The 72,089-nt window shown below is 40.8% G+C and overlaps 3 protein-coding genes across 4 annotated transcripts in view; 2 read left to right on the forward strand and 1 right to left on the reverse strand.

Annotated features, from left to right (window-relative positions):
* Nucleotides 1-2,360: 2,360 nt before the first annotated feature.
* Nucleotides 2,361-32,358, forward strand: LOC114573513 (DNA helicase MCM9). The gene is made up of 7 exons (XM_028605751.1): nt 2,361-2,493; nt 2,681-2,855; nt 12,215-12,417; nt 13,143-13,346; nt 17,853-17,935; nt 29,174-29,319; nt 29,969-32,358. The coding sequence occupies exons 1-7, from the start codon at nt 2,385-2,387 to the stop codon at nt 31,950-31,952; spliced, it is 2,904 nt and encodes a 967-aa protein (XP_028461552.1). The 5' UTR covers nt 2,361-2,384; the 3' UTR covers nt 31,953-32,358.
* Nucleotides 32,359-50,325: 17,967 nt separating this feature from the next.
* On the reverse strand, nt 50,326-52,793 carry LOC114573718 (gap junction Cx32.2 protein-like). Its single transcript, XM_028606031.1, has 2 exons — nt 52,517-52,793; nt 50,326-51,386 (listed from the first exon to the last, which is right to left on the reverse strand). The coding sequence occupies exon 2, from the start codon at nt 51,375-51,377 to the stop codon at nt 50,655-50,657; it is 723 nt and encodes a 240-aa protein (XP_028461832.1). The 5' UTR covers nt 51,378-51,386; nt 52,517-52,793; the 3' UTR covers nt 50,326-50,654.
* Nucleotides 52,794-67,776: 14,983 nt separating this feature from the next.
* The window catches only part of LOC114573690 (gap junction Cx32.2 protein-like), a 4,842-nt gene continuing 529 nt past the window's right edge, over nt 67,777-72,089 (forward strand). Inside the window, exons 1-3 of one of the 2 annotated variants that reach the window (XM_028605987.1) lie at nt 67,777-67,941; nt 69,560-69,965; nt 70,198-70,291. In XM_028605987.1, coding sequence (XP_028461788.1) covers nt 69,576-69,965; nt 70,198-70,209 — 402 coding nt within the window. In that variant the 5' untranslated portion in view covers nt 67,777-67,941; nt 69,560-69,575 and the 3' untranslated portion in view covers nt 70,210-70,291. Of the gene's footprint in view, nt 67,942-69,559 lie in introns of both variants that reach the window. The other variant, XM_028605986.1, reaches the window with a different exon arrangement.

The following is a 72,089-nucleotide window of genomic DNA, read 5'->3' on the forward strand; positions in this document are numbered from 1 at the left end:
TGCATATGTGTGTGTTGTATATGTGTGTGTGTGTATGTTGTATGTGTGTGTTGTATATTGTGTGTGTATTGTGTATGTGTGTGTGTGTGTGTGTGTGTGTGTATTGTATATGTGTGTATTGCATATGTGTGTGTGTGTGTGTGTGTGTGTATTGTGTGTGTGTGTTGTGTATGTGTGTGTGTGTTGTGTGTGTGTTGTATATGTGTGTGTGTGTGTGTGTGTGTGTGTTGTATGTGTGTTGTATATGTGTGTGTGTGTGTGTTGTGTATATGTATGTTGTGTGTGTGTGTGTTGTATATATATGTGTGTGTGTATATGTATATGTGTTGTGTGTGTGTGTGTATTGTATATATGTGTGTGTGTGTTGCATGTGTGTGTGTTGTATATGTGTGTGTGTGTGTTGTATGTGTGTGTGTTGTGTATTGTATATGTGTGGTGTGTGTGTGTGTGTGTGTGTGTGTGTGTGTGTGTGTGTGTATTGTATATGTGTGTGTTCAATTTTATTTATATTATCAAATCATAACAAAAGTTATCTCGAGACACTTTACAGATAGAGTAGGTCTAGACCACACTCTATAAATTCCAAAACCCCAACAATTACAGTAATTCCCTCAAGAGCAAGCAGTAGCAGTGGCTATTACGACAGTGGCAAGAAAAAACTCCCTTTTAGGAAGAAACCTCGGCAGACCCAGACTCTTGGTAGGCGGTGTCTGATGGGCCGGTTGGGGGCGTGATGAACAGTGGTGATAATAATCACATTAGAAGTCACAGTGACTTCGAAGGTTATCGTGGAAGTTCATGTCATAGCAGGGCACATCGTGTCATACTGAGTAGTGCAGTCTCTTATACCGGATCCTGACTACTCTGTGCATAGGAACATCATATTAAAACTTACATTACTTTTTTATAAGACGTTTTTATTTCATTGTAAAATCTACTGTTGTAGATTTCAGTTCAGTTGTTTGAAATATTTAATAAATAAGCATTAATTGCTATCTGTGTGTTTCCTTATTTTAGAATAACAAAGATAGGATTATATGCACTCTTTCATTAGAAAAAATAACCGTTAACATATTTACAGTATAAGAAGAAAAATAATCGTCATCGAGGTAACTTGTTCGATTAATCGTGATTTATGATTTTAGCCAAAATCGTCCAGCCCTACCTCAGACCCACAAAAATGTGCAAAGTTGCACTACTTTGGACTGTCTTTGACTTTGAATTCCCGAATTTAAGGACGTTTCAGAATCCCACACATGCAATGCAAAGCACAACCAGCTACAAAGTGGCAGCAAGACGTATCTGTACTTTCTAGGCCGATTTCGATTTTCATTGAGTTAGGCCAGCTGATACAGATTTTAGCAGATTCAGATAAAAACAATTTTAACCACTTTACAGCACACACAAATATTTATTTTCCATCTTTTCTTTAATAGAACATTTTTCACAGAACATAGAAAATTTTTTGAACAGATAATTGATCACTACAGTATAAAATAGAACTATATGAATTACTCCTGGTGTGGGAAATTCACACACATCTAAAGTGTGGAACCATTTCCTTCTTTTTACATCCAATATCGAACTAAAAAAATTTGATTTTGGTGTCGTCCTTCCACGCCCTACTTTTTCCTTGGCGGTGTTGCATATTGAAAACTCGTTATCTTCTGCACACATGCTGAAGAATTTCCAAACAGCTGACATGTTGCAGGTTAGTTCACAAGGTATAGTGTGCGTGTAGTGCGGACACGCGCTTCACACCGTGAACGGTTACACGCGACACACGGCGGAAAAGTTGAGAGTCCGTTTGTGTGTGCGCGCATCCTTGAGAACTATAACTCATACAACTTATGTTGTCAGTTAATTGTAGCATTGACCGGCATAATCAGCATTTGTCAGACTGACCTGCCGGTCACGGCCGAGCACGTGAAAACTGGCCAATTCCGGTCACCGGCCGGTAGGGTTGGGCGTGGTTTGGATTTTAAAGATTCTGATTCCGGTTCTTGCTTTTGATTCCGGTTCTTAGCAATTCCGATTCTTTGAGGGGTGGAGTTGAAACGGGTCACATGCTTATTTCACAAATAAGAGGAAAGTTTTATTTTGATTCAATGGTGGTTTGCAGTTTTCCAAGGCTTTTTCAATGTAAAATAAAGCCACACTAGATTGCTGCTTACTGTGGTCCAAGGCTGCAACATAACAAGTGCCTGGCCGCTACAGAAACTAAAACTTGCGCATATTAAATTTGGAACCCATGATCAGATTTGAAACCAAATCCTCCAAACGATTCCAAGTAGGAATCGGTTGTCGATGCCCAACCCTACCGGCTGGTCTGTTGGTGCATCTCAAGTTACCCTTTAATCTTGTCCTCTCTAGGGGAGTGTCATATGTTGCTGGTTGGGGACCCTGGCACAGGGAAGTCTCAGTTTCTGAAGTATGCAGCTAAGATTATGCCTCGCTCTGTACTCACAGCTGGAATTGGATCAACAAGTGCAGGTAGGTTCACTGTCAGCTCTCAGGTTAAAGGAGTTTGTTTTCAGTGCCTCATATTTGCCTTTTATTAGGAATTTGTCATCAATATCTTGATTTTCTCATAATTAATTTTACATGCTTACATACAACATATCTAATCAGTTTATGTATTACTGCATTAACTGAATTTAACTCATGTAATTTGTCAAAGGACTGACCGTAGCAGCGGTTAAAGATGGTGGTGATTGGCATCTGGAGGCAGGAGCCCTGGTCCTGTCAGATGGTGGTTTGTGCTGCATTGATGAATTCAACAGCATCAAGGAACATGACCGCATCAGCATCCATGAAGCTATGGAGCAACAGTCTATTAGTGTGGCCAAAGCTGGGTAGGACAGCCATCCATACATGTTCACGTGCTCATAGAATTCCAGTGTCATCTAATTTTAATGGGGGTTTAATAAGGCTACGCTATTGGGTTTATCCCTTTCGCGCACACGCAGTCGTGAAGATTTTCTTTCCTGCCCTTGCGTACAGCACAGGCTTCAACTACGTCCGCAGATACTGTATATATACAGAGCGGATCCGTTGTTCATCTCCCACTTTTTCTTCAAGCTAGCAGTATGAAGACAAGGTCGACTTCCAGCGGTGTTCGCCTCTGCCCCAACTGCTGGCTACATCCTGCTGCCGGACCTCCATCCCCGCTGCGAGACCTGCCTCGGCGGCGCTCACACCGGCCTGGCTCTCACACCGGCCTGGCTCTCACCCCTGACGCCTCCTGCCAGTTCTGCGCCTGCCTGCCATCTAAAGAGTTTAACCGGCAGGTGGAAGCTTTTCTGGTTTGTCAGGCTAGCGGGGAAGGGGATGGCAGCTGGACAGACAGACGGGAATCCGTCAACACCCTGGATCCGCTGGAAGATGGCTTTTTCCACGAGCACGAGTCCGATTGCTCGATTCCCTCGGATAACGCCTCCGTCACCGGCTGTCTCTCCTCCCCCCTGGGAGTACTGGACCTCGAAACTTGGATCGATGCCCTCCCATTGCGGCTCTCCCCATCGCTGAAACGGCCAGGGGCACCGTTTCGGCGGCCTCATGCGGCTCCACCCTCCACCGCTAAGGCGCTCTTCTTGGATCTGCCGGAGATCATCAAAAAGGCGGCAGACCAGAGAGGCATAGCGCTCCCGGCTGAGCTTCCAGCCCCCGCTCATGGCCTCTTGAGCGGGGATGTTCACGCTCAGGAGCCGCCCTCCTCACGGACTCCACTCTGGCCATGCTTCACGGAGCTTCGGCCTTCGTGGTGGAGGCTCTCTCCCAGCCCGGGAAACTGAAGGGTCCCGTCTCTCGCTACGCCCCGTTAACTCGGGTTCAAGGTGACACAGAAGCGGGCTTCCGTTGTCCTGGCGAGTCATGGCGTGGCAGACTGTGGCCCAGCGAAACATCTGGCTCCACATGTCGCAGCTACACACTGACGTCAGACGCGAGCTTCTGTATGGCCCCATAGCTCCCGATGACCTATTTGGGCCCCGCCTTCAGACAGCCACGTCCCACCTTCACCAAACGGCCGAAGACGCAGAACGGCTTCGATGGCTCGGCTATTGGAAGGTGGCTCCTCCAGAGCAGCGCCGTCGCCATGACAACCGCCATAAAAGGAAGCGCCCCGCGGCCTCTGCTGCAGCGGCGTCTTCCCAGGCTTCGAACTCCGCTCCTCCGCCCGGCCCCACTCCGCAGCCACTGCCGGCTCCACATTACGGGCAGGCTTCACAGAGCCGGAGGACCATGAAGGTAGCCCCCACCTGGTCTAACCCGCCACCCAAGGAATAGCGGCGGTGGCAATGTCAGGGCGCGGGGAACGTCTGTCACTCTACGGTTGAGTGCTGGAGACGCGACAGCCCTCTTAAGGGCCACTTCACCCATCTAAAGAGCAGTTTCCTCTCAACCAAGCAGCCCTTGTTCCCACTGAACAGTGCGCTGACAACATGAGTCGTTCCCCACACAAGCACACACCAGCCAACCACAGCACGCGTAGCTCCACTTCTCTGTCACTATGCAGGCAGCGGGAGCGAACACTCGCGCACTATGAGCGGTCCCACTCAGACATTCTTCTCCCCCGGCTATGCCAGCGGGATGAGGCCGACAGTGACCCGGTGGCCGCTCCCGCCCCACACGGCAGTGACCAGACGCCGCCCTTTCAACCGAGCCCTACCATGGGCAGGGCGACACGATCACACGTCTCGCTCAGCGGCGAAATTGGCTCTGCTTGCTGGCCATGTCTGTAAGCAATAGGGCTGGGTACCGAACGTCGATACTTTTATGGCACTGAAAAAAATTCTACGATCCTATGAGTATGAAAAAAATTATACATTTTTCTGTGCCAAATTTCGGTTCCAAAAGCGTCTGAACGCTTAAGTGCAAGCTTATCTGTCCTCTCTGCATACTGACAAAGAGCAGAGCTCCGACCGACACTCACACGGAGAGGTGTGGACGGAGTAAACTACGTCGTCGGCGCTGTAGTTTTGTTGACGTCACAGGAATGCCGATAAAGTGGTTTCAAGTGTAGTTACAGTTTTTCAAAACTTCACGCTGACAGCGTTTGCTGCAATATGATATTAATGGCGAGCCAAAAGCGGTCGCGGTGCTGTTGATGTTACACTTCCTTAGAAGCAGGCACAACGGTGGTTTCACTGATGACTGACTGACAGGCTGAGCTCGTAAGGCAAGGCGACTTTATTAATGTTACTCTGAGTGAGCAGTGTTACCAGAATTTTCACTTGTTGTGATTCACAATTAAGTTGGAAAATAAAAGCTTTGTGTTTAATGTATTTTTGTTGATGTTGAAATGGATTTTAAAACACATGGTATCAAAAAAAGTATCGTTAGGAATCGGTATCGAAACTGAGGTATCGAAATTGGCACCGGATCGAACGATTTTGAACGATACCCAGCCCTAGTAAGCAACCCACAAACATGCACACGTCTGCTTTCACAGCATAGCACGGCATGGATGAGTCTGACACATGGATGTCAAAGCTGGTAACACGGGGCTACACACTCCAGTTCGGCTTTGCGGGCGTGTTAGAGACAATTGTGTCATCTCAGGCAGAGTCAGATGCCATGACGTCCGAGCTAGAGGAACTACTGTCAAAAGGGGCGATTTCCCACGTTCCCCCAGTCCCCACGAGGGATTTTATTCCCCCTACTTTCTCACTCCAAAAAAGACAGGCGGGTTGCGTCCCATTCTCGACCTGTCCCAATTCAACCGGTGCATTATGGAGCGGCCATTCCACATGCTGACTGTCAAGCACATGTTGGAATGTGTGCGCCACCATGAGTCCACAGAAGTGAACCACTGACGAATACTTTCACATCCAAATTATTCCCAGACACAGGAAATTCCTGCGCTTCTTTTTCCAAGGGGCCCATTTCCAGTACAACCGGCTGCCGTTCGGGTACTCAATGGCCCCCTCGCACTTTTTCCAAGTGCATTTCTGTTGCGTAAAAAAAGGCATCGGAGTCCTGTTTTGTCTGGAGGATTTGCTCAATCTGGCCTGCTCTCGGGAAAAGGCAGCGCTGCAAACTATGGAGGTTTTGGTCTGGAGATCTGGAGTTTGTCCCCGGGCGCTGTCATTGGCTGCCCACTGCTCCCTTGAGGGATGGGTTAAATGCAGAGAATGAATTTACATACATGTACGTGTATGTGATAAATAAAGTACCTTTACCTTTACAATTCAGAGTTGTTTGAACTGCAGGAATCTGTTTAAAATGACCTTAATGAATAATGCAACAAGAGTGAAGCATGTAAACTGCGCGGTTTGTTTATTCAGAATGGAATGGATCGCAAATGGATCTGAATGAGGAAACATTAAAAAAAAACAAGCCCTCATGCTCGGAGAAGTAACAAGAGGACGTTGAAGGCTGACTATCATCTTTTCTGCCATGGCGAGCCTGCTTCATGTGTCTGTTTATCATCCAAGTCCCCATTTTATTTGCTGTCATAGGCGAACAGTGTTTTTTTTTTTTTTTGAATTTGTTTTTCATTTGGAGGCCACAGTTCTGAGACAAAAGGGTTTTAAAGCACTTAATGCACTCTACACATGTTGTCACTACCCACGACTTGTTTAAAATGGTTACATACATCCGACTTTCCTCCAAACTTGCTCAAAGGTAATTCTCCTGTTTTTCTTTTTTTTTCTTTACATCCTCAAGCTCCATGTTGCACTTAAGCTTCGCAATACAGGCCGATGCGTGCGAGAGGAGGAGACTCCGCGGATGACACATTTTGCATTTTGTAACTGAAGTCCAACTTGTGTAACTTTTTTGACACATTTGTTACTTTGGCCTAAATATAGCCTATATAGATAATATTTCTGATTATGGCATAGCTTTCTCCCCACCCAATTAGGCTATAGTAGCCTAATGATTTAAAAAAACAAACAAATTCTTGATCAAGGGCCCGGCCCTGCCCGAGGATAGTGGCAGAAAATAACGGTCGGGTTGGGTTCGGGCAGAGAATCTAAACTCTAAGCCAAACCCCTCATTCACACAGAAAATTCTAACATTCTTTTCGGTCAAGGGGGTTTTCCCTCAAGGGTTTTTTCCCCTTGCCTCATGACAACGACCCGGAGGAGGTTTTCCACCGGTTATGCCCGGTGCGCGTGTTATCACAGTACGTTTTACGCATGGCGGAAATAAGGCAGACAGGGCAGCTGTTTGTAAACTATAGGGAACACTCCCAAGGAGCGGCCCTTTCAAAACCGCGTCTCTCTCACTGGCTGTGCGAGGCTATCACCCAGACCTATAACACGGAGGGGCCAGACCTATGATGCTCCGTTGTATGTGTGCTATGCCTGCTGCCTCCCCCCCTCCTTTTGCACTGGGTGCTGGGAGGCGAGCGGTTTCTCATATGTTGTCACTGATCATGCACGCCTATTGCGGATTATGCGCCCTGCAGGTGTTTTTTTTTTTTTTTTTTTTTTTTTTTTTTTTTTTTTTCCTGCGGTCCTCACCCCGCCTACACTGGGTGCTGGGTGGAACGCGGGTGTCCCCATAATTTACCAATCATGATATACTCTCTCTCACTAACCATGCACGCCTGTAATCATGATATGTGCCGCTGCATGTGTACTTGTCTGAGGCCCTCACACCCCCTACACTGGGTGGCTGAGAGGAACATGGACGTCCCATAATTGTCAATCATGTACAACTCTCACTATCATGCACGCCTACACTCATGGCTTGGGCTTTGCAGCCAGCTAGGTCAAGTCATTACCATGGCAGGCCCTTTTACCAGAAAAACGCTTATCTGATGCAATCTCCTGCCAGTGCATGAAAGAAGAAAAAAAGGAGGAAAAAAAGAGTATAAAGAGTATATGTTCTGCTTGTGGACTCTGTGTCGCAGGTGGCCTTGACTACATCAGCTTCGCCCTAACCCAATAGCGTAGCCTTACGGTAGGGTTCCACACAGCGAAAGTTTGCCTCAGGGGCGTGGTCGCGAAAACAACATGCAAGACCGCAACATGTTTTTAAATGTCCCGGGCTGTCAGAAGACAGGGTGGTAAAAATGCACAGCAGCAAACCATCGGTAAAATATTAGCTCATAAATTCTCTGGTAACCTGGCTATGTAGCCTAGCTGCCTTGCTATGTTTACAATGAAATGGCTAGCTGAATCATTTTGAGTGTTTAAACTATCTCCAGTGGTCTATTTGGTTGTGTGTTGGCCCTGTTTAAGTTCGTCTGACATATAAACAACAATCCGTGTTGCTACAAGCGTCAATGTTTGCCAACAAAACATGTAATCAAACAAACGCACAAGTAGCCTAGCTAGCTAGCTACGTGGCTAGGCTACAAGGAAATCCAATGTCCGAACATGCTAGCGATTAGCCTGTCGGCTAGCTGAAAACTTCCGAGTGTTTAAACTAACATATTCAGTGATCTATTTAGTAGTGTATGTGCCCTAACTAAGTTGGTGTCATATAAAACACAATTTGTGTTGATAGAAGTACCGATGTTCATGTAGAAACATTTCAATCACATCAACATTTTCATGATACGGCGCTGATAACCTCCGCCATCTTGGTCAGACTTTTTTTGTAACTCCCGCCTCCAAACACAAACACACTGACCTGATTGGTTCTCGAGTGGTCCTCATTTGAATAAAGTTAAACTTTCGTCAACTTTATTTCGCTCCCTTCTGCGATTCGCTCTCATCTCGCTCAATCAGGGCGAATTTCGTCTCCATTCAACCTCAATGAGAGCAATGCGAAATTTCGCTGTGTGGAAACCTACCGTTGGAGGGCGAAGCCTATAAGTAATAGAACGATAGTTACGTATTGTAACTCCAGATTCTATGAGCATAGGCACAGCCCTCTAAGATTCGGGCCACCTGCTCCTGTTACATTAGCTGAAGAAACCGCTGATGTTGGGAGATGAACGGGTCCGCTCTGTATATATACAGTATCTGCGGACGTAGTTGAAGCCCGTGCTGTACGCAAGGGCAGGAAAGAAAATCTAGACGACTGTGCATGCGCGAAGGGATAAACTCAATAGCGTAGCCTTAAAGGAACACGCCGACTTTTTGGGACTTGGTAATTTAGCTTATTCACCGTAACCCCAAGCGTTAGATAAGTCCATACATACCCTTCTCATCTCCGTGCGTGCTGTAACGCTGTCTAGTGGCTCCACCGGTAGCTTAGCCTAGCACAGAACATGCAGGTGAATGGTTCCAGTAATCCTACTGCTCCGAATTGTGACAAAAGTGACAAAATGTTCCTATTTACATGTTGTGATTTGTAGAGTCAAAGCAAATCACTCCGCCCAAGTACACACATGACAGGTGTCAACAAAAACAAATGTAAGTGGACAAACAAGGAGACAAGATACTTAAATAAATAAATTTTAATTTACCCTAAAAATATAAGCTTTTTTAGATAGCAAAAATCTAAGAAACGCCATCATTTATCAGGAGCTCGTGAAGGAAATGACCAACAAAGGTTACAACAGGGACATTCTAATGTGAAAAAGCTTAACGTGGTTTAATGTATCTAAACAACAATCAAACATCACCGGATTTATCATGGTCATATCTTGTCATGAACACTTAAGCCTGTCAAAAAAAAACTAAATCGAAATCCAACGATTATAGAAGTTATCTCACGTTAATGTTTTCTTCATCAGTGGCCGTATGGCGAGGAAAAAGCTTAACGTGGTTTAATGTACCTAAACAATGATCAATCGTCACCAAATTTCTCTCTGATATTACCCATCATAACCACGGAAAACTGTCAAATAATCTAACCCATTGTCCAATTATTATGGACGTTATCTGACATAAAGCGTTTCTGCTTCAGGGCAGGGGTTTGACTCTCCACGGTTCTCATTGGCTTTATAAGTCCTAATGTGAAAAAGCTTAACGTGGTTTAATGTAGGCTACCTAAACAATGATCAATCATCACCAAAAAAATCCTCTTCTATATTGCTCATCATAACCACTTAAACTGGTCAAATCTAACCCAATGTCCAAATATTATGGACGTTATCTGACATATTAACGTGAGATAACTTCTATAATCGTTGGATTTCGATTTAGTTTTTTTGACAGGCTTAAAGTGTTCATGACAAGATATGACCATGATACATCTGGGGATGATTGATCATTGTTTAGATATTAAACCGTTATATTAAACGTCCCTTACGACAAGCCGTGGGACGTCCTGCGGAGTACATGGAAGGCGCTAAAACAGCTTAAAAAAGAGTTTGCTCGCAGCGGTGCCGGAGGGAAAATATAAGGCAAGTTCCACCTTTTTGATGAGCTGGATCAGATCCTCAGCCAAAGGCCCATCGGAGCTTATAGCTTGGCTTCTAATATTAACAACAACAACTACTTCTGTCTAGCAAAACTTTGTTCGCAAAAGTTTGCTTGAATGTTGTGTTATTCAGTGCAATAATGATTGGAAACACCTTTAAAATGTCTCCAATCAATTCGATATCAGGGCTCCAGACTGCGACCAAATGGTCGCATTTTGCGTCCAAAATTTGAGAGTGTGCGACTGAATTTTACATCCAGTCGCACATGTGCGACCAGCAAATTTGCCCCCGTTTTTTACACGTTAAATGTCGAAATGTAGGTATCTTAGCGCGTAAGCTCAAGCTCCTCTCTGAAAATTGACTCACGCACTCGCACACACACGCAGAGGTGCGATCGGCGCAAACTACGTCTGCTGTTTTGTTGAAGTCACAGTGAGTGATGCCGATAAAAGTGGTTTCAAGTATGGTTACAGTTTTTAAAAACTTCACGCAGACAGCGTTTGCTGCTATATGATATTAAAAACAGTCACGGTGCTGTTGACGGTACACTTCCTCTGAGACAAGCAGCAGGCTCAACAGTGTGCAACTGTGCCCTGGGGACTGACTGACAGGCTGAGGCTGTAAGGCAAGGCAACTTTATTTCTACAGCACCTTTCAGCAACAAGGCAACTCAAAGGGCTTTACATGAAACATTAAAGAGCAATTGAAAACTGTCATGATGAAAATACAACAGGCTAAACAAGTTACAGTGAGTAAGAAATGAATAATTATTCAATTTAATAGGTTGTAGGGATGGTTTGGGAGGAGAGAGGGAGGGGTTTATTTTTATTTTTGTTTAATTTCTTTAGAGTGTAACATATTCTAATAAAATAACAATGTTCTAAGTACATAGGATAAATAGGTTTGGAATTATTTTTACAACTGAAATAATTGTTTTGTAATAACAGAGGAAGAGGGAAAGTACCGAAAAAATGTACCATAATTTCAGGTATCTGTACCAATATTGGTTCGATTCGAAAGGTACCCAACCCTAAGGGTAGTAGCCTAAACAATACATGTTTAATTTTAAGGTGAATTCATTGTAGTTGTAGACCAGAGTTGGTATATTTTTTAAATATTTTGTCTACTGTCATGACAGCAATGGTGCCTTCTATGTTGCATCTTCAAAAGTGACACTGAATTTGAAACGGCACATTGTAATTTCTGCATCTATTATCAAAGTATTTATTAGTAATACAGTGGACATTAGTAGACATGTGAATATTTGGTTAGCATCTTGATTTACGGTGTGTGCCCCTAAATTTTCTGGTTGCGCCCCTAAAATTTTCAGTAGGGGGCCACTGTGCTCCTAGTGAAAAAAGTTAGTCTGGAGCCCTGGATATACCAATTTAATCGCAAAACCGCATGTGACGTCATTACGCATAGGTTTTTATTCGCTTTAAAGCTGTTGGATGGAAACACACTTTCACCAGCTTTATTCGCATGAGTTTTTTTTTTTTTTTACATTTAGTGGATGGAAACTTAGCTATAGAATCTGATTTACAATATGTAACTATCGGCATATAAGGTCTTTGAAAATAGCAGCGTCATCACTGCCTCTCACCAGATCAAAGAGGGCAATGGTGATCACTAATAAGGTGACCCAAAAACATTTAACTTATTTTATTGAAGACGCTTCTAAAATTTGCAGTAAACAATGTCAGAAATAAAGTCAAAGAGTCTTGTAGCTGTTGTTACCTACCAACAGCTACAAAACTGTGCATGTCATCAAGGTTATCTGAACGGCAGGATTTAGAGTGAACAACAAAAAGAGAGAATGTGTTGTAGAAAACCTGTGATGATGCGAACACTTTGCATTTTACATAAAACAATGTACATTTTTTTAGAGTAGACCCTTTTCTACTGTTTATTCTGTATCCTAGTTACAATTCTCTCTCCTCTCTCCAGTATGGTGTGTAAGCTAAACACTCGAACAACCATCCTGGCAGCTACCAACCCTAAAGGCCAGTACAATCCCAACGAGCCGCTGTCTGTGAATGTAGCTCTGGCCAGCCCTTTGCTGAGTCGTTTTGACCTGGTGCTAGTTCTGCTGGACACCAAAAACGCAGAGTGGGACAACATCATCTCCTCTTTCATTCTGGAGGACAGAGGTAGGGGATTATTTGAATTTGTATATGAAATGCTAAAAGCAAAACGACTAATTTAGAAAATGAATATTGGTATTAATATTTTAATGATTGTTGATGTGATAATTATTGCAATATTATCATTAGCATTATGTATGTCAATGGTATAGTGAAAAGATTGTACATTATCATTCCAGGTAGAAATCAGTATATCAGTAACTATTTAGAGAGAGAGAGAAAGAGGGAGAGAATTTATAGCAGTTGGCATGTTAACAGTGGCAATTATAGTAACAATAAAGGTAATAGAACCATAACTAGTAATAATAGCAGAGCCGAGTGTAGTGGGGCGTTGAGCAGGACCACGGCAGCAACTGCAAAGACGATTCAGGTGCCACCACAATCCAAGGAAATCAATAGCTGAATAGATGAAATTTATAAATGCAGTGTAACATATATGCACTAAAAAAAAGATCTTCAATGCCTATGATCATACATTTATTAAAAATTGCTAAATATTTTTTTGGCAGAACACTGACAAAAATACTCTATAGGATAAGGATTCATTATTAACCTTGTTTTTGTATTTAAAACATTAAATACTTTTATTGTGATTTTATGTCGTAACAGCAATAATGATGGAATGCTGTGATATTTATAACTGTTTCTAATTTGGTCCCATTACACATCCTTTCCCTGAAGGGCTTCATGATAAAAGTGGTAAAATGTCAGTCCTCTTCTTTTGTGTTCAGGACTGCCTGCTGAGTCTGCCAGCCTGTGGTCCATGGAGAAAATTAAGGCTTATTTCAGTGTGATTAAACGCTTGCAGCCGCAGGTGTCTGAGGAGGCCAACAGCATCTTGACACGTTATTACCAGCTGCAGAGACAAAGTGACTGCCGCAATGCTGCCCGCACCACCATCCGCATGCTGGAGAGTCTTAGCAGACTGGCTGAAGGTAAGGATGGAATTTTGACTTAATTTTAATTGTCATTTGAAATCAATTTAAATCTTAGGTTGGTTGACCTTGACTTGATCTCAGCCTTTTATTTAGTGGTTGTGGTCAGTTCTTAAAATGTCCTAATAGTGAACCTGAAGTATTTGCCTTTCGCGTTGACCACTGTTAATTTGTACTACAAAATCTTTCTCAAACTAAAAGGATCAGAAGTCTAAAATGTTAATATAGATAAAGTCAGCTACAAACTATACAAATAAAATTATCCATACTCCATTTTATTTCTATGCTACAAACTGTTAATTGGTCAAAATGGCAGATAGTTGGAGCCTCAACATGCGCCCGCAAACACGGTATGTGCGGTCGAGCTAGAGAATGACTGAAGAGAGGTAGCGCCTAGAACAAAGCCGTGAATCAGAAATAAAATGTTTTTGCAGATTCAACAGTTTTGTCTCGTCGCAAATCTTTGGTCTGTAACTGAGCTTTAAACTCAATACAAACATTTTAACAACTTGTCTACTATTGGCCTAGGCCCAGACATCGGTCTTTGGATGTCCATTGACAGTTTCTTCTCTCACACAAAAGTTTTAAAGGTAATCCATGACATTGTGTTAAGAAGGATTTTTAATCTTCTCTTAAAGCAGAAGGAAGATCAGAGAGATTACAAATGTGAATTTTTAACTTTGAATTTTTGAGACTTTTTGGGCTAACTTGTATGTATGACAGCGCTTTACTTATGGTAGTTTAAAATACTTCTATTTTAGGTAAATAATTAGGGGTGTAACGATACACTCAGCTCACGATTCGATATGTATCACGATACTGGGTTCACGATACAATATGTATTACAATATTTAGAAAAAAATGCAAAAATTCAACTGAAAATCAAATAACAGATTTATTTAACATTAACAGTGTTCAATAACTGTCTTGTTATACATACAACTTAAAGAATGTACAATACTTCAATATAAATCAAGATTTAGTTTAACCTTCTGTATGTAAAGTCAGACGTCATATCCTATTCATTGGAGCATGAATGCAGTGAATGTAAACATGACGCGGGTACGGTAGCTCAACCAATAGGATTAAACGGACGTCATAGGACGGGACACACAGGGCCGATTTTCGGCCGTTGGACAGTCTGGCGAGGTCAGTGACACGAATCTGTTCGTTGTGTCCCGTGCTGTCGTCAGTCTGGGGGGCTGTCGGCGTTCATTTTCGCCGACCTGACATGTTCGGTTGGTGGCAGGGCAGTCGGGACTCACCTGGAAATGGCGAGCAGAATGAGGTGACTAGAGTCTCTCAAAATCTGATGAAAATCTTTTAAACTGACCTTTGTTGATCTGAAATGAAGACAGATTCAGCAACTGCATGGCCTATTTCTCGCTTAAAATGTTTTCAGAAACCCGTTTCAGTGAACTATTTTAGTACAATATGAGATCGTATTCTGAACGGCCACCATGACAGTCTGGCTTTGAATTTCCGGAGAAAACAAACCCAAGTGACGCGTTCGTCCAATCAGCTGCCGGTTGTCATTTCTTGGGCAACAATACAGATTACGTCTCGTCTCCTCTCGTCTTTTTGATGTGTCCCAAGGCAGTTTTTTGCATATTGTTCTATATCTATGGTTTTTTGGACCTCGGGACTGATCATCTCGTCTGGCTTTTCTGCCGATGGTCGGCCGTCTGGTATGTGTGTCAGCACCTATATGGTGGTGGTAAAAAAAATAAAAATAAAAAAATAAATAAAAAAAATAAAAATGTATTAATTAAAATTATAATAATATTGCCATACCTCTACGATACATATCGTAACATTTTTGCATCGCGATAAATCGTACCACGATATATCGTTACACCCCTATAAATAATATATGGTCTATTGGTGAAGTAGCATTGATCACTTTGAGGGGAGATACAAGTTTTTTCCTTGACTGTTTTTTACTCCTGACTCTCTTACTCGTTAAAAGTATTTACATTGATGTCCTGCCCCCCTCTGCCTGTGCACAGTTTTTAATGTGGAGGAACACACACTTGTCATATGTTGATGCAAGCTTGGGGCACTTGGCTTGATGAAATGTATTTCTCTACTAATGCAAACGCATTAGTTAGGCAGGATCATTGTCACGTAAAAATGACCTTGTATAAAGGCCTGAATCAAGAGGGCGATTTCTTAATACGATTAATCATGCAGCCCAAATACGTAGATACTAAGGCTGTTGGAACGAAGTCAAATGTAATTTCAATAGTAAAAAAAAAAAAATTATACTAGAAAACACAAGGCATTGTGAGGTCTTAAGATCACAGAGAACGTTACATAGCGAGTAACATTAGTACAGGGGGGATGACAGGCTGTGGCTGGAAATTGGAAGGATGGGAAATAGTTTTAACATGACTTTAAAATCGACCTCCACTAAGCCAAAATACTTGTTATCATTCGTTAGCTTGTTCTGGTTTTCTAACTGCATCACGAGTTATAGGAGCTTAGCTGGGAGCTTCATGGACAGCTGAAGTTTATACTAGCTGCTCTACAGCTGTCAGAATTAGCTTCCACTTCATATATTCCCTTCTAATAGCTCAGTAAAGTGACAATCTGCAAGAAACAGATGCTTATAAATAACTAAAATAGTAGTGACAGCACTGTTTGGCTTAGTAATCAATGCCGTTAGCATCGTGGCTAACACTGTTGTTACTCAGTTTATGACCAATCGTTTTGGCTGTGCTTTCTAACATAATGTCATTCCGCTAACCTTACGCCTTTACAACAGAGCCGCTTCACTACACTTGTTAGATGTTTCATTACAGAATTCTCTGTTGATTTGTGTTTGTCGCTGTGTGCTCGTGGTAGAAAATGAAGGTAAACAAAGCTGTATATATATCTATAAACAAAGCGGTGTGTCGGAAATTCAGTGCGCCATGACGTAGGTCCCCTTCAAGGCCAGGCTAATGTTTTGAAGTCCCTCTAATCTAGGGGACAGAACGTGTAACAACAACCACAGGCTGATAGTGGCATTTACAATTCATAAGCCTGAGTAGTGTAGTACATATTAATAACGGGCAACATTTGAGCATCAAATATTTGAATATTATTTAATATAAAAAAATAACAAATGAAATTCAAATGGTATTAGAGAGGAAGATTGACAACTCTAGTAGGTACCTTGCTATACATAGCAAGAATGGGGACATTCTCACCCCACCTAAAAAAAAAAGCTTCAGTTCAGTTAATCATTTGTTTCTTTAACTGGTGGAAACGGTAAACCCTAAATTCAAGTTTGAGACTTTTGTATGCAAGAAATCAACTGTGTAGAGTTTGAATATGGGCAGTTTTACGAAAACGGCCATTTGCACATTTGCTCTGACGTTGTCGGACTTGAGAAGCTCCAGTCTAACGTGGCAGCCTGCTGGTGGCTCCCGGGAACACTCGCTTGCCGGCTGGCCAGGGATGCTCACAGACCCCTCTGTCAGCTGGAGCTCTCTCAATAGACTCATGGACAAGAGTCGTTTATTTCCTCAATCGTTTGTTTTAATAACAAAACACAATTATCCATATAAGATAAACTGCAACCTGCGGTTATCTGCCTTTCGGAGTTATAAAGCTCCACAAGCGATTGCAGGCGTAATGTTAATGAGCTCGCTGGTCGGCTGACACACACACACACACACACACACACACACACACACACACACACACACACAAAGTATTCATCCCCTCAAGATCAGTCATTGGAAAATGGACCTTTGGGATTACAGCCTTGAGTATAGTGTGATAGGTCTCTGTCAGCTTTATGGCATGTTTTCGCTATTCTTCACAAAACTGCTTAAGCTCTTTCGGGTTGCACGTGGATGGTGAGTAAACGGCACTTTTTGGATTGAGATCTGGGCTCTGATTAGACAACTTATATTACACATATGTTAACATTGTTGTTTTGAAGCCATTCCTGTGTAGCTTTGACTTTATGCTTGGGCACATTGTTTTTCTGGAAAAATGATCTTATCCCAACAGGCAGATTTATTCCAGACTCGCATCAAGTTTCCTTCTGGATTTCGCTGTATTGATCTGCATTCATTTATTTGTTTAGTCTCGCCAAAAAGCTCAATTTTGCTCTCATCAGGGATAGTACCTTCTTCCAGTTCACTTTAGAGTCTTCAACATGCCTTCTGGCAAAATATAGCCAAGATATCATGTGAGTCGAGGGGTTTTCTTTTTTTACACTCTCATAAAACTTTGACTAGATAATCACCCAGTCAACTGTTAGTGTACTGTATGCACAGTATTGTGTTGTGATGTGGCTGAAACCTTTGCTCCATATATTACTGTATTTTTGTTGGTATACTAATAAATAAAAATAATAGCGATATAAATAAAATCAATTAAGTTTCCTTCTTTAAATGAAATGGCAAACTTTGTTTTGGGCAAAACAAAAATGCTAATTGAATTGTTTTATAAATCGCTGAAACCAACAGAACTGTACCACTGACACAGAATTTGTTTTTAACCTTACAGCTCATGCCAGGCTCATGTACAGAGAGACGGTGACCATAGAGGATGCTGTGATAGCTGTCTCTGTCATGGAATGCTCCATGCAGGTAAGGAGAAAACAAAATTCCCTACTTTGCTACACAAACAATGATCACAAAGGGATTTTTCCCTTTTTGATAAAGGACAGCCACTTCTCTAAAAAAAGGTAAGAGTTAGTTGAGATAGCTAAACAATCCACTTGCTATTGCTTTGGTAAAACAGTTGGTAAAGGGGAGATTAGGGTTCCTTTAGTGCTGGGGTCTCCAAACTTTCTTCATCTGAGGGCTACTTTAAAAAAAACGGAAATGGCCAAGAGCTACTTGCATCACATTTATTTACACAACACACATAAGCTGAATGAAGCTACTGTTTGTACATGTATGAAATTGCAATAGCCAAAGCTTATGAAAAATCTTAACTTTATGTCAAGGTTCATTACTATTTTACACTTTTTATGAGCCACATAGTTAGCTACATCGCTGAAAATATTCCCATGAAGGTCCAAAAAAACATTACCACTTTACACTTCTATGGCCCACAAAGTTATTTACCTCATTTTTAATATCGTCGTAATTTTGTGTCAGTTCAACCTATTGGCGAGCTACGGGAAACCTGCTCACCAACTACTGGTAGCTTCTTTTTGGAGACCACTGCTTTAGTGTGTTGGCACAGAAAGCAACAGATCAGCAGCCACAACAACCTTAAAGCAAGGTTCATACGTTTTATTGTTAAAACTCTGAGGGTAAATTTTAACACAGATTTTTATTCTTATTGTATAATGTCGACTGACATTTTCAGGAATACATAGTCATGGAAATTTGCCGAAAAGTCAGCAAAGGTATTGGTTAAAATATGTATGAACCCGGTTAAAGGTGCAGTAAGCGATGCTGCTAAAAGATTGTTGGTATTTGTACTCAACTGCCAAACAAATACAACCCCCCGTTGAGAATCTCCGCCCCCCAGATTCATTGAAGGGCATTGCCATAGTGACCACTTTTGCTAGTGTCTCTGCTTACAAAATGAAATATGGCAGAATCGACTCTGATGAAGATGTAACCTTACATTGAAAAGTTAGTCACTGTTATGCACCTTTTTTTATAAAAAATAAAACTATAAAGTAAGAAGACATCTGTGTTGCATCGGCGATTCTTTTTTTACTCATGGCAGAATCGATGTTGGCTCACGTAAGTTTGTGGATTAGCAAACTAAACCCACTGCTGTAAAGTTGGGAGCAGCCATCACAAACAATAGCAAACCGACAAGATTGAACTGACCTATTCAAAACAGTGAAACCGCAAACCGTGTAACAGCAAAGCTAACGTTAAGTTACTCATCAGTTTTTATGTCTTTGTAATCACAGAGGTGAATTTTTCAGTCCTTTTCCGCTTTTGTTGTTTCTCTGCCAACTCTTCTTTGTTAACTCCTGACCCGGACGGCATATTCACACGCTTAGCTTTTTAGTTAAAAAATAAAGTCACAATGTTAAGAAAGAACATATTCTTACACCTATACAGAAAAATACAAGATAAGATAGACTTTATTAATCCCACACTGGGGAAATTTGTGTGCCACAGCAGCTCAAAAGAAAAAATAACACAAATACACATTAATGTCCACCAAGGTGGAATTTTTTCTTTGGCTCACCAGACATACAGTGGGGCAAACAAGTATTTAGTCAGCCACCAATTGTGCAAGTTCTCCCACTTAAAAAGATGAGAGAGGCATGTCATTTTCATCATAGGTAAACTTCAACTATGGGAGACAAAATGAGAAAAAAAATCCAGAAAATCACGTTGTAGGATTTTTAATGAATTTATTTGCAAATTATGGTGGAAAATAAGTATTTGGTCAATAACAAAAGTTCATCTCAATACTTTGTTATATACCCTTTGTTGGCAATGAGAAATGTTTTCTGTAAGTCTTCACAAGGTTTTCACACACTGTTGCTGGTATTTTGGCCCATTCCTCCATGTAGATCTCCTCTAGAGCAGTGATGTTTTGGGGCTGTTGCTGGGCAACACAGACTTTCAACTCCTTCCAAAGATTTTCTATGGAGTTGAGATCTGGAGACTGGCTAGGCCACTCCAGGACCTTGAAATGCTTCTTACGAATCCACTCCTTTGTTGCCCCGGCGGTGTGTTTGGGATCATTGTCATGCTGAAAGACCCAGCCAAGTTTCATCTTCAATGCCCTTGCTGATGGAAGGAGGTTTTCACTCAAAATCTCATGATACATGGCCCCATTCATTCTTTCCATTACACGGATCAGTCGTCCTGGTCCATTTGCAGAAAAACAGCCCTGAAGCATGATGTTTCCACCCCCATGCTTCACAGTAGGTATGGTGTTCTTTGGATGCAACATCAGCATTCTTTCTCCTCCAAACACGACGAGTTGAGTTTTTACCAAAAAGTTCGATTTTGGTTTCATCTGACCATATGACATTCTCCCAATCCTCTGCTGGATCATCCATATACTCTCTAGCAAACTTCAGACGGGCCTGGACATGTACTGGCTTAAGCAGGGGGACACGTCTGACACTGCAGGATTTGAGTCTCTGGCGGCGTAGTGTGTTACTGATGGTAGCCTTTGTTACTTTGGTCCCAGCTCTCTGCAGGTCATTCACTAGGTCCCCCCGTGTGGTTCTGGGATTTTTGCTCACCGTTCTTGTGATCATTTTGACCCCACGGGGTGAGATCTTGTGTGGAGCCCCAGATCGAGGGAGATTATCAGTGGTCTTGTAGGTCTTCCATTTTCGAATAATTGCTCCCACAGTTGATTTCTTCACACCAAGCTGCTTACCTTTTGCAGATTCAGTCTTCCCAGCCTGGTGCAGGTCTACAATTTTGTTTCTGGTGTCCTTTGACAGCTCTTTGGTCTTGGCCATAGTGGATTTTGGAGTGTGACTGTTTGAGGTTGTGGACAGGTGTCTTTTTATACTGATAACAACTTCAAACAGGTGCCATTAATACAGGTAACGAGTGGAGGACAGATGAGCCTCTTAAAGAAGAAGTTACAGGTCTGTGAGAGCCAGAAATCTTGCTTGTTTGTAGGTGACCAAATACAATGTGATTTTTCTGGATTTTCTTTTCTCATAGTTGAAGTGTACCTGTGATGAAAATTACAGGCCTCTCATCTTTTTAAGTGGGAGAACTTGCACAATTGGTGGCTGACTAAATAAATAGACAGATAAACATACAGACAACATCTCAGACATAGTAAGTGGAGTATATAAAGATGAAATGAAAGAGAAGAAAATATCAGGATAAAAAATAATAAATATGCATAAATACATTAAAATAGCAGCTCAGTTTGAGCTTTAAATGCACTTTTAGCCGGTCTAGCAGGCCCAACCGGCATCTTCGCTTCTGCTTTCTCTCCCGTCTGTAAAGAGTAGTGTGCAGATCGGAACATTGTGTGATGAGTGAAGATCGGAGGTGTTCACAAGGGAAGAAGCCTGGAGTAAGAATAACGTGTGTTGATCTACTGTGGAAAAGAAATGGTTCGCATTTGTTTGTTTACCATTTCCTGCGACAACTGAATTCCAACGGGACTTCAGTGCAAGACTACAGCTAGCCTTCAGTAACTCTATTACTGTGCAAGCCACAGGCATAATTTGGACTGTTTCCATGTAGTTACATAGTCACTGATATGGTCGTAACCATTGCAAAGCTCAATTACCTATTTTTTAAGGGGAAATAAACTTCAAGCTTTCGTTGGCTAGCAGACTGAGCTAGCTACCAGCAGGACAGGTGACGGTACAAATTTTGAATTTAAACGATTTCTTCACAATGTCTGAATTGAAAACGCATCTTGTTGTCACGTAAGGGCCCTGTTCATGTTGCACAGACATTTTAATTGCATTTGTGTCTGTTAAGAGGCACAAAAGCACTCTTAATAAGATGCCCCAACAACTTTGCCTGACATGCCAGACCCACATCAAGATGTTGGGTCTGGGAACTCACCATTGATAGGGCTCAATCCGAGGGGCGGGATGAACGGTTGTCTTTCAAATTTCCTCTGCACGCAATAGGATAGTGCTACAACCAGGCAGAGCAACGAAGAAGGAAGAGAAGCTAGTTGATGGATTAAACTTTTGCCGTATCCGGTCAGCAAAACTCTGAACACATCTTCCTTTTTTAAGAATGATTTCAGTGCAGTTCTTTTCTCAAAGTAAAGCTTAACTCCAAGTCTTCCAGAAGACCGCTGTTCCCAGCAGCAGCAGCCGCCCACTGACTCTATACACAATGTGATTGGCCTGACTAGAGTTTGGTTTTTCCAGCTCGCAAGTCAACTGAGAGTGCCTAGACACCCCTGGCTGCAAATTAAATTTGCTGCCGCTAGGGTCCGTCTACATTTCTGTCTATTTCGGCTACGACAACTGGCATTTTAGCTAACTGGGAGCTCTGGACGTAGCTGCAGCAACTCCAGTTTGCTAGCACAGATTTTGCTAGTTTTCTTTCCTTGACAGTACTGAGATATATATATAGCGATCAAGAATTGTGTAAAAATCGGCCGGAATTCTCCTTTTTTAAAACACTTTAAATGTGTGTGGTGTACTAGCTCAGTAATCTGAGCACTGACGCCCAGACAGTAGCAAAAAATAATCTCTATTTTTGGTGATTTTGACGATAACGATAATTAGACAATATCCTTTTAAAAATGTGTTTTTAAAAGTCAGATTTACTTGATCACTGATGATAATAATGGGCACAATGTTAAATGAAAACAGTTCTTATTTATTTTCTTTAAAATGTAAGTATTATAGTAAAAACAATTCAAAGACATAAAATACTAATACTATACTAATTGAACTAGTGTAGGGACATTGAACTCTGAGTACACATTCAGTTGTACACCTCTGCTGTAATGTAAATTGTGCAGCATACAAGCAAGATGAAATAATAATAATAAACAAAGGGTTCTGTTCTGTAACAACCATGTCCTTCTTGGAAGCAGTCCTGGAGCTGGGATAGTAGTGTCAGGCCAGGTTTTGATAGTCCTTCTACTTGGCTGTATAGTCCTTCTGACTGGGATTTATGCTGGGATCAGAAATGGTTGGATGTGACCTGACCGGCCCAGGTGAGGGAGAGGCGCAGTTCTGTATGCTTTCTTGATGTTAGATTATGCATGGTCTAGTGTGTTCTTCCCTCTAGTAGCATAAACTACATGCTGGAAGCTGTGGAGTACAGACTTTAAAGACACCTTGTTAAAGTCCCCTGCTATAATATGTATCCCCTCCAGGTGATCGCGCTGCAGTTTGTTCACTATGGTTAGCAGTGAGCCAAACTTGTGCTAACGTTAGCATCGGGGGCTATGTAGACGGCAGTGTGCCGTTTTCGTGGTAAATAAAATGGCCTGTATATTACCGACAGGGCTTCCAGGTTAGGTGAGCAGTGCTAGGCAACGATCCTGCGGTTGGTACTCTATTCATTATGCAAAAAAATGCGGTCCTCTGCCTCTGGTCTTGCCGGATTTCTTGTCTCGATCTTGCCGGTAGCTAGCTAGCTCGGCCTGCTAGCTGCCAACAACAATCCACGGAACGCCCGGTCTGGCTATGTCCTCCGGGATGTTATGACCCGCCTGGAAGGCTCTCGTAACGGCTGTGTTGTATCGTAGTCCTATATTGATTAGTTCAGTGCGGCTGTACTTGTATAACTATACACCGACAGGAGAACTAGTAGCCACTGCACAATCGCCGCCATCTTTGTTGACATTTGTGAATGTATAGCGTTCCAATGCGTGTTTTTAAAAAAAATACTCGATAATGTCTGTTTGCACATCGTTAACACAACAATGACGATATTATCGTAAACGATATATATCGCCCACCCCTACCAGACAGCTTTTCTAAATAGTCTGTTATCTAAAAAAATCGGATCAAGAACCATAGCTAGGTACTTAAAAGTTCCCACAGTTTCAACTGCTAGGCCCATTAAGTAAAACTCTGTGTCTTGTTTTTTGCAAAAGAGTAACTCGTTTGTCTTTGCCACATTGATCTCTAGCTCGCTATCATTGCACCGTGCTTCAAGGACCTTTTTTATGTGTGCTAGATAGGAGGCCTCACCAAGGGGGGCAGTTTTTTGTAAGAGGCCTACTAAGGCCATGTCATCAGCATATTTCATCAATTTAAAGGTGCTATTATTTATAGAAAACTCATTTGCGAATAGATAAGCAAAGAGGAAAGAACGCTGATGGAATGCACAAAATGCCATTTACACATACCCTAAGAGGGCAACAGGAGAGATCTATGTTAATATTGGCTAGTCTTTGCAGGCAAATGTGTAGCTTCATACAATTAAAAGCTGCACTAAAGTCTATGAATAGGACTCTAGCAAGCGGTTTCGAAATGGAGTCTAGAAGGACCAGCACAGCATCGTCAGTCCCTCTGTCACTTCTATAAGCAAACTGCCGCGGATCTACGTGCTGGTCACTTGAGAGGTGAGGAGCTCTACCAGAACTCTCCATTGTTTTACGCAACATGGAGGTGATGGCTATGGGTCGGAAATCTTCAGGTTTACTTGCACCAGGCTTCTTAGGTATGGGCCTTATTGAAGAAACTTTCAAAGACGTGGGTACACCTGCAACAAGGAGGGAGTTAAATAGCTTTGAAAAAACACATTTTAATTGTGGGGCACAATCTTTAAAGGTCCTATGACATGATGCTTTTATATAGGCCTTAGTGGTCCCCTAATACTGTATCTGAAGTCTCTTTCCCCGAAATTCAGCGTTGGTGCAGAATTACAGCCACTAGAGCCAGTCCCACAATGAGCTTTCCTTAGTATGTGCCATTTCTGTGTCTATAGCTTTTAAATGCTATTGAGGAGAGAGTGGGGGCAAGGTGGAGGGTGAGGTTGTGGCTTGACCAACTGCCCCTTTGCTTGTTTTCAAGCCATGATGTCTCTCTCATGGGCGGGCCAAATTCTCTGGGCGGGCAAAGCCGAGAAAGGGGAGGTAACCTTGCTCCTTATGACCTCCATAAGGAGGAGATTCCAGATTGGCCCATCTGAACTTCCATTTTCTCAAAGGCAGAAGCAGGATACCCAGGGCTCGGTTTACACCTATCGCCATTTCTAGCCACTGGGGGACCATAGGCAGGCTGGGGGAACTCATTAATGTTAAAAAACCTCGAAGTGAAATTTTCATGCCATGGGACCTTTTAAGTACGCTGGCTTTCCAGCCATCTTTAACGTCCCGCTGTTGGAATCCTCTACAGTGAAATACAGACACCCTTTACACCATTTACCTGTCAGCATTTTAATCGTGTTTAATCCAGCTGCTAGCTAACGGTAGGCTAACATTACCTGCTGTCAAGTGAAGTGTTAACTAGTGTCACGTGCAGCGATGCTCCTGTTGCCTTTAACGTCTGTTTCAGAGCATCAGAGAGCACCGCAGAAGGCATTTTAGTGGCACCGAAACGAGGCACCGAAATCCACGTTGCAATTCGGTCCGGTAGATACCGGTCGTTGAGGCACCGGTGCCGTATTAACAATGGGTTTCGGTACCCAACCATATTTCAGACACACAGTCCTCACAGAATTTAATGTATGATGTTAGTGTCCCAATTTGTGTTGTCAAAGCAGTCCCTGAGTTGACCTTTGTTTATTTCAGACGACATCTGTATCTGCTTGATGGCTGGTTTCGTCTTTTTGAGCATAGCTTTATATTAAAGCTGTTGTAGGTAAGATTGTGAAGATCCTGGACTTTGCCAACAAATTTGAACATTGACAACTTCTCAGTCCCTCCCCCCTTTCTGCTGCAGTTAACACTGTCTTCTAAGCCCCTCCCACATGTCAAACAACATTTTCAATAACTAAACACTAACACAATGTTAACTTTACTCACCAACAGTTAAACAATGCTAACTAGCAGGTGTTAGGTTGTAAAAAGTTAAAACCATGCTTATGTTTTATGTTTTAAATAATAAATTGTATGCTGCAGTCAGGTTATGAAAATAGGAATGGAATCTAGAATGACTAGCCTACTAAGGTAAAAACAGCTGGTTATTTCTCTCCCCCTCTCTTCCTGTTTCTTGCAGATAGATTAGGTTAAAACCAACTATTAACATATGAAGAGAAACGTCTCTTTGAGTCTCCAACCTCCTGGTGCCAAGTCTGGGTTAGAACAAAGGAAATGCAAACTCTGTAAACTTGAATATAATCAGCACTACATGATAATCAACCTTAGTCTGTGACCTGGGGTAAACCTAAAATCAGAGGTGTGTCCTTAATCAGAGACCCACAATTCCACAGGAATATAATTCGGAAACCGAGGTGATTTCGGGACTTCAGCTGTGACCCCGCAAGGGGAAGCTGCTGGAGTCCGCTGTTTAGTGTATATGTTTTGTCATGTCGGATGGCTGCTAACTGTGACCCTACAGGGGAAGCATGTTTTGCAGTTGGCTTGCTGGCAGTGTTTTGTGTTTTATGTTTGATATGTTTTGTCTTGTCGTTTTCATGCAGTTTCATTAAACCTTTTTCTTAACTTTCAATTCGACGCCAGCCTCTCCTTCCTCCTCCAGAAATCGAACGAACACGTCTCTTAAATATTTTCTTAACACAGGCTAGCGTTTTCCATTTCAGCATCATATCAGACCGACCACTACTACTATTATCCTCACCGACGTAGCTTTGTGGACTTTTGACTACTAATAACCAAGTAAAAGATAAATCATTCATGGTAATTATGTTACCTGTCGAGAATTAATGTGGCTACATCTGCATTGTTCTTCAGATCTTTAAAATCCCAGAGCTCAAGCCACCTCTGAAATGCCACTCTAATATTCCCGAGTTTTGGGAAATCTTTCTGCAGCTTGTGCGTGGGGAAGTGGGAGGGGAGGGGAGAACCCTATTATATGCGTGTGCATGCATGAGCAGTGATTGACAGGCAGATAGACACCCCCTGTGGCCCTGATTGAAGAAAATAAACTGGGAGCGGTGGAATTTTGCCAATCGCACTACAGGTGGTGCCAGAGGAGCTGGATTTTTTTATATTACATAATTCATGTAGTTCTACTGGAACATAGGGTCAGTTTTAGCAAATATGACAGAAAGTTAGTTTTATAAGACTTACCTACTGCATCTTTAAGGCAGGAGGTGAATTACATTATGGTCGGATTTCCCAAGGGGTGGTCTGCACACCACTTTATATGCCTCAGGAATAGTTCCGTAGCAGCGGTCAAGGGTCCGATTTAACCGTGTAGGACAGTCAACATATTGATGAACAGTGGGCAGATGTGTAAACAAGTTACATGAGTTAAAGTCCCGAAGGACGAAGACTGCTGGTCTGCAGAGCGGGCTGGTCTGCAGAGCGGGTGAGTGCATTATAGCTTTCTGTTATTTTTTCCCTTCATGCTTAGTCATTCGGTCCGGGCACATACACAAGAATAACAGTAATTTCACCGAACTCTAGCGGGAGGTAGAATGGTCTGAAGGATACAGTCAATATCTCACAGTCCGGTGTGCACACCTGCTCCCGAACGCAATACTGTGCAGCCCAATGATTGTCGACAAATAAACACAGCCCCCTCCCCCGATGGATTTAAGCTACGCTTATTTCGGTCTGCTCTTATGGTGGTATATCCAGACAGAGTTGGACTTTCATGATTGTCTTTGAGCCATGATTCCATCAAACGCACACTCTGTCTGAAATCACAGTCATGTTCTGCTCTTAACGCCAGTTCATCGAGTTTGTTGCTTACCGATCAAACATTGGTTAGAGTGATGACAGGCAGTGGGAATCTGCTGCGGCGTCTCCAAAGTCGGGGGCCTCACACCTCCCCTTGAACCTCGCTTTTTCCTTGCTTTCTTCCTCCTCTCTGGCCATTTAGCAGGCCGTCAGATTTCCACACAGTCGGCAGGAAGAGTTGGTGGGGCTACACCAGTTGGGCGTAGGGAGAGCAGGTGCTCGCGGTTGTAAGTGAGGTAGTCTTGACGGCCTGACAGGCAATTCCCAGTTCCAAATGGCGATAGGTAAAGTAGTATCCATAAAAAAGCGATTTTCATGACGATAGAGTCCATAGTGAGATGCTATTTTTGGCAAGTGATATACACATCCAACTGAAGGAATGCTCTATAAAAACACATAGAAAACAAGTCTAAAAACACAAACAAACCGTGAGCATAGGGTCAGCGTCTGTCCGCGCCCACAGTAGTCCGGGGACACAAACCTTTACAATAGTTGAAACACATTTGCAATCAAATGGTAAGACAAGTCTCCCAGGCATTAAAGGGTTCAGTGGCGTTAGAGTTTCTATATCGCTGCCGACCGTGTGGCTACAGTTAAGCTAATGTCTACAACAGCAGAAGTGTTTTTTCAGCAGTCTCAGTTCATTTAGAGCTCAGTTTCTTACCGGCTGCCATTCGGGTGTTGTAGGTCATCAGTTCCGCATGCTTTAGCTGGTGATCACGGCAGCTTTTCTTCTTTTCAACTCTTGCCGTTTGCTGCTCTTGACTTGACAAACGTTGTAATTTCGGGTCACATTACTGTTGAAACATGTCTGGTTGGGTAGTATTTGGTTCAGAAGCCTTAATCTGTGATTTTTGACAGTAGAAAGTGCTGCTATATTCTATTACTGTGGTAGCTGTGTGCAAACGCCAGGGAAACCTGTAATCTTGGCTGCCAATGTTGTTAATTTCTCCCCAATTTCGGGTCACACTGCTGCTGAAACATGTCTGGTTGTGTCATATTTGGTTTATAAGCCTTTTATTGGTGTTTTTTACGGTACAAAGTCCTGCTTTACAGCTTTATATATTGACTGTACGGCAACAACAGGAGTGAGATATGGACTGCTGACCAATCAGAAAGAGAAAGTGTTCTTTGAACATTAAATCATGTAAACATATTCTAGTACAAACACAAAATACAAGTATGAACCTGAAAATGCTATATAATAGATATTTTAATGCACCTCTCTGCTGTTCAAGTGTATTATTTGAACCCTATATGTAACAAGTTATGATTATTTATGTGGCGCAGTCCCTCTATGATATGACATACAGTTGGACAGTTCACACATACTGTAATGCTCATTACATCCACATAAAGTAGTGATGAGGAGGGGGCCTTTGCGTCTTCTTGTTGGAGCAGGGTTGTACTGCGAAATATGATACATCACAGCAGGGTGTGGTCAGAGGTTCAAGAGATGTATATCTTTCAACTTGTAGAGCTATGCTTCCAGAATCTAGTGTAAAGTTACTTTTTAAGCTCAGCAGAAATACTAAATTGATTTATATTCACCTAATTATTGTTTTATCATCTTGCTCTTGGCCCATGCCTCTGTTTTCCACCATCCTGTGATCCTCTTTTAGGGCGGTGCTCTGCTCGGAAATGTAAATGCATTACTCACCTCATTCCCTGACGACCCCAGTCAGCAGTATCAAAATCAGTGTCAGATACTGCTGGAAGGACTGAACCTGCCACTGCTTCTACAGAAGGAGATGGACAGACAGGCCAAGTGAGTAACTGTTGAGTCTGTTCTAATGCTAATGCTGGGTTACCTCCCAGTCTTGTTTGTTTTTGTTTTTTTTATTAAATCTTATCTTAAAATTTTTTTATATCTTGTTACGAGAGTAGTGTAAGTTAGAGCAAGAATGCCAGGTGCGTTATATGAGTGACGTCAATGAGTGAGTGGTTGAGCGAGAAAAAAACAAGAGCGAGCGTCGGCGATGTTGGTGAGAGTACTTGGCGTACGAGAGTTAGCAATGATGTTGTAAAGTGAGCCTACAGTTAATGAATAACAAGCTTCTCAAGACACGGTGGCTTCATCTGCTCTTTATTTTGCTGGTAAAGTGAAGGGTGTTACCCCTGAAAGCATTGGCCCTGAAGGGAACTTCTCCCCTGTGCTTACCGACTACGGTCTGGGAGCCCGAAACAGGAAAGGCGTAACAATCTTAATACTTTAGAGCAATCTGAGGAAACAACAGTAATCTGAGGAAACAATTTCTTCATGCAACCACGTCATTGTCATGTTTAATGTGTTTTAAGTAGTTTTTGAATTACCATGGACTTCTCTGATACAGAATTGTCTATAGATCCTAATAGGTTTCCTAACGGCTACAGACATGACGCCAAAGGAGTTGACCAGCATTTTCTTTGTTAACTAGGCTGAAGAGCAACACCTCAGAGGCTTCCCAATTTGACTCACCAGATGACCAACATCAACCCCAAGACACAAACGTCCTCAACAAAACACACTGCCTTGACATCGCCAATAACTGCAAGGGCGATGTCATGGTGGAGAGTGGCTTGGACTGGTTCCTCTCCATCACTCCATCACTGTTGCCAGATGGTATGACATCATCTATAATTATATCAGCTCAAGAAAACCTAAATAGAAAACAAAGTTGGTCAGAAATGTCTACAGTGACTAAACAGCCAAACTGTCAAACTAAGGACATTCCAAGTAACACTGGCTCATCATTAAACCCTGATGTAATTTCAAATCCTATTGAAACAGTCCCCTGTGCTTCAGAAGAAAATGGAATAAGTGAGAAAAATGAAAACGTCAAAGTAAAAAGCTTAAACCATAAGGAGATAAAGCAATCTCAGAAACCAGAAGATAAAAAACATCCAGATTCAATGGGGTGTGTGATTCAGAAAGTTTCTACGAATCTGAGAGACAGAAGAAGGGAGCTGGAGCTGAATCAACAGTCTGACAAAGCGGGAGGAGATGGACATGGAGAGAGGGTGGTGTCTGGAGATGCGAGTAAAATTGGGACTGATGTTTTGAATATGACTTCAGATTCCCACTCCAGCAGCACACTATCATCAGCTAAGAACTGCCTCTCAAATAACTTGGTTCAGGATAACCTGCTCTCTGGCCAAGAAAGTAGATTAGAGAATGAAGACGAGAGGGACCAGGCTAGGACGAAGAACATCAGTACTGTACTGAATGAAAAGATGGCAGTGGAAGCTGAAACAGAAAAACAATTGAATGCAAAGTTATTAGGCTTTAGATTCAAACCAAGGAAGATGAGACCATTAGTCCATAACCACAACTTTAATGCCAGCCCAGATGTCAGCACAGAGTTCCAAACTTATTGTAACCCAGGCAGCGGAGATCCTCACACCTACAAAGAAAGCAGAATAAGTAAACAGAAGCCAGATAGTCATGACTCAGCTGTCCCACTTATAAACACAGAGAAGAATAAAAGAAAGAAAAGACAGAGCCAGTACCAAAATCTTTTGGAAGGTGGAAAGCAGCTGAGCTGTGTCGGTGAGGTGGGAGAGAGAGGGTCTGAAGCCAGTATTTCTTTTAGATCAAAAGAGCTGGATAAGTATGACTTTTCCTTTGGAAAGGGCAAATTGGCACATGAAAAAACTGTGGGTCGAATAAAGGGGAGTGATGATACAGAAAATCTGTGTCAAAAACAAAGAACCAGAGTCAACCCCTGCAATGAGACTAATGTAGGTAGCTTTACTTGCGTCCAACCTTTAAAACCAACCACTTGCATCAATGATCCAGCACCATCCAAATCAAGCCACACCAAGTCCACTCTGGCCCTTTCAACCCTGGCTAAACTCTCAAGTTTCTCGTTCAACTGCACAACTGAACTCCCGATCACAGCTCAAACGAAAGTGGAAAAAAATCCTACTGCAGTGGGAAAAAGTCCACTTAACAGACATGGTGCTGAATGCTCAAAAGCAAATTCCAAAGACAATAAAATTCTAAATCCTCCTGAAAACAGTCCCTTATTAAGGAAGATCAATGCTGTAATCACAGTGGGCAAAGTAAAGGACATATTACCTGACCCAGCCACAGAGCTCACACTAGGACAGGAACATGAACAAGGGAAAGAGTTACCAACTGAAACCAAGTGCAAAGCAAAGCAGACAGAGCCTACTCATGCTGCCAACCATTTTCGTGTAAACATGGTGAATGATGGTCCTGTTGACTATGGAACAACTGCCATTCTGAAGAAAAGAAAATGTTTTGAGCTGGGTCCTCCACTGAGTAGTATTGGTGGTTCCAAAGGTCCCTTCTCAGGACTGTCTCTGCCTGGCTTTGTTGAGTTAGGTAATGATGTTTTCGACACTGACTGGGACAAAGAGGTTTCAAAGAAAGCCAAAATTGGAAGTCAAAACTGACTTGTGTGTATAAAAAAAAATGAATTTGCCTAATGTATGATTTCTGTAGTCTGTTGAATCATTCGAGAATATATCTTGAACAACTTCAGTTTATTACTTACTAACTACAATAAAAGAGTACGTCATATTCTGTATATCTGCATTATTTAATGTAAGCATTGACTAGGAAGGGGTCAAAGGTGGTCAACCAGGAGTCAGTGGGTGACCGGAGAAATGTCAAGGAAACCATTCACATCCGTTGCCAGAGAAAGACCATCCAAGATCAAGAATTAATTTCCTTGATCAAGGAATCACATTTTTTTTTCTTAAAATGTATCTTTAAAATTGTATAAATAATGTTCTGTTTGTACTGTATAATTGTAAATAAAGGTGTTTTGCTGTACACAAAGGTGCTTCACTGTACATACTAAACAGTTCCTCTTTCTGTGACAAATTCCCTTTTTTTGGGAACATAATTGGTATTGGCATATGCTGTTCAGCATGTTTTTTGAAATCAACATTAAAAGGATAGATTGCCTGGACACCTTGTAACAATGCATTATGTAATAAAACGTCAAAATGTAATAAATATATACTTCATGGGTGCCTGCGTAGCTCACCTGGTGGAACGGACGCCCGTATATGGAGGTTTGCTCCTTGAAGAAGAAAAAACAGTGCAAACCCCACATTCAACCGCTGTCTGATTATGTAATTTATTACAAAATGTGGAGAAATTTATATTGTTTTTAGGGATTTTATTACAAAATGTGACAGATTACATAATGCGGGTGTTATTACATAATGAAGTGAATTTTTATTAAATTGTTGCATTTTATTACATAATGCGTTGTTACACACCAGTTTCCACAGTATAATGGAAATTAAATCCCAAATGATGCTGTAATTATTAAATACTATGCCATTCTGCACAGAAGAGTACTATATAGTCCAAACTACGAGCTGCAGGCCAAACCAGACAATATGCCAATGTGCAGAGTGCGAGGCGATGGAGGTGATGTATTGCAAATTTTGGATCACTTCCTGTGTCCACTCAACTGGGTTGACCCATGTGTCAATGTCATCTGACATTCCAGGCCAGTAGTACGGTTTGCTGATGGAATCCCTGTTTGTTTTTTTGGCCACAGTGTGCCCCTGTCCTGCTGTCATGAAAATCTTAAAAAATTGTGGCAGCCTCTGCAGGTCCACACTAGCTTGGCTCCGCCCTCCTACATACTTTCGCTCAATTTTCATCATCGCTGCCGAATATCCAGAAGTTAAAACCCAAGCAAGAACAATCTTTGCTGAGTTTTGTTGGTGGCCATGATATTATGCCCTCCTCCCTAGAGGGTTCGGGAAAAGTTAGATTCTCCAGCTCGCTCCGTTAATGGTGAAGAAGTTGGCTAAGGCGAACGCTAGCGATGCTAAGCTGACGTCACGACCAAACGTTAGCGATTGGTTATGGCAGATCCAGAGTGGCTCTGGGCAGATCCAATAGTTTTAAACTTCAACAGAGTACCCGCCTTCAAGGAAGTTAACACTTGTCAATGGAGAGTGGCCAGACTCTCGTACAAATGAAATGGACCAGAGTCTGGTAAGACCAGGTTAGGTCCACACACCACATTTTTTTAGTATAAGAGTTTTCTGTCTTTGGAAAAAAAAAAGTAGGCTGTATTAGTTTGGATTATAAAATAAAGTAATTTATAGGTCTATAATAAAGAGATCACAGATGTATTTGGTGGTGGCTATTCTATTTATCTTTAAATCTGTAAAAAAGTTGGCTTTATAAAATATTAAACTTTACCATAAAATCACAATAATCTATGTGATATTGGTGCACTTCATAACTAACATTACTCAGTGACTGGACCAACATAGCCTGTGGGGTGCAATCGTATTTTGGCAGGCATACTGTTAATAACTAACATGATCTGTTATTGCATTAGAGCAGATCACAAGTTCAAATATAAACTGATCAATCTATAAATTGATAAATGCGTGGTATCAATTACTAACATCATCTGTTATTGCATTAGAGCAGATCACACATTCAAATATAAACTGATCTATAAATTAATAAATGCGTGGTGGTTGACAATGTATATGCAATGCATCACAATGTCTTATCTTGCACATCAAAAGTGTTGACCTTCCGACAAAAATTAGTTTTTTCATTCCTGGAGTATCCCTCTGGATAAGACTTGACACTTGATAAGTATCAGAGAATACCTTTGTATATGTCTTTATCCACGATAAATGAGTAGTGATGGCACAGTGGATATGACACATGGCTTTGGTGTGGGATGTCCAGGTTAAATTCACACTGCGATACATCAATCAATGTGTCCCTGAGCAAGACACTTAACCCATAGTCTCACCTTTTATCTCAATCTAGGCAGATGAGACAATGGATATTACAGAACCAACTTGTGCTTGTGCTGCGCTACATTGATGACAAACACAACGTGCAGGAATTCATCCCTCTGCAGTCAGCAACAGCTGAGTCCATTGCTACAGCATTGAAAGATGGTCTTGCTGCCATCCTTCCTGAGGAATAGAAAGGCAAATTAATCTGCCAGGCATATGATGAAGCCAGCGTTATGAGGAGTGCCACTGCAGGATGTGTACCCAAATGCCCACTACATCCACTGCTATGCACATCAGCTAAATCTAATAATGCAGCAGTCCACCTCTCACATCTCCAACTTGAGAAACGTTTTTTGTGTCCTTGATGAAGTAGTGGCTTTCACAGTCGTGCTGTCAATACTGTGTTTGAGCACAGAATGGACCTCATCCACTGTTTTGAGAGCATACGGGAGTCCAGTGAATTTTACCCCATAACTGTCATAGAAGCAGAAGGCTATGCTAAGCTACTGGAATATCCAGATTTTAACTTCATCCTGCAACTTTTCCACCACATCACGCCAACATGTGGACCTCCTCTATGCCAAGCTCCAGAAGAGGAAGGTAGATTCAGTCCATATAAAAGGATGCATCCAGCAGTTCCAACTGGACATTCAAAATATCAGGTAATAACTGTATACCAGTTATTATGTGTTTATTATGCTTTTCTATTATTATTGCAATATAATAATTATGATGATTAATTCAAAAAATCTATATCCTTTACAGAGATTCTCTCCATGAAATGGCTGTGGGGGCAAAGCAGTGGCTCTCAGCCAGATGCAAATAATTGAAAACATGTCTTATATTCTAGTTTCTTCAAAGTAGCCACCCTTTGCTCTGATTACTGCTTTGCACACTCTTGGCATTCTCTTGATGAGCTTCAAGAGGTAGTCACCTGAAATGGTTTTCCAACAGTCTTGAAGGAGTTCCCAGAGATGCTTAGCACTTGTTGGCCCTTTTGCCTTCACTCTGCGGTCCAGCTCACCCCAAACCATCTTGATTGGGTTCAGGTCCGGTGACTGTGGAGGCCAGGTCATCTGGAGCAGCACTCCATCACTCTCATTCTTGGTCAAATAGCCCTTACACAGCCTGGAGGTGTGTCAATGTCCTGTTGAAAAATAAATGATGGTCCAACTAAACGCAAACCGGATGGGATGGCATGTCGCTACAGGATGCTGTGGTAGCCATGCTTGTTCAGTATGCCTTCAATTTTGAATAAATCCCCAACAGTGTCACCAGCAAAGCACCCCCACACCATCACACCTCCTCCTCCATGCTTCACGGTGGGAACCAGGCATGTAGAATCCATCCGTTCACCTTTTCTGCGTCGCACAAAGACACGGCGGTTGGAACCAAAGATCTCAAATTTGGACTTGTCAGACCAAAGCACAGATTTCCACTGGTCTAATGTCCATTTCTTGTGTTTCTTGGCCCAAACAAATCTCTTCTGCTTGTTGCCTCTCCTTAGCAGTGGTTTCCTAGCAGCTACTTGACCATGAAAGCCTGATTCGCGCAGTCTCCTCTTAACAGTTGTTCTCGAGATGTGTCTGCTGCTAGAACTCTGTGTGGCATTCATCTGGTCTCTAATCTGAGCTGCTGTTAACTTGCGATTTCTGAGGCTGGTGACCCGGATGAATTTATCCTCAGCAGCAGAGGTGACTCTTGGTCTTCCTTTCCTGGGGCGGTCCTCATGTGAGCCAGTTTCGTTGTAGCGCTTGATGGTTTTTGCAACTGCACTTGGGGACACATTCAAAGTTTTCGCAATTTTCCAGACTGACTGACCTATATTTGTTAAAGTAATGATGGCCACTCGTTTCTCTTTACTTAGCTGATTGGTTCTTGCCATAATATGAATTCTAACAGTTGTCCAATAGGGATGTTGGCTGTGTATCAACCTGACTTCTCAAAACACAACTGATGGTCCCAACCCCATTAATAAGGGAAAAAATTCCACTAATTAACCGTGACAAGGCACACCTGTGAAGTGAAAACCATTTCAGGTGACTACCTCATGAAGCTCATTGAGAGAACACCAAGGGTTTGCAGCGCAATCAAAAAAGCAAAGGGTGGCTACTTTGAGGAATCTAAAATATAAGACATGTTTTCAGTTATTTCACACTTTTTTGTTAAGTACATAATTCCATATGTGTTCATTCATAGTTTTGATGCCTTCAGTGAGAATCTACAATGTAAATGGTCATGAAAATAAAGAAAACGCATTGAATGAGAAGGTGTGTCCAAACATTTGGCCTGAACTGTAGGTCTTAAAAATAATTAGCCTTTAGAATAAGTTTATTTGCTGTCGGTAGCCTATGGGCTACTAATGATTTAGTTTGAAGTTCCTGTGACGTGACGTTTCCAGTCTATGGTTCAGACTCAAACACATAGAGCTCTGAAGCAGACCTGTGGGTCCACTCTCGCTGTAAAAAGCTGTGCAGCTTCAAGTTGATGGATACGCTCTGCTGTCGACATGCTGTGGCAGCGTTTGTGCTCCGTGTATTTCTGCCGTAGTTTCGGTTTTCCACCTCTGATGTAGACCCAAATGGGGCTCTGTGTCTGTCAGAAGGTCTAAGATCTACCATCTCAGCAGAGCAATCATGTATTGCACAGCAGGCTATGGTGCAGGTAGATTATTTTCTGAAATATAGTGACTTTATTCTTGTAATAGCCTATTATAACTTTATTTTTCTCGAAATATCACGACTCCTCCAAATCTCAGAGAACATAGATAGGATGAGTTATATTTTAAATGTGCACAAAGTTATGGACATGAGCAGAAATCTTGCTCAAACATCTGAAATATTACAGTCCAGGGGTTTATTAATACATTACATTGAATAATGTATAATTGAGGTGAATACCTATCATATGCACATTTAAGGAGGTTACTTCCCCAACAAAAGAGGAAGGAGGAGTAAATTATGCCTAAGCTTCATTTGTGCTGACTCTTAGAAAAGTCGATCCAAAGGAGAATAAATAGTTGAAAGCAAAACAGAAGAGAGCCTTACTGCAATATTTTCCATTATGTTTTTATATTTGGATTGTAATCTATGTTTCCCTTTACATAAATATATTTCCAGCATATTGATTCAGAAAACGGTAGAAATAGGTGCATAACAATTCACCAGAATGCAGGAAATGTGTTTGATGCTCAAAATATGACTCCCCACATCATAAGTCACCACACAAATCAGGAAACAAAACCTTGGCCTTTGGGTTGCCAGGCCAGTTATGATTAGGCCAAATGTTGGTGCCATTTAACTTACATCTACAAACTGGAAGCTAAAATGAACATACTATGGCTATTAACAAGCTGGGCAAGCCAATAGCCGTTTGCATTGCATTCAGTTTATTTAAACCAGTCCAGGCTAAGCCCCAAACCTCCTCAAGTCCTAGAAACGCCCCTGCTCTCAGCAATTGGGGAAACGTCAGGATTTCAGTCAACAGGACCATGATTGCTGCAGAGGTGAGTTTATTTTGTAGAAATTGGTCACTGTCCATGTGCAACAAAGCAAAATTATTTGTTGCTAAAAATGCTACTTAATGTGTTTTAATTATTACTTTAAAATAAAGTAAAGTATACTTAAGTACAGTAATCAATTACATTTATTTAGTTACTGTCCACCCCTGTTTAGGACTGTTGGAAAACAATTCTCAGTGTGTTTTTTATCTCTGTCTGTAGGTCTGTGATACCATACTGGGCCACTCCAGGGAACGCTTCTCCTTCACAAACTACCTTGTCAGTGCCACCTTGCTGGAGGGCGACCGGTTTGTAGAGTACTGCTCTGCATTCCCTAAATGAAGCACTGAACATCACCTTGAAGGCCTATCCAATGCTCAATGGAACCAAGCTAGACACTTTAATAGCTGTTATTTCCAGTTTAGGCTTATTAGTACATTAACTAATGTTAAAATACACACCTTAGTTAACTTTTATTAACAGTTAGTCCAGGCTTATTACTGCATTAACTAATGGTAATATAGACACCTTAGTTAACTGTAATTAACAGTTAGTTAAGGCATTAACTAATGGTAAATAATGCATCAATTAATACTTAGTAACATGAACAAACATGAGCATTGTTAATAAATGTTTATTAGACACCTTATTTAACTATAATTAACGGTTAATTAATGCTTATTAATGCATTAAGTAATGCTAATTAATGTACCCTTACCACGATAGGTCTAATTTCAGGTCAAATCTTTCCAAATGTTTTAATTTAATGCTCCAGTATTTCTCTTACATATATTCTAGTTAAATACTGCAATTACTTTTGAGCATTTTGTAATTTATTTGTGTTTTACAGTATTTGTGAAGAATATACTTTAGAGAACAGTATTGTTTTTCTTACATCAATGTACTTCCAATATCTTCTACAGGACTTCTGATATGACGGCATCCAAGGCACAGCATAACTGCTCCCATTAGAAATTTGGTGTCTAGCATAAACATGCATAAATATCACTCATTAAGAGTGTCTTTTAAATCTCTAAACATAAAAAGCCAACAAACAATATGAAACAATATACAATGTTTTGTATAGAATAGTGTCTTTAATTACTAAAACAGTTTAAAACAGTTACAGGTTGTTGTTATTTTTTTTTATTTTTATTTTTTTGCAAATGTAAGAAAGCAACATCCTAATAAGGTTGAGTCTCTTCTCAACTGTTAGCCAACTAAATTTGGCCAGGCTCAACATACATATATTGATGAAGTTTTAAATTTACAGGAGTTAAATTGACCAGAATCAGAGTGACCTGATCTTCAATGTGTAGAGATGACCTAAGAATATGGTTATCCTGAGAAATGTTATCCTTTACCTTAGCTATTACAGTTTTTCTCAGTTGCTTTGGTTGATTTCTCAAGTCATTCTTAACATTTGCAAACCAGCAGTGGCAGTTTTTCTATGAGGCCAATGGAAGCTTGGCCTCCCCGTGAAAAATATTAAGTATATTTTAAAATATAAAAACTAAATTTATGATTCCCACAGTTGTGTGTTTTTCTGATTTTGCCATTTACCTTATCAAAACATTCCATTATCATTTTCTTCTTTAGCTTGTAGAGCAAAACAGCTGCCCTCTGCTACTGCCTGCTTGGTGCAGTCCTGTCTTTGCTCTGTCTAATAGTTAGTAAAATGCTACAAACGCTCAAAGGAGGCCAGCTTTTCCTGGCATCCCTAAGAGAAAAATGAAACATTTTCAGCCACTCAGATTGAGGCCAGGTTTCACCGAGCTCAAGACTGAATGGTCAATTCATTGTAAATAAAAAAAACCAGGGAGAACAGGTTGAACCTGGCTTCTCAATAATCACATGCCCCAGGCCAGATGTGTAACTATGGTTACTAAAAATACGTGGCGGTGCCAGCCGGTGTCGTGCCAAGGTACTTATCCCCGGCAGGATTTGTATCCCCTGGCCGCGGGAGCGCTCGTGCACTCGGAGCGGAGCTTCGGTCCCCTACAGGTTGTCTCATTGGAACTACAGCTGCAGCTAAAAGTTACATAGTGGAAGAATCGACAGGGTTTTCCATTTTTAACAAGGGTCTCATTTATCTACATAAATACGTTTATTTGTCTGTTACATTAAGGCGACGTGTTAATTGTTTAATGCGTCGTTTATTATTGTGGATTAATGAACAGTGTTTTCCAAAGTTCCATATTGACATGCTCCTTAGCTATAGGCCTATTTACGTTAGCCATGCAGGTTAATGAATAATATTTTTTATGTGTGCTGCTTTAAAACAGCACACATCTCCATATTATGTCAGGTTGTTTATTGGGACCTGGTAAACTCTGAAGGTAACATACATGATGACAGGATAGACACTTTGCATGTAAGGGGAGGGGGTACAGATTATTATTATTATATTATATTATATATATTATATATTTTGTGTATCCCCTCAGTAACTTATGTAGTGATTGAAACAGGTAAGTGTCCAGAACAAACCAGGACGAGAGGCCAATTACAAAATATGAATTGAGTTTATTCACAAAGTTGACATAGATAAAGAACACTAAGAGGAAAAGGCCAATAAGGCCAGCATAAAACTACACAGTAACAACTTTAACGGGGAAAGTGCAATGGCATCAACACAATCACTTATATAGCAAATAATGCACCGGAATAATAGAAGCTAGTGATATGCCTCAGGGCCCAATATACACAATAAAAGAGCAAAAGAACAAATTAGCACTACACACTTTAAAACATTAATTCCATGCAAGGAGTAATAGAAAACAACACCTCAAATCACACTAATAGGCAATAAGGGGCCTCCAAAGCTATATCTGAGCCTATAACCAGCTTTAGAATTGCACAGCGCCGGTCAGTGATATTGCACTTTACCCTTTAATAATAATAATAATAATAATAATAATAATAATAAAAATGAAATAAAACGAACAAACCCAACTAAGAAAGAAAACCAATTGTACTAATAACTGCCCGTTACTATAAATAAGGGTGGGGAAAAAACAATGACAGACAATATTGCATTCAAAAACAGACCTTTAAGTCATTTACGTTTCATTCAGACCAGCAGTATGTTTTAATGTCGTTTTGACCGGTACTAGAAAGAAAAAACAAAAACACACTGAACATCTCAGTTATATTCTACTATATTTAATAGATTTCACGGTTCATAACTTACAATCATTATCTCCGCTCCAAGTTTGGGCTCATCTGAACAGCTGACTGGATTTGTTTTACAGCGCACCTATAGCCTATGGCAACCTGTATTCTGTCACTGCAGTCTTCTGCACTCTATGAAAACAAATGCATTTCCTAATCAAACAACTTTTCTTACACTTCTTATGCTGTAGAGGTTTAAATGAAAACGGCACCTACCACAAGGCAAAATGTTTGGCCGTCGCACATGTACACCCCGTTGCACTTCCTGACTTTGCGGGTCGATAGAGACAAAGAGAGAGAGAGAGCGCAACTTACCGGTGTCCCTAAATAACCTCCGCCCTCAACAGGGCCATGACGTCACACCCATTACAATAGCCCCAATTTTGAAAGGTCACCGTCCCGGTGACAACTACAGCCATGGTCTAAACACTTCTTGCACGTTATTACCAACATGGGGCACTGGTGATGTTCTGTCTAAGGTGACTAGGGTTTGATTTACTGCCTTTGGAAGGTGGAAAGGGTTAGAATGCTGCCCTGCTCTGCTTCTCTGAGGCTGCTTTTGCCCCAGGCTAGACTTCCCTATTGCCACTACATTTAGATTACTGCTTAGGCCATCTCCCTGTCCATGATAAACTGATGGTGGGGTGCCTGGGCTACCTGATTCTACAGCTCTGGTTTGACAAGCTGACTCAGGGACAGTAGGGGAGGGGGCCCCGACTCGCCGTTGCTCTGGCTCAATGGTGATTATGACTCCCTCAGAATCGTCATCAACTATGTTGGGATTTGACTGTTGATGTGGATCCGCTTGCAGCCCAGGGTCTGGAACAGGTTGGGTTTGTATCGAAGGAACCTGGGTAATAGCGGTAGGCAACACTCTAAGCTCCGATCTGTTAAGATTCTTTTCTGGACCAGCACAATCTCTGGGGCATATTTTGTAAACCCTTCCGTCCTCATCCAGGTGTTTTAAAACCACATAGACAGTTGGATCCCAGGCGTCTTGAATTTTTATGACGACCTGTAGGGTGACTTTTCCTGTAGACAAGGGTTCCTGGGGCAAGCAGGGATGTTTCTGTTGGCTGGTAGTATCTGTTTCTTTGTTCCGCTGCCCTCTGGAGCTGCTCCTTCACACGAAGATAGATTGAACTCAGACGATTTGTGTGTTCATCCATCCAGTCCTGTGCTGAACTGGGCCTAGATTCTTCCTCTGATGAACCCAACAAGAAATCCACTGGCAGTTGAGCCTTCTGGCCAAACATGAGTTCGTACGGTGAATAACCTGTAGATTGGTGTTCCGTAGTGTTGTAAGCATAGAGCACTTGAGGTAGGTATTGTGGCCATTTTCTTTTCTTTTCTTTTGGGAGGGTTCGCAACAAGTCATGCAATGTTCGATTAAACCTTTCACATTGCCCATTGCCCTCTGGATGGTAGGGTGTGGTTCTGCTCTTTTCAACTCCATACAGATGGCAAAGTCTTTTCATGAGGTCCCCTTCAAAACATTTCCCTTGATCACTGTGAATTCGTTTTGGTACTCCATAAATGTAAAACCACTTCTCTGTCAGCACATGGGCCACTGTGCTCGCCCGCTGATCTGATGTTGGGTATGCCTGGGAAAATTTAGAAAACACATCTGTCACCACCAGTACATTCTCCCGTCCATCACTGGCTTTATCCAAGATGGTTAAATCAATGGCAATGACTTCCAAAGGTTTAGAAGCCACCAGACCCCCCCTGAAGGTACGTACTTTTGGTTGTACTGCTTTCGCCAGCGTGCAGCGATTACACTCCCGACAGTATTGTTCAATGTCGTTCCCCATGAATGGCCAAAAACACCTCTGCCTCACGAGACTCTTGGTACGTTCAATACCTTGATGCCCATGATCGTCATGGAGGCTTTTCAGGACCTCTGATTGTAAACACTGGGGCAACAACAACTGAAACAGGACTTGTCCTTCCCCCGGTATCTGAATTTGACGATACAGGATACCATCCCTTGATTTTATTCTAGCCCACTGTTGCACCAACTTCTTCACACCTTTGCAAACACTGGCCATTTCTTGTTTCACTGGAGGTTTTCCTCTTTTCCAGTATGGCAAGAATATGCCAATCACTGGATCTGTGGCCTGTAGAGCCAATAGGTCAGCTTTTGGTCGTGATGGGAAAGCAGCTATAGTTTGGCAGGTGGCTGCACGAGCATTGGCAACTTGAGGTGTGCTTTCGGTTTGTTCGTGGACTTCTTGTGGTACTTTCACACCAGGAAATAGAGAGAATGTGCTCTGGGAGGGAAACTGGCGTGACAAAGCATCCGCGTTACGATTAGTGGGTCCTGGTCGATATTTGATTTCAAAGTCGAAAACTGCCAACTCTGAGGCCCAACGTTGTTCCACAGCTCCCAGTTTAGCTGACTGTAGATAACTGAGAGGGTTGTTATCTGTAAACACCACAAATGTATTCCCCAGCAGATACTCTCGAAATTTTTGGGTAACTGCCCATTTCAGTGCTAGGAATTCTAGTTTTCTGGAACTATAGTTGGACATGTTCCTTTCTGTAGGTCTGAGGCCTCTGCTTGCGAAAGCAATCGGACGACGTTTTCCGCCTTGATCTTGGGATAACACTGCTCCGAGTCCAGCATAACTGGCATCGATTTCAAGGACAAAGGGTTTAGTGAAATCAGCATATCCCAAAACTGGTGCGCTAACAAGCAACCTCTTAAGTGTTTGGAATACATGTTCACACTCATCGCTCCAGCTGCCGCCAATGACACTTTTCCCCGGGGTCTTGTGCTTCTTCTTGGTGCCCCCCATTTCAGCCACCAGCCGGTGGAGTGGAGCCGCATACTTTGCAAAACCTTCAACAAAGCGACGGTAGTAGGAGGCAAACCCCAAGAATGATTGTAGCTCTTTACAAGTGGTCGGTCTGGACCATTCGGCTACTGCACTGATCTTCGAGGGGTCAGTGGAGACACCAGAGGCTGAGATTACATGGCCCAAGTAACTGACCTCAGATTGGAAGAAGTGACATTTCTGTAGCTTTAACTTCAGATTGTGTTCTTTGAGACGGGTCAGTACCAGGTCAAGACGTTGGAGGTGCTGGTCAAAGGAGGAGGAGAAAATAACAATGTCGTCTAGGTACAATAGTAAAGACTGAAAACTCTGATCTCCAAAAATCCGCTCCATCAACCTTTGAAAGGTACTAGGGGCATTACATAGGCCAAACGGCATCCGATTAAACTCAAAGAGTCCAAAAGGTGTGCAAAAGGCAGTCTTTGCTTTGTCCTTCTCTGCCATGGGTACTTGGTTGTATCCACTTGCTAGGTCCAATGTTGAAAACAACTGGGCACCAGTGAGGGCATCCAAGGACTCCTCAATCCGAGGCAGGGGAAAAGCATCCTTTCTTGTCTTGGCATTGAGCAAACGGTAGTCCACACATAACCTGATTTCTCCATTCTTTTAAAAAAACCACCACAATTGGCGAGGAATAGGGGCTACAGCTTGGGACGCACCACCCCTCTATCCAACAGTTCCTGGATGTGAGTTTTAACTTGTTCATACTGTGATGGCGGGGAGTCTGCGGTAGCGTTGCCGCACTGGGACAACATCCACTAAAGGAATCTCATGCTCCACCAAGGTAGTACATCCCAGGTCGCCCTCTCCCTGGCTGAAAACTGTGCTGTGTTTCTGCAAAAGCGTCAGTCCTTGTTGTGTCTGTTCAGAGGAAAGGTTAGACCATGACAAGTTGGAAAGATCAAGGGCCAGGGGACTCTGAGCAGTCACTTGATGAATCACTGCTACAGTGCTCTGATTCTCGGTCTCCTCAATGAAAACTGTGTTTTCCGATTGCAGTGGGTCAACCATGTGCAGTTCACCTAGCTGTGTGTGAGGCGGTAGCCATACATCTTCCGTGCCCACGTTGACCACAGGGATTTCAATACGGCCCTGGTGGACAGAAAGAAGGGCTGAAGACACAAGGACGCCTGCCGGAAGTGGATTCCCCGTGACCAGGGGTTCGAGGAGTACTGAGGGGAGAGTGATGTTGGCGGCAGCAGGACAGGCAGTGCGAATCCACTTCAATGTACCAGCAGGGACCCGGATGGCTCGACCATGAACTTTGGCTTTACCCAAGTACCCCCGTGTGTTCAAAGCTTCCATGCGTTGACACCTAGAAAAGGTTTCTGTCCACTCCTTACTGGCAGCTTGGAGAACAGGTGATTCAAAAAGACTGGAGCCAAACTGTTCAAACAGCAAGTGGTAACAACGGCCAATGATGTTCATTCCTAAGAGGCCAGGTACAGCTTCTTCTTGTTGTCCGGACTCACCCTGGGGGTCCTCTACAACTAGCACGCCCATTTGTGTCAGGGTCTTACCCAAAACAGTGACATCAAGCCCCATATAACCTTTATAGGGAATCTGTAGTCCATTGGCAGCCTTAAGACGTAACCAGTGACATTTCTTCAACAGCCCAATGCCCATTGCCTTGAAGTGTTTCTCAAAAAAACTTTCCCTGATCGTGGTAACCATTGAGCCGGTATCCAATAAGCAGGGTACCATAACACCACCCATGCTGATTTCCACAACTGGGCAGTCTCCAATTAGTCGAGAGGGATCTTCCATTTTATCTTCACGTGAGCCTGTGAGACCCTTTCCCGGTGCCTGGCTCTCTGCACCAGAGGGGTCTAGTTTTCCGACAACTGGGAGTCAAAGCCCGCCCCCCCCACCTGACTATGTACCCGAGCTTCAGGGCCAGACCCTACCTGGGACTTAGGGGCTACCAGGTTAACCCTACAGAACCTGGCAATATGGCCAGCCTTATTACAGCGGTGGCAAATTAACTTGCCATCTGTTTGGAAGCGGGGACGCTTAGTTGAGTAAGGAACAGCTTCACTCTGAGTCGGCGGCAAAGCCTGGACAGTGACATGCTTCATAATCGTATCTAACTGAGCCTGCTGTTTGCGAAGGCACTCTTTAATTTCAGCAATTTCATCATTAGGCTTAGCAGTGACTGTGTTTGTGCTTCCCTCAAAACTATCTGCCACCTGGGAGTATGTATCACACGAATAAGCACGAGGCTTACTTCTACCTCCCTGTCTGCTTGTTTCTGCCCACCTAAGAGCAATACCCCGAAGGTTAACAAAGGAAACAGCTGGTTCCTGAAGAACACGTTGTTTTAACTCTCTACGCAACATGTCATCTAACACATGCTCAATGAATTGATCTCGCAGCAGTGCATCAGAATTAGTGATACCACCTGGTGTTTTGAGTATAGCAACATCCATTAAGGATTTAAGAGCATGTGAGTAATCTCGTAAGGACTCCCCCTCCCGCTGAATACGTTGGAACAGTTGCAACTGTGCTGCGACATAGGACTGAGAGCAACTATAGTTTTCAGTCAAAATAGCAAAGATTTTTTCCGGTGTATCTCGATTGGCACTAAGGTGAAAATTAATCTCAGATTTGGCACCTCCATCTAAATGATCAATTATAAACAGTAATTGTTCAGCTACTGACATATGCCTGACTTCCAGACACCTGCGCACCTTCTCAATCCATTTCTCAACTGTTAGCAGATCAATTGACAATTTACCAGTAAACTTGGAACATTTACGTTCCCTAGGAACATACAGGTAACGGTAGTTTGTAGCTTCACTTGCCAAACTGCTAACTGGGACCGCATTAAGAGATGCAGTGGAAGGCCCAGGCACCGCATCTGGTACCTGAGATCGCTCCCGCAGTTGCTCCATCAACTGTTCATTGGTTGTCTTCAACTGTTGCATCTGCTCCATGAGAGCCTGGAGGTCCTCCATCCTATCCATGGGCAGTCTATTACTGAGAGGAGGTAGACAACCCAGGTGGTAGTCCCCCGTCGCTGAAAACCTGTCACTGTTTTTTCCCCACACCAACCAAATCAACAAGGGCAAAAAAAAAAAAATAAATAAATAAATCAGCCTCTGATCCTGCCGACAACGCCAATTATGTAGTGATTGAAACAGGTAAGTGTCCAGAACAAACCAGGACGAGAGGCCAATTACAAAATATGAATTGAGTTTATTCACAAAGTTGACATAGATAAAGAACACTAAGAGGAAAAGGCCAATAAGGCCAGCATAAAACTACACAGTAACAACTTTAACGGGGAAAGTGCAATGGCATCAACACAATCACTTACTGTATATAGCAAATAATGCACCGGAATAATAGAAGCTAGTGATATGCCTCAGGGCCCAATATACACAATAAAAGAGCAAAAGAACAAATTAGCACTACACACTTTAAAACATTAATTCCATGCAAGGAGTAATAGAAAACAACACCTCAAATCACACTAATAGGCAATAAGGGGCCTCCAAAGCTATATCTGAGCCTATAACCAGCTTTAGAATTGCACAGCGCCGGTCAGTGATATTGCACTTTACCCTTTAATAATAATAATAATAATAATAAAAATGAAATAAAACGAACAAACCCAACTAAGAAAGAAAACCAATTGTACTAATAACTGCCCGTTACTATAAATAAGGGTGGGGAAAAAACAATGACAGACAATATTGCATTCAAAAACAGACCTTTAAGTCATTTACGTTTCATTCAGACCAGCAGTATGTTTTAATGTCGTTTTGACCGGTACTAGAAAGAAAAAACAAAAACACACTGAACATCTCAGTTATATTCTACTATATTTAATAGATTTCACGGTTCATAACTTACAATCATTATCTCCGCTCAAAGTTTGGGCTCATCTGAACAGCTGACTGGATTTGTTTTACAGCTCACCTATAGCCTATGGCAACCTGTATTCTGTCACTGCAGTCTTCTGCACTATATGAAAACAAATGCATTTCCTAATCAAACAACTTTTCTTACACTTCTTATGCTGTAGAGGTTTAAATGAAAACGGCACCTACCACAAGGCAAAATGTTTGGCCGTCGCACATGTACACCCCGTTGCACTTCCTGACTTTGCGGGTCGATAGAGACAAAGAGAGAGAGAGAGCGCAACTTACCGGTGTCCCTAAATAACCTCCGCCCTCAACAGGGCCATGACGTCACACCCATTACACTTATATAGCAGACAGGTGAACAAAGCGGTTAATTGAAAAGCCATATTAAACTAAATTAAATTTAAAAAAAAAATCACGTTAGAGGGCAGGGAGGGACGGGTTAGCAAAGACAAAGAAAAAAATATTCATTAACCTGCATGGCTAACGTAAATAGACCTATAGCTAAGGAGCATGTCAATATTGAACTTTGGAAAACACTGTCCATTAATCCACAATAATAAACGACGCATTAAACAATTCACATGTCGCCTTAATGTAACAGACAAATAAACGTATTTATAAATGAGACCCTTGTTACTATGGAAAACCCTGTCACTTCTTCCACTATGTAACTTTTAGCTGCAGCTGTAGTTCCAATGAGACAACCTGTAAGGGGAACGAAGCTCCGCTCCGAGTGCATGCGCGCTCCTGCGGCCAGTGGATACAAATTCTGGCGGGGATAAGTACCTTGGCACGACCACAGCGTCAGCTAACAGTAAGTTACGTTACACAATGTATGGCAATCTTGAGTTTTTGCTACAACTGAAAATTAAACACAACGATAAGCCTACACCGAAGGGGACTTATGTTACGACGCATTACATTTCTGACTTTGTTTACAATCATTTTCCACCAAGAGCACGCCGTGACAAACAAAAATCAACAGAGAATACTGTTATTAAACATTATCTAACAAGTGCGCTGTTGTAAAGGCTAGCGGTGCTTGGTTAGCACAATGTACAATAGCATGTTAGAAAGCACGGCCAACAGATTTACAGTCATAAACAGATAATAACATAGTATTTGCCACAATGTTAAAGGCATTGATAACCAAACCACACTGTGCTACTATTACTACTACTAGCTAGTATCGCTACTATGTTAGTTTATAAGCAACCTGTTTCTTGCACATGTCCCGTTAATGAGAATACAGATGTTAATATATGAAGTCGATCCAGATTCTGACTGCTGGATTAACATTAGCTGTCTACATGAAGCTCCCAGTTGAGGTCCTGTAACGTTAACGTTACTCAGGAAACAAGAACGAGCTAATTAATGAAAACCGAAACATTTTGACTTGGTGGATATCAATTTTAAATTCACGTTAAACAGTACTACTAACGTTACTCAATCTTTTTACTGTAAAGTTAGCTCCGTGCCCTAAGATATGATAATTACTTGTGTTGACTTCTTTATTGACTAGTGGATGTGTGAAACACAATTTATACATGGTGCATAAAAACAAATAAAGGAATCTTGAATCTTGTGTCACTCACTCCCACTAACTTTATTGTTCATCAGAAGTGATGTGACAAAAGCATTTCGTTTTGAAATGCGGGTAGGCGTGAGAAGGGCGAGATCTGCTAATGCTGGCCAACAATTTTTTTTTTAAATACACATTTGAATAGTAATTTCAGCATTTGATTAGTATCGATTGTTGTTGTTATGCGATACTCTTAGAATTACATTTGACTTCTCCATACTAAGCTCACTGGCTTCCTCTGTAAAATTTGCCATGCACTTCTACTGCAAACCAGTGAGTGGATTTCTCAAAACAATTATTACAAACAGCACCACATGATGGATGATCTGCAAAAGCCTGTAACTTACTCAAAATCTCTAGTCCATTCCAAAAGTAAATCTTTATGTCACTGAACACGTCAGTGCCATCAGTATGTAATTTTTCACAAAGAAGTTGCTTAGTTTTGTCAAAAACGTAGTCGTGTTGTATATAAAATTGTACTCTTTAGGTATTTTCTGATGGACACTATGGCTACATTTTTGATGACAAAGATCGAAAATGCACATGGCTGCACTTTTTCTGTATGGAATTCATACATTTCAACAGTACAAAGTCACATTCTGTTATGTGAGATTAGGATTGCAAGAGATTGGACAGGATTTACATTTATTCTTTTATTTTTGGTCATTGGGATTCAGAAAGAAAAACACAAAACTATTTTATAGCACAAAGAAAAAAAATACTATGTCAACAATGAAGAAGGTTACCACAGGAAATGCGTTTTTTCTGAATGGAAAACTTGCTTGACCGATGACAATGAGTTCAATCATTTTGCATTTAAAGACATATTCAATGAACTTATGCCTAGATGTTTTGGGAGAAAGACAATTCAACAGATATCCAGTATATTATATTTTGATCAACATATCATAATCAATTGATCATGTAAAAAACAGTAGACAATTGTACATGATCAATTGCATCCATGTACAAAAGCAATTGCTATTTGACCAAAACAATGATACAGGAGAAAATTAAAACGTAACAGATAGATGATGAAATAAAAACACAATTTTACTGGTAATTAATTACACATACACATTTAATATTCTTCAGATCAGATATTGTCATGTTCACATCGACCACTTCTGTACAATTTGATAGATATGGTTGAATACAATCCATCCTGGTACTTGCCACATACCTGATTTATGTAAAGCCTCAAGTAAAAGTAAAATATATGATGTATTACTGTTGGTACATAATGTACATGTAGTACTCTGACAATTAAAAATTGGATTTGTGACTTAACTCAATATTTATGTCTAATAACCTTGAGAAGCAAGGATCAGGATCCAACTTAAAGCTAAATATCTCTGTTCACAGTCCTTCAACAACATGTTACTCCCTCAGTTAAATTGTGATTTGGTTTGCTGAGCCACTGCTTCTCCTTTTCTTCTCCTTTATTTTTGAGATCATAAGGTGGAACATCTCCATGATGTTGAGGATCACAGAGAGGACGGTCATTGCCAACATAAAGACAATGAAGATGGTTTTCTCTGTGGGACGACTTATAAAACAGTCTACAGGTGATGGACAGGGGTAGTGGGCATATGAAATCTTACTAGGCATAAGTATAAAGCCATAGAGGTAGTACTGGCCTACGCTGAATGCCACTTCAAGCAGGATCTTGAACAGCAGCTGCATCAGGTAGCTGACCAGCAGGACACCCCTGATCTGTACCTTGCCATGTTCATCTGAATACTTTGGAGATTTAACCTTCCCATTTTTACCAAGTTTATGCTCCAGGCGTCTCCTTAACTTGTTTTCTCTGCGAATCACCAGTAGGACGTGGCCCAAATAAATGATTGTTGGAGTGGAGACAATAAGGATCTGGAGGACCCAGAAACGTGTGTGAGACATGGGGAAGGATTGATCAAAGCAGGCGTTCCTGCAGCCAGGGCTGAGGGTGTTACAGTTCATGTTTGCTTGTTCATCTCCCCATATTTTATCTACACCAGCAGCAAGGATAAAGATCCTAAAGAGGAAAAGAACACTCATCCAGACCTTCCCTACTATAGTGGAGTGTGACTGCACTTTGTCCAACAAATCAGACAAGAAGGACCACTCCCCCATGATGATAGCCTGTGAGAGAGAAGACAAAGAAGGCGACAATGAACACACAGTTGACCAAAGACATAGCAGAATTCATGTCAGTCAAGTCAGTGTGAGCCAACTTGACTTGTGTGGAACATTTTACACACAATTCAAGGTGAAAATTGAGACACTGAGATAAGACATGGCAGAATTACAAGAAAAATTACAACAATATAGTAATAATAATATACAACAATACAGTGACCAGCCCATATTTACCAACTCTATTTCATTTATAAACAGGTAGGTGTATCTAAGTTATTGCTATAGCGTTACATTGCTATTCTCTTTCATAGTAATATGTATATAAATACCAAGGGTCATATGGTAGAACAATGCAGAACTGATTGCTAAACTGTGATTTTAAAGAATTGGAGCATGCATCTGTCATTTAGAATATAAAATGTGATTTTCATTTTGTCTCACCAATCAAAGCAGCAGTACCTCTGAATACAGTGTAGCTGTCTCAGAAAAGGAAGCTTGCAAGATAGATAGACTTTAAAATAGACTTTATTTATTTATTTCTAGATAGGTTACAAAGATACCGCAAAAGACATGAAAGTACAGATTCAATTCAATTCAATTTCAATTTTATTTATAGTATCAAATCATAACAACAGTTATTTCAAGACACTTTACAGATAGAGTAGGTCTAGACCACACTAAAGACCCAACAATTCCTCCAAAAGCAAGCATTTAGTTCGACAGTGGTGAGGAAAAACTTCCTTTTAAGGATAAACCTCGGGTGGTGAGGGAAACTTCTTCTAAGTGTTGCTAAGGAGCCAGACTACCTAATAAATCAAATAATCAACACCAATTTTATATATAGGAGGACTATAAGATAGAAAGATTTTATATGCAGTCCCAAATTTATTTTTCCATAAGGCATAATGCCACTATATAATTTTTTATTCTATAAGAATTTTGAATGATTGGCTGACACCAATGCTAATATTATCAGACTGATTGTATCTGAAAATCATCCGTAACAATCATTGTCTATTTCTTAAGGAAAATGTGAAAAATAATATGTGAAATATAATCAAATAATGAAATTATATTACATTGTATATATAATATGATATATTAACTCTTCACACAGTAATACATGTTCCTACCTCAGTTATGACCACTGCCTTGTTCAGTCAGTCCCTGTGACTGAGGTTCTCTCACTTCCCTCTTATAATTCAAGCTGACATTGCAAAATCTGATTCCCCCATGTCTGACTAACCCTACCCAAACTCCCTTAGCACATGACTATCACCGACATGGACTGATGCTTAGAAATTACGCCCACTGCTGACCATAACTGTTGCTCCGTGTATAACCTTTACTCCTCTAAAACTGTCATGTTGGAGAATAGTGCGGAAACGCACCTCACACCGCGCGCACCACCCGGAGAAAAAAGTGAGAGAAAGAAAAAGGAGAAGTCGCAGTTCGGACGATGACTATCCGGTTGAGATTGTGTGTGTGCGTCATCGAGATCTGACCACACACAAACACACGTAAGCAGAGCTACCCACACCCATGTTTCTACTGTTGCTTAATCAAATATAACATCAAAAGAGAGAAGTTGTCTGAGTCGTGTTTTAAACAGACGAAGTTGGGAACCAGAATCAGCTTTAAATCTAGTCCTAATCTAGTCCTCACTAACACGGGCCCAATTATAGTAACTACTGTACATGAAAACTTCACGGTTGTAGCATGAAATGTGGTTTGTGTTTAGCCTACATCATCATTTTCTATCATGTGAAACAAGACCCAGCCTAGTGGTGACAGATGCTTAACAGTGTGTTCCTCAGCAGTAAGCTCCCCCTTCTGCTCATAAAGTGCCTCTGCATCCCTTTGGTTTCAGACCCTCCCACCAGCCTTTGGGCCACGCCTCCTCATTTAAATTGACATGTGTCAAGTCCAAATGAAAAGGCAATGTTAAATGGAAATTCAAAAGCCAAATATTAAATGAAAATTAAAATCCAATGTTAAATTGAAATTCAAAAGCAAAATGAAAATTAAAATCCAATGTTAAATTGAAATTCAAAAGCCAAATATTAAATGAAAATTAAAATCCAATGTTAAATTGAAATTCAAAAAAAAAAAATGAAAATTAAAATCCAATGTTAAATTGAAATTCAAAAGCCAAATATTAAATGAAAATTAAAATCCAATGTTTGATTGAAATTCAAAAGCCAAATATTAAATGAAAATTAAAAGCCAATGATAAATTGAAATTCAAAAGCCAAATATTAAATTCAAAAGCCAAAGCCAAATGGAAAATTTAAAAAATAATAATATTTTTAATTTGATCTCGCTTTGTTTTCCCTTTGGACTTTCAATTTCTCTTTGGACTTTCAATTTGAATTATGAATAAATATTTCCTCCATAAAGGAGAAGGTCAGGGTGGATGGCTGGATTACAGGGCTTTCAATCTGGGGGAGCATAGTTCATGTCCTGGTGGAAAAAAGACAAGATTTTCATCCAGGAAATAAATTTTCGTGTCCTGGGAGTTTTTCCAAACCTTTTGTCGACTTAATTTCTCTGTATGGCTTTGTTTACAAAATGGTGTAGTCCGGTGTCATTAAATGCGCCGCAGCTCTAGTGATGTGTTTAACGCCACTGCTGAGAAAGGACAACAGCAACGTTCAGCTTCGAAGACAAAGAGGACATAAAAAATTACTTAAAATTAATTAAAAGATAATTATCCTCTGAAGAGTCTGTATTTTTTTTTTAAATCCTCCGTGTCCTCCTTTATTTGATGGACACTAATAACAACTGCATGGAGGAGGGGTGGGGGTGGTGCGCGATCAAAAAAGGCTTGTGTCATGTGGATGCGCCGACAGTGTTGTTGTCATTACTGTATTTAGAAATCCTTGTGCGGCCGACAGAAGCTACGCACTATAGCTTTAACTGTAAAGAACGCTAAGCTTAACTGTCATTTGACCAGTCGTCACATGCCTAATTTTGTAGGATATTATACAAACTCGTTCATGAGAATGCGTTGCTCTAAAACACTGCAGCCAATGCTGAATTCATCAGTCAGGCAAAAGGGCAGAAATCCAGAGGCCATAAAAGCTCCAGACCATTAGTTTGTTAACTGATTTTTGCTAATTTAATTGAAGTTTAATTAGGGCATATGTACTGTACCATTATAATACAATGTAACATAATGGGTGGGTCCTGTTTAATCACCTGATCTTGAAGCCCTGACTGGAGTAGGTAATTTTCTCTAGGAAAAGTGTAGTTTAATTCTGCAAATAGTGATCTGAACAATCTCGACCACGTGGACAAGCAAGACCATTTCTGCGTCCATCTCCATCTCTATCTCAGAGGGGGCACTGATAGTCTAGACGGGATGTACCCAAAAAGTGAAAGTGAGGAGTATTTATGGGTACAAGTCGGGAACCGGCCTACTTTACATATTTCAAGGGTGCTGAATCCAAAACAACTGGTACCCTAGCAAAATTGTGAGTTTTTGACCTTCTAATTTGCATATCAAAATGGCCGCCAAATGGTCGTGGGCCATTTTCCCCTAGTTTTTTTGTAAGTAGGCAATCAAAGATGAGGAAATTAAGTTTCTAGATCAATAGTCAAGGGTCAGAGCAAGGATATAGTGGAGGCTCACTGCCTTGTTTTATGTATATATGCAAAATACCAACTTTTAAGGTGAAATTAAGCATTATTTGTGTCATTTTTTAAGGCCAACATAAATATGACTCTCTCCTCTACAACGCTGTCAGATCCAAATATGGTCATTTCCTTTTTATCAGCAACCAATCGTGAAAGTAAAAGGGGGGATTTAACTCTAAATGCGCAATCTCATTGGCTGATGACAATTCCTGACAACGTGATTCGCTTAGAATGGTCACGTGACGTGCTCTGACATTTCCACGGTAGTTCAGAATGAAAAAAGTGGTTATTAGCAAGAAGACCCAGGGGATTACACACTGAGACAGCAGATGATGAAATACCTTCACATAGTACGTCAATGTCTAAATAGGAGTTTTCAGACAGCAGAGGTAATCAGACTAACTCTCTCTCTCTCCCTCTCTCCAAGCAGTTTACAGAAATTCATGGCCTACATGTCATATATTAAATATGTAGGTGTCACATATATACTATTCTACTATAATTACTATAAAATACTAAACAAATCTGTAATTTTAGGATCCTAAGTGGTTGTGAGTCCCTCAGGCTGTGGCAGGCAGATACATAGTTAGCTGTCAGTAGAGCTGCTGTTCCCTCTCCTAGGAGGCTATTTTTCCAAGGTGTAAATCTCGTAGTGAAGATAGTTTTTCCCAGTGGAGGAGGAAGTGCATCTCTGTCTGACCCAGCTGGTGGATGAAATTGTGGCTTCAGAGCACAGACTGTTAATGCAATAAAGGATGATGACATGGTTAGGATCTCAAAAGCCAATAGTGTCCATTCCACCAGTGGAAAGCAGAGCAGTAAAAGTGTAAGCACAGCCAGAATAGTGAAAATACATCAGCAGGAGATGGAGGAGGGCCCTACATATGGCACTGGCATGGATATGTAGACTGTAAACTAACTTGGGGGAACTAGACTGTGTAATGGTTGTTTTCTGTCACTTTGGAGTTTGTGATGTAATGGTCTTCAGTTGAAGGCCATGTTGATGTGTTGTTTTGGATGTTATGATCAGTGATGGATGAAGCAATAATGAGTTTGGCGAAAATCGTTTTTTTAAGGCTATTGACAGTATATTCTGATTTACAGGATAACAAAAGTATCCATCCATCCATCCATCCATCCATCTTCGTCCGCTTATCCGGTGTCGGGTCGCGGGGGGAGCAGCTCCAGCAGGGGACCCCAAACTTCCCTTTCCCGAGCAACATTAACCAGCTCCGACTGGGGATCCGGAGGTTCCCAGGCCAGGTTGGAGATATAATCCCTCCACCTAGTCCTGGGTCTTCCCCGAGGCCTCCTCCCAGCTGGACGTGCCTGGAACACCTCCCTAGGGAGGCGCCCAGGGGGCATCCTTACCAGATGCCCGAACCACCTCAACTGGCTCCTTTCGACGCAAAGAGCAGCGGCTCTACTCCGAGCTCCTCACGGATGACTGAGCTTCTCACCCTATCTCTAAGGGAGACGCCAGACACCCTCCTGAGGAAACCATTTACAGGATAACAAAAGTAGATATCCATAAATCCCTCTGTAATTTTTTCCCCATCTAATATGTGAACACAATGAAAAAATTATTTTGAACGTGGCTTTATCCAATACTTAGATTTCGTTTTTTAAAATATATGCAAATGAGCGCATAATTCATTAGATAATACATAATTTGCATATTTAAACATTAAATTACAGAAAACTTGTAATACATTTCTTTCTCATCTTAATCTAAGTAATCAACTGGCAGAGTTTCATTGTGATATCTGCTAGTTAAAAAAAATTCCCTATTCACCTATAGTGTCTCGCCTTAAAAATGACACATATAATGCTTAATTCCACTTTAGAAGTTGTACATTTGCATGTATATACATAAAAAAGGCAGTGAGCCTCCACTATATCCTTGCTCTGACCCTTGACTATCGATCTAGAAACTTAATTTCCTCATCTTTGATTGCCTACTTACAAAAAAACTAGGGGAAAATGGTCCAACGACTGAACAAGATAGGCAATTTGGCGGCCATTTTGATATGCAAATTAGAAGGTCAAAAACTCAAAATTTCGCTTGGGTACCATTTTTTTTGGACTCAGCACCCTTGAAATATGTAAAGTAGGCCAGTTCCCGACTTCACACAGTAATACATGTTCCTACCTCAGTTATGACCACTGCCTTGTTCAGTCAGTCCATGTGACTGAGGTTCTCTCACTTCCCTCTTATAATTCAAGCTGACATTGCAAAATCTGATTCCCCCATGTCTGACTAACCCTACCCAAACTCCCTTAGCACATGACTATCACCGACATGGACTGATGCTTAGAAATTACGCCCGCTGCTGACCATAACTGTTGCTCCGTGTATAACCTTTACTCCTCTAAAACTGTCATGTTGGAGAATAGTGCGGAAACGCACCTCACACCGCGCGCACCACCCGGAGAAAAAAGTGAGAGAAAGAAAAAGGAGAAGTCGCAGTTCGGACGATGACTATCCGGTTGAGATTGTGTGTGTGCGTCATCGAGATCTGACCACACACAAACACACGTAAGCAGAGCTACCCACACCCATGTTTCTACTGTTGCTTAATCAAATATAACATCAAAAGAGAGAAGTTGTCTGAGTCGTGTTTTAAACAGACGAAGTTGGGAACCAGAATCAGCTTTAAATCTAGTCCTAATCTAGTCCTCACTAACACGGGCCCAATTATAGTAACTACATGAAAACTTCACGGTTGTAGCATGAAATGTGGTTTGTGTTTAGCCTACATCATCATTTTCTATCATGTGAAACAAGACCCAGCCTAGTGGTGACAGATGCTTAACAGTGTGTTCCTCAGCAGTAAGCTCCCCCTTCTGCTCATAAAGTGCCTCTGCATCCCTTTGGTTTCAGACCCTCCCACCAGCCTTTGGGCCACGCCTCCTCATTTAAATTGACATGTGTCAAGTCCAAATGAAAAGGCAATGTTAAATGGAAATTCAAAAGCCAAATATTAAATGAAAATTAAAATCCAATGTTAAATTGAAATTCAAAAGCAAAATGAAAATTAAAATCCAATGTTAAATTGAAATTCAAAAGCCAAATATTAAATGAAAATTAAAATCCAATGTTAAATTGAAATTCAAAAAAAAAAAATGAAAATTAAAATCCAATGTTAAATTGAAATTCAAAAGCCAAATATTAAATGAAAATTAAAATCCAATGTTTGATTGAAATTCAAAAGCCAAATATTAAATGAAAATTAAAAGCCAATGATAAATTGAAATTCAAAAGCCAAATATTAAATTCAAAAGCCAAAGCCAAATGGAAAATTTAAAAAATAATAATATTTTTAATTTGATCTCGCTTTGTTTTCCCTTTGGACTTTCAATTTCTCTTTGGACTTTCAATTTGAATTATGAATAAATATTTCCTCCATAAAGGAGAAGGTCAGGGTGGATGGCTGGATTACAGGGCTTTCAATCTGGGGGAGCATAGTTCATGTCCTGGTGGAAAAAAGACAAGATTTTCATCCAGGAAATAAATTTTCGTGTCCTGGGAGTTTTTCCAAACCTTTTGTCGACTTAATTTCTCTGTATGGCTTTGTTTACAAAATGGTGTAGTCCGGTGTCATTCGTGCGCCGCAGCTCTAGTGATGTGTTTAACGCCACTGCTGAGAAAGGACAACAGCAACGTTCAGCTTCGAAGACAAAGAGGACATAAAAAATTACTTAAAATTAATTAAAAGATAATTATCCTCTGAAGAGTCTGTATTTTTTTTTTAAATCCTCCGTGTCCTCCTTTATTTGATGGACACTAATAACAACTGCATGGAGGAGGGGTGGGGTGGTGCGCGATCAAAAAAGGCTTGTGTCATGTGGATGCGCCGACAGTGTTGTTGTCATTACTGTATTTAGAAATCCTTGTGCGGCCGACAGAAGCTACGCACTATAGCTTTAACTGTAAAGAACGCTAAGCTTAACTGTCATTTGACCAGTCGTCACATGCCTAATTTTGTAGGATATTATACAAACTCGTTCATGAGAATCGTTGCTCTAAAACACTGCAGCCAATGCTGAATTCATCAGTCAGGCAAAAGGGCAGAAATCCAGAGGCCATAAAAGCTCCAGACCATTAGTTTGTTAACTGATTTTTGCTAATTTAATTGAAGTTTAATTAGGGCATATGTACTGTACCATTATAATACAATGTAACATAATGGGTGGGTCCTGTTTAATCACCTGATCTTGAAGCCCTGACTGGAGTAGGTAATTTTCTCTAGGAAAAGTGTAGTTTAATTCTGCAAATAGTGATCTGAACAATCTCGACCACGTGGACAAGCAAGACCATTTCTGCGTCCATCTCCATCTCTATCTCAGAGGGGGCACTGATAGTCTAGACGGGATGTACCCAAAAAGTGAAAGTGAGGAGTATTTATGGGTACAAGTCGGGAACCGGCCTACTTTACATATTTCAAGGGTGCTGAATCCAAAACAACTGGTACCCTAGCAAAATTGTGAGTTTTTGACCTTCTAATTTGCATATCAAAATGGCCGCCAAATGGTCGTGGGCCATTTTCCCCTAGTTTTTTTGTAAGTAGGCAATCAAAGATGAGGAAATTAAGTTTCTAGATCAATAGTCAAGGGTCAGAGCAAGGATATAGTGGAGGCTCACTGCCTTTTTTATGTATATATGCAAAATACCAACTTTTAAGGTGAAATTAAGCATTATTTGTGTCATTTTTTAAGGCCAACATAAATATGACTCTCTCCTCTACAACGCTGTCAGATCCAAATATGGTCATTTCCTTTTTATCAGCAACCAATCGTGAAAGTAAAAGGGGGGATTTAACTCTAAATGCGCAATCTCATTGGCTGATGACAATTCCTGACAACGTGATTCGCTTAGAATGGTCACGTGACGTGCTCTGACATTTCCACGGTAGTTCAGAATGAAAAAAGTGGTTATTAGCAAGAAGACCCAGGGGATTACACACTGAGACAGCAGATGATGAAATACCTTCACATAGTACGTCAATGTCTAAATAGGAGTTTTCAGACAGCAGAGGTAATCAGACTAACTCTCTCTCTCCCTCTCTCCAAGCAGTTTACAGAAATTCATGGCCTACATGTCATATATTAAATATGTAGGTGTCACATATATACTATTCTACTATAATTACTATAAAATACTAAACAAATCTGTAATTTTAGGATCCTAAGTGGTTGTGAGTCCCTCAGGCTGTGGCAGGCAGATACATAGTTAGCTGTCAGTAGAGCTGCTGTTCCCTCTCCTAGGAGGCTATTTTTCCAAGGTGTAAATCTCGTAGTGAAGATAGTTTTTCCCAGTGGAGGAGGAAGTGCATCTCTGTCTGACCCAGCTGGTGGATGAAATTGTGGCTTCAGAGCACAGACTGTTAATGCAATAAAGGATGATGACATGGTTAGGATCTCAAAAGCCAATAGTGTCCATTCCACCAGTGGAAAGCAGAGCAGTAAAAGTGTAAGCACAGCCAGAATAGTGAAAATACATCAGCAGGAGATGGAGGAGGGCCCTACATATGGCACTGGCATGGATATGTAGACTGTAAACTAACTTGGGGGAACTAGACTGTGTAATGGTTGTTTTCTGTCACTTTGGAGTTTGTGATGTAATGGTCTTCAGTTGAAGGCCATGTTGATGTGTTGTTTTGGATGTTATGATCAGTGATGGATGAAGCAATAATGAGTTTGGCGAAAATCGTTTTTTTAAGGCTATTGACAGTATATTCTGATTTACAGGATAACAAAAGTATCCATCCATCCATCCATCCATCCATCTTCGTCCGCTTATCCGGTGTCGGGTCGCGGGGGGAGCAGCTCCAGCAGGGGACCCCAAACTTCCCTTTCCCGAGCAACATTAACCAGCTCCGACTGGGGGATCCCGAGGCGTTCCCAGGCCAGGTTGGAGATATAATCCCTCCACCTAGTCCTGGGTCTTCCCCGAGGCCTCCTCCCAGCTGGACGTGCCTGGAACACCTCCCTAGGGAGGCGCCCAGGGGGCATCCTTACCAGATGCCCGAACCACCTCAACTGGCTCCTTTCGACGCAAAGGAGCAGCGGCTCTACTCCGAGCTCCTCACGGATGACTGAGCTTCTCACCCTATCTCTAAGGGAGACGCCAGACACCCTCCTGAGGAAACCATTTACAGGATAACAAAAGTAGATATCCATAAATCCCTCTGTAATTTTTTCCCCATCTAATATGTGAACACAATGAAAAAATTATTTTGAACGTGGCTTTATCCAATACTTAGATTTCGTTTTTAAAATATATGCAAATGAGCGCATAATTCATTAGATAATACATAATTTGCATATTTAAACATTAAATTACAGAAAACTTGTAATACATTTCTTTCTCATCTTAATCTAAGTAATCAACTGGCAGAGTTTCATTGTGATATCTGCTAGTTAAAAAAAATTCCCTATTCACCTATAGTGTCTCGCCTTAAAAATGACACATATAATGCTTAATTCCACTTTAGAAATTGTACATTTGCATGTATATACATAAAAAAGGCAGTGAGCCTCCACTATATCCTTGCTCTGACCCTTGACTATCGATCTAGAAACTTAATTTCCTCATCTTTGATTGCCTACTTACAAAAAAACTAGGGGAAAATGGTCCAACGACTGAACAAGATAGGCAATTTGGCGGCCATTTTGATATGCAAATTAGAAGGTCAAAAACTCAAAATTTCGCTTGGGTACCATTTTTTTTGGACTCAGCACCCTTGAAATATGTAAAGTAGGCCAGTTCCCGACTTGTACCCATAAATGCTCCTCACTTCTTATAGAAGGCCTTTTTTCTGAAATCCGTCTAGACTATGAGGCACACTTGTAGGAATTAAACACTGACCCTGATTCATAGAATTCCAAAAATCTATTCATATTCTTTTTTTTTCGTTTTGACATTATTGTCCTGAAATTACATTACCTCGCCATTCCCATAGATGCCGCTGCGTTGAATTCACACTGCAACTGGGCACTCTTGTCATAATCAGAAGACGAACCAGAACAGCAGAAGTAGTTTAGTCGGCGCAAATATTGGTAAACCTCACAGAAAGAATTATTCAACCTGCTCCATCCTCATTGAAGGCGAGAATTTGGACATATTTCGGCTTTTATAACCTCGAAGGGAAGACGGAACTTGATAGAAATCATGCTATATGCAGGCTTTGCAAAGTGAAAGTTAAGTGTTTTGGAAACACCACAAACTTGAGAACTCAGATGGTACGGCATCACCCGGAGATTAACATTAAAGACGTGGACGAACAACAGTGTTGTGCCTGAACGCGTTCGTTGAACGATAGTTCATAGTTTGGGCGAATGTGAACTGTACGTACCGTATTACTGCCTAATGAACGTTACTGTGAACTCATTCATTCTGGTGTCTGTGAACCGCACACTCTCTCAGTTTAACTTCGTTCAGTAGGGTGCCAGATTTCTATAGAGCCTTCCAGGCGAAAACCCGGCTAAAACACACCGTAAACAGGCCTTAATATGTAGTGGAAAAAGCACCCAATCTGGCAACACCAGCCACCAGTTTTATGACAAGGCTGGTGAGGATTAACCTGACTCCGCCAGATGGATTGCTTCGCATTTGCTCGGCATATCCATCTGGGAACTTTCCGTTGGAGAACTTTTGGGAAGGGGCGGAAATACTGGTTAGCTGATTGGATGAACCATCTGTCTATCACCTATGTTGGTGATAGATGGGCCAAATCAACCAATCAGATCCACAAAGCGTATGAAATACAACCACAAGCCTGCCCCTGCTGCTGCAGGCAAAGCATAGCTCGTTAGCTCAGCAAGCAAACATGTCGGTAAAGGATATTTGCCGTTTGTGTAACGAGAATTTAGGAATAAAAGGCACCATTTCAGGTTCCCGGACCGCTATCTGAAAATACTGGTTAGCTGATTGGATAAACCATCTGTCTATCACCACCTAACCCACCTCAAAACCAACGCTGATTGGCCCGGTCGTTTGGCTAACGGCTCCAAATGTTCTCTATCTCAAGATGCCAGACTGATCTGCGAGTGGAAAACTGGAGCTCGCAAGATCAGGACGGTCTCACGAGGCTAGGTGAGGATGCGAAAAATCTTAAATTTCTGTGCAAACTTTGCCCGCCGGCTTTCAAAAAGAAAATCCACACTTCAGTCACGTCCACAGCAAACCTGAAACGGCACATTGAACTGATTGGATATGAAGATGAAATCTGACGCATAGTTTCAGTGTTAAAACTGATAAAATAATAAAGTCTGTGGTTCTATATGTGCTGTGGCAATAATTTAGAAAAATAATAGCTTGCAGCAACATATGGAAAAAAAGAACTATGAACTAGTTCATTTTTGGAACTGTTAACTTAGTTAAAAATTTTGAAGTATGAGCTATGAACTGAACTAGTTCATTTTAAAATTTGTGAACTAAACTTTGAACTAGTTCATATAGAAAGTGAACTTTCCCAACACTGACGAACAACAACCTAAAGTACCGTACCGGTCAACCAACACACTCTCTTTCAATGCTCTAAACTCTCACCGTTGTGTCAGAGAGAGTGTTCTCAACTTCCAGAGACAGTTCTAAAAAGAAAGGGCCTAATTTTAGGAAGTTCAATGTGCCTAGTCGAGTTCACATTTCAACAGTCAACCTGGTAGCTGAAGTACTCCTTAAGCCACATTTAGCAGTATGTTTTGTTTGATCTGAGTACAGCACTTTAAAGCTAAATATAAAAGCTCTTTTTAATTAACAGTTGCCACTTTTGCAGTTTTTAGTTGCAAAAGTTTTTATTTTGGTAAGAAGACATATAAAGTAATATCAAACTACATTTAATTTATTGTGTTTCTTTTCTTTTAAATTGTATGTCTACTGCAATCACATGGGTAAAGTAACTACATTATATACTGTGAATCGTTTTTTGAATCGATGATCGTTTTTTTAATCAAAAATTTATATTGAATCAAATCATGAGCCTAAAAATCTGAATCAAATCGAATCGTGACATTTTCTGAATCGTACACCCCTATAAACAGGGTAAAATAGAGTTCTATGAATAAATATGTAATGAAAGAGTGAATAAATAATTTCCAGCAGGCTTCCTGCTACTATATGCTGATAGTATCAGCCACATTTGGTATGTATTGACTATTACACCAGCTAGTAGTATTTACTCAATTCCGTTTGTTAACATTTATCCAAAATTGTCAGGTTCTGGTAATGTTTCCACCTTTCTTCACCCACAAGTTTCAGGAACAAAATCTGGGCACTTCTCAGAAGGTGATATTTATAAGTTCCAGGTACTTTCAGGTGTTCCTGGTGGTGCCGTCCATCATGATTGGTCAAGAAAATGTAAACAAATATCACAAGAAGGACGACTACAGCAAAGGATCACAATAAACTTGTATCTCATAATAATGTACTTGCCAAATAAAATCCATTACAGTATCAGAACCCCTTCTTTTGTTTTCGGTCCCACAACTGCTGACTCAAACCTCCCAACCAAGTAAGCTTTAAGAGTATATAATATAATTATAGTCTGTATAAACTCTCAGCTTATACAGTTTATACAGCTCTCAGCTTATACAGCTGAGAGCAATGTGGTGCATATGGAAAGATATACGTGGAATATACAAATTACAGTGATTTACTTTTCAGAGCTATATGTACCTGTTTAAAGCAGTTTAAACTTCAGCATGTTGCTCAGGGGTATGTGACAGTTTTAGAGGAGTAAAGGTTATACACGGAGCAGCAACATTTGGTATCAGTTATGGTCAGCAGTGGGCGTAATTTCTAAGCATCAGTCCATGTCGGAGATAGTCATGTGCTAAGGGAGTTTGGGCAGGGTTAGTGAGACATGGGGGAATCAGATTTTGCAATGTCAGCTTGAATTATAAGAGGGAAGTGAGAGAACCTCAGTCACAGGGACTGACTGAACAAGGCAGTGGTCATAACTGAGGTAGGAACATTTATTACTGTGTGAAGAGTTAATATATCATATTATATATAAAATATAATATAATTTCATTATTTGATTATATTTCACAGCCTTAAGAAATAGACAATGATTGTTACGTTGACGTGATTAATGTCAACGTAACAAAATCTGGGCACTTCTCAGAAGGTGATATTAATAAGTTCCAGGTACTTTCAGGTGTTCCTGGCGGTGCCGTCCATCATAATTGGTCAAGAAAATGTAAACAAATATCACAAGAAGGACGACTACAGCAAAGGATCACAATAAACTTGTATCTCATAATAATGTACATGCCAAATAAAATCCATTACAGTATCAGAACCCCTTCTTTTGTTTTCGGTCCCACAACTGCTTACTCAAACCTCCCAACCAAACAACACATAAAAAATATGTGGTCTGCCCTGCTTCTGCCTTTTCATTAAAAAAAAAAAATGTAGTACTTGACAAATCATCTTCATCTACATCTGCTTTAAATGATATAAAATGAAACAGCTCAGCATCAACAGAATTACTACTACATAGTTAAATGTAACTTCATTGAGTAACACAATATTTGACCATGATAATGTTATGAGACAACACAATTCAGATTTTTTTCTACTATAGCACAACTTTACCTATATCTCTCCATATGCTACATTCATTAAGTTCAAGTTTTGGTAACTATAAGGACCTATTTGACATCTTTAGAACAATAAACATATCGGAGGTTCCTTCTGTTGCGTTACTTCAGTCTAGATTTTTATGTTAATCACTACGAAATATTGTATTGTCTACCCAAAGTAAGGTGCCCGTATTAAAGTTAAAGGAACACGCCAACTTATTGCGACTGTACGCAAGGGCAGGAAAGAAAATCTAGACGACTGTGCATGCGCGAAGGGATAAACCCAATAGCGTAGCCTTAAAGGAACACGCCGACTTTTTGGGACTTGGTAATTTAGCTTATTCACTGTAACCCCAAGCGTTAGATAAGTCCATACATACTCTTCTCATCTCTGTGCGTGCTGTAACGCTGTCTAACGGCTCCACCAGTAGCTTAGCCTAGCACAGAAAATGCAGGTGAATGGTTCCAGTAATCCTACTGCTCCGAATTGTGACAAAAGTGACAAAATAACGCCAACATGTTCCTATTTACATGTTGTGATTTGTAGAATCACAGTGTCTACAAAAAACAACGTAACATGAGACACAGCCATCTTCTAACCGTAAACAAACCGGGAACTATATTCTCAGACAGGCTTGCTGCAAAGCAAATCACTATATTCTATACTATATTATATTATACTATATATACTATATTCTTCCGCCTAAGAATATAGTTCCCGGTTTGTTTACAGTTAAAAGACGGCTGTGTCTCATGTTACGTTGTTTTTTGTACATGCTGTGACTCTACAAATCACAACATGTAAATAGGAACACGTTGGCGTTATTTTGTCACTTATTCGGAGCAGTAGGATTACTGGAACCATTCACATGCATTTTCTGTGCTGGCCTGATGCCGCTGGAGCCGTCAGACAGCCTTACAGCATGCACGGAGATGAGAAGGGTATGTATCGACTTGTCTACCTCTGGGGGTTACGGTGAATAAGCTAAATTCCCAATAAGTCGGTGTGTTCCTTTAACTAATGGTCAAATCAACCAAAACTCTACTCAAAGATATTGTCTGTACCTCCAACATCATGGCGTGGAGTTTTGACGTAAGCTTGTGTGATAGAATTCCACATACAACGGCCATGTCGTGAATTTTCACGGTCACCTTGCTCGAACATGCATTGGCTTCTGCTAGTGTTAGCATCATAATCCTTATACACTTAACATAGCAGCAGCCAAGGGAAGTTAATAATTTCAAAACTAGGAACATCTGCCAACCATTGAAGGACAAATTCAAGAGCCATTTAATAGTAAACCATTAATTTGTCTCATATTTACCACAAGCTACTTTCAAATTTCACAAGCTTTTGGCTGGCTGGTAGCTGGTGCTAATTCCCATCTATGCCTAGCTGTGACATTAGTCGTTAGCAAAGTTAGCTTATTTTACCTGTAGTATCTTTACTTGATGCGCGGAACATATCCATTATTTTGGAGCATTTCGCCGCCTCATCCTCCATAATTGTTTTCCTTTTGAGACTGACCTCAGCGCCACCTTTCCCTTTTTTTTTTGGCTTTCCATCATTAGACTCACTCACTGTCTGTTAACGTTACCAATAGACTTCCAAACATGACGAGGAAAAAAAGAGGTGTTCGTTGGCTTTACGTCATAGGCCGACCAGGGCTATGAGATTTGAGGAGGGGCTACTCACTGATCCTAGGATATCATACAAATTGGTCTGCATACGTTTTCATACGATATTCATGAGAATATGTTGCTGGACCCTGTGACAGTGCTCATGGTCCCTAAACGTAGAGTTTATACAGCTACACTGTGGTGTATATTTGGCAACAACAAACATTTAGACTAAAATGAAGACCCTCTTCTCATAACTAACATCAGTCTCATCACATAGTGTTATGCGCTTTAACCACAACCCTAAGCAATACTTGGCAACATGTTGCAATTGCATATCCTCCCTTTTAGATGCATAGAGTCTGGGTGTAAGGTGCGTCAATTAAAGTGGGAGTTAAGGCCAAACAGTGTGAATTAATGATAGAAAATGTGGTGTTATGTGTCATCAAGCCTTCCTTTACCGAAACTGAGCATGAGGAAACCTTTTCATCTGACTCATCAAAATGATCACGAGTTTGAGAGAGTAAAACAAGTAACTGTGGGCAGCAGACTTCAGTGTGAATGCCTAACTCAGTCCGACCAAGCCCATAGGCCTCAACGGTATTTAAGTTTCATCCTGGTCAATGAATCACATCTTTTGTTGCCTATCACTCTGGCTCTTCTGTACTGGCCTTATGGCAAAGAAATTATAATATCAGAAGCCTGACAGGTGAGTACATTTTATGTTTCTGCAACCTTAAATCAAAACTGGTTCACTGGTTCTTTAATATGTGATTGTGTCACAGGAGGTATTGTGGAGTTTCTTTAATCAGAATTGGAATCAGAAAATGATTTATTGCCTTGATGATTGGCCTTGATAAATTAACATATTAAACATTAATAAAGAATGAAGAAACAAATATGTACAATATATCTGTTTAACATTAAGAAAAAAGAGGACAATGTATTAGGACAAATCCGTCGTAATTCCGAGTTACCACCTAAGCATATTTAAGATGCAAATTTATAGTAACTTGAATCTGAATTTTGAAGTGTGTGTTATGTCTGTAGATTACACGTATTTATAAAACAATAGCCTTTAGACATATGGGCCTGCATTTATCAAACTGCTAAAAGTTGGACTTAAGCCAAGACAAAAATAAACACATAAATGATCCCTTCAAAACAGTCACCTCTTGTCTCTATGAATAAACTGTACAAAGGTATATTATTGGTCATGTTATCTGAAGCAAAATGTTTAATTCACAACAGGGTGTCCAACGGATGCAGCTGCTACTTACTTGTTTGCTTTCAATAGTTAGTTCACTTTTTTTGCATTTTGAGGAGTGCAAACAACAGGATATACCTTGCACTTTTGATTTTGTTGGCAGTCTCTTTCCATTAATAATCTTTAGCTTAACAGCAGCAGATTTCCTCCATTTTTTGGTTTTTGTTTAACTAAATCATACAGGCTTTTACAAACAACATCCCACTGAGAAAGGGGAATATTATGGCAGATGTGGGGTACATCCTTGTGTCTGATACGTCCTTATGTGTGATTAGCAGGCTCATACGGAATATGCAGCTGCAGAAATTTCCATAGATTTTAAACAAATTTAAAAAATAAAAACAAAACTCATATCTCCACCCTAAGCAAAAAACAGTACATTCCACTGCTTCATTCTGGATCACCACTGAAAACTTTAAAAAATGTATAAAAAAAAAAAATAATAATAATCAGAAGATTCCATTTGGCTCTGCTGATTAGCTATTTCCAAACATATATGTGACTAATCATGCTCTTAAAGCTTACTTCTTCACTTCCTACAGTACAAAGTGGAAATTCATCGAATATGATGTTTTGACCTATCAATAAACCCTCCAGTGGGTATCAGGCTGTACTGTCATAAATCTGACACAATTCTCTAAATGGGTCTTATTCTTTATTTTCAATAAATAAACTTTATTTATTTATTTGAAGAGTTGGCTCTTTAGAGAATTGTTAGTGCTCTTAGAAGTATGGCTAGATAAGGCTTAAAGGTTGAAAGGCATTCAGGTTTATGAATAATAGAAATTTAAAGCCTCCGTGTTGCATTGTTTTTCTTGCCTTTCTTTTTTTTCACAAACCTAGATTCTGACAGACTATAGTTTTTTCATTTCAATTATTTTTGTTTTATGCAGACACTTAAAGTTTATCTCTGAATTTAATTAGGTCTTGTCTTTATGGAATTGCAGAGTCCTTGATGAATAAAACATAGTAATAACGAGTAGAATGCTTTAGCTTTGTACAAGTCTTTTTCAATCCACAACTGTAAGTTTAATGTCTGTGTGTTTCTCCTCTACTTCAGACATTTGTTTCCAGTCATGGGTGACTGGTCTTATATGTCCTCACTGCTAGACAAGGTCCAGTCTCACTCTACTGTGGTGGGGAAGATCTGGATGACCGTCCTCTTCCTGTTTAGGATCTTTGTCCTGGGTGCTGCTGCAGACAAAGTCTGGGGAGACGAAGTGTCAGAGTTCCATTGTGACACCTTGGAACCAGGATGTAAACATGGCTGCTACAACTGGATGTTCCCAATATCCTACATTCATTACTGGGTCCTGCAGATCACCTTTGTGTCAACACCTACCTTAGTCTACCTAGGCCATGCTGTCCACATCATTCACAAAGAGAAGAGGATGATGGAAAAGCAGCGGGACAGCACAAATGGAACTGTACTTAGGAAGCCAAGGTATACAGATGACAGAGGGAAGGTAAAGATAACAGGCATCCTCTTTTGCACTTACATGACCCAGCTGATCGTCAAGATCATCCTGGAGGTGGGATTCTGTGTGGGCCAATTCTACATCTTTGGCACTGTGTTCATAGTCTCCTACTTCCACTGTACTATATCTCCACCTTGTGCCCGTTTCAGTGGTGCCCAGTGTTACATTTCTCGTCCCACCGAGAAAACAATTTTTGTTGTCTTCATGCTTGTGGTTTCAGGCATTTCGGTGATCCTCAACATCATGGAGATAATCTACCTGCTCTGTAACAAGAAGAGAGACACCAGGGAAATACGTCAAGCTCAGCAGCATGTGCTCATCTCACAGCAGTGCCCTTCCAACCCAGCTTGGGGAAGCATGAGCAACAAGCATGGCGGGTTCCCATTGTTGCCTCTACAAACCCTGGGTATGACAGGCCTCTGCAATGATGACAAACACATTGAATCTGTCAGTAAAGAGAAGGACACCTGATACATGAATTATACATTATACACTTTGGATGTTTCTTGTTATTATTTTTCTTAAGTTACTCTCTACATATTTACTTTAAAAATTAAAATAAATAAAAAATCACAATACTGCACTATAATGGTCAATAACACTAGCTCCCAGAACCTGGGGGATGGGGCCTGGTCAGCCCTCAAAAAGACATTGGAAGTGATCTGAGTATTACATTGGATGATGAGAATTTATGCCAAAAACTATGCCACGCGATGTGAGAGTGCGCCTAATTTCAGTTCAAGATTATGCATCACTTCTATTGGTTGGATTGAAGGGACCCAGGTTACATTCAGCCCAATGTTATTTGTTCTAGATATTGATCATTCCTTACATGAATATATAAGCACATACAAAGTTGGGTCCAAACTAGTTTAATGATAGTCAGACAGATTATTTTAAGAGGATGGGGTAGGAAGGGGTGCCTTCAATTCAAGAGTGGGTTTGTGAGATGGTTAGGGTGGCAGCATTTGAAAAGATGTCATACAAACGGTTTGCCAAATTGGATTTCTACACAGGAAAATGGGGAAAGTACTTGAGCTTTCGGGAGTGCTCCCAATAAGTTTATAGGATGTATATTATGTGTTTATGGTGTTGTCATTATACATAGGTTTATTTGTTTTACAGTTTGTTTATTGTGTTATTTTGTTGTATGGATGTAATCACAAATAACACCACCTCCACAGTATCAGACATGCTAAGTGGAAGATATACAGTTCCAATGATGAAGTGGATTTGGAACAATTTATTTCAGTCATTCTTCAGTAAAGGTCATTGAAGTCAATCTGTTATCATGTGCACCATATTTATAATATGTCATATTTGTATTGAGAATATGCAATAAATGTCTACACTTTGCAACAGTGTGTTATCATAAGCCATTAGCTTACTAAAGAACTAATCATTTACCCATAATTCAAATTGTTTCTTAATTATTAGTAAAGAATTTAGTGTACCATTAAACTGTTGGAAGTCATTAATAAACCAGCTGCTCTGATGTGAACCCAGTTGTGAATAGATGGCAGTAGCCATTCTCAAATGCGGTTGAGGAATGTTACTTAGTACGTTTACTCAAGTACTTGAGCATTTCCATTTTATGCAAATCCCCCATATCTAACAAGCAAATATTTTACTTTTTACTCCACTACATTTGACGGACTGTATTAGTTACTTTTTAGATAAAAAGTATTTATACCCATCTTTTGCATTGAAAACAGTAGCAGTATCAGCAGTATCACAGCAGTATCTCCAAATTTGGTGCTTTTTTTTTGAACTTTTTATTTATATTTTTCACAGAACAAAACAAAAGGAAAATTATCTGAGACAAGTGATAAAGTAACAGGAGAAATGCGGAGGAAAATAATTATAATAAATAAAAATATTCTGTATATATATATTGCTGCACCTAATATGAATGTTCACATCTCAACAAACATGATCCAATAATATACAGCCATATAATGATATAAAATATATAATGTATAAAAAAAAATATATATATTCTTTAACCATGTGCCATCTCTGATTAAAAAGGTCAGATTTCAATTGTAATGATGCAGTCATTTTTTTCCATCATATAAATCTGCTTTAGTCTCTGTTTCCATTCAGTTACAG

This window comes from Perca flavescens, chromosome 18 (assembly GCF_004354835.1).
Source record: "Perca flavescens isolate YP-PL-M2 chromosome 18, PFLA_1.0, whole genome shotgun sequence".
Taxonomy (NCBI): Eukaryota; Metazoa; Chordata; class Actinopteri; order Perciformes; family Percidae; genus Perca; species Perca flavescens.

Excerpts from the sequence above, each read along its gene's own strand:
- LOC114573513 (XM_028605751.1), top strand. The coding sequence starts at position 2,385 with ATGTTGCTGGTTGGGGACCCTGGCACAGGGAAGTCTCAGTTTCTGAAG. Across the intron at positions 2,856-12,214 it reads ATTAGTGTGGCCAAAGCTGG|TATGGTGTGTAAGCTAAACA; the intron begins GTAGGACAGCCA and ends TCCTCTCTCCAG. Across the intron at positions 13,347-17,852 it reads TCTTAGCAGACTGGCTGAAG|CTCATGCCAGGCTCATGTAC; the intron begins GTAAGGATGGAA and ends TTAACCTTACAG.
- LOC114573718 (XM_028606031.1), bottom strand. The coding sequence starts at position 51,377 with ATGGGGGAGTGGTCCTTCTTGTCTGATTTGTTGGACAAAGTGCAGTCA.